The sequence below is a fragment of the Mixophyes fleayi genome, unplaced genomic scaffold, assembly GCF_038048845.1.
Source record: "Mixophyes fleayi isolate aMixFle1 unplaced genomic scaffold, aMixFle1.hap1 Scaffold_28, whole genome shotgun sequence".
Lineage (NCBI taxonomy): Eukaryota > Metazoa > Chordata > Amphibia > Anura > Limnodynastidae > Mixophyes > Mixophyes fleayi.
The window spans coordinates 251,200-323,288 of NW_027446866.1; the positions used below are offsets into that span (position 1 = coordinate 251,200).

At 40.4% G+C, this 72,089-nt stretch overlaps 3 non-coding genes across 3 annotated transcripts; all 3 read left to right on the forward strand.

The window, feature by feature from the left end:
• Positions 1 to 37,407: 37,407 nt before the first annotated feature.
• TRNAR-UCU (transfer RNA arginine (anticodon UCU)) lies at positions 37,408 to 37,493 on the forward strand. The gene is given in 2 exon segments: positions 37,408 to 37,444; positions 37,458 to 37,493. It is a non-coding gene; the product is annotated as a tRNA-Arg (tRNA).
• Positions 37,494 to 38,399: 906 nt separating this feature from the next.
• On the forward strand, positions 38,400 to 38,485 carry TRNAR-UCU (transfer RNA arginine (anticodon UCU)). Its single transcript is given in 2 exon segments — positions 38,400 to 38,436; positions 38,450 to 38,485. It is a non-coding gene; the product is annotated as a tRNA-Arg (tRNA).
• Positions 38,486 to 39,391: 906 nt separating this feature from the next.
• Positions 39,392 to 39,477, forward strand: TRNAR-UCU (transfer RNA arginine (anticodon UCU)). Its single transcript is given in 2 exon segments — positions 39,392 to 39,428; positions 39,442 to 39,477. It is a non-coding gene; the product is annotated as a tRNA-Arg (tRNA).
• The last annotated feature ends 32,612 nt before the right edge of the window (positions 39,478 to 72,089 follow it).

Here is a 72,089-nt window from a genome sequence, read left to right on the forward strand (position 1 = left end):
TTAGAAATGTCATGAGAAACAAGAATTATGTAAAAGAATTGATGTAAGTCATTGTTTCCAAGAGAAAGGGAGACAGGAGTGTAAAAAAGCGTTGTTTTTGGACGGCAATGAAGAAATGACTATGTTTTGCGATTTCTCTTGGTCAGAAAGACTTAGAAAGTGTATAATTGTGGGCAATGTTAGAAATGTCATGAGAAACAAGAATTATGTAAAAGAATTGATGTAAGTCATTGTTTCCAAGAGAAAGGGAGACAGGAGTGTAAAAAAGCGTTGTTTTTGGACGGCAATGAAGAAATGACTATGTTTTGCGATTTCTCCTGCTCAGAAAGACTTAGAAAGTTGATAATTGTGGGCAATGTTATAAATGTCATGAGAAACAAGAATTATGTAAAAGAATTGATGTAAGTCATTGTTTCCAAGAGAAAGGGAGACAGGAGTGTAAAATAGCGTTGTTTTTGGACGGCAATGAAGAAATGACTATGTTTTGCGATTTATCTTGTTCAGAAAGACTTAGAAAGTTGATAATTGTGGGCAATGTTATAAATGTCATGAGAAACAAGAATTATGTAAAAGGATTGATGTAAGTCATTGTTTCCAAGAGAAAGAGAGACAGGAGTGTAAAAAAGCGTTGTTTTTGGACGGCAATGAAGAAATGACTATGTTTTGCGATTTCTCCTGCTCAGAAAGACTTAGAAAGTTGATAATTGTGGGCAATGTTAGAAATGTCATGAGAAACAAGAATTATGTAAAAGGATTGATGTAAGTCATTGTTTCCAAGAGAAAGGGAGACAGGAGTGTAAAAAAGCGTTGTTTTTGGACGGCAATGAAGAAATGACTATGTTTTGCGATTTCTCCTGCTCAGAAAGACTTAGAAAGTTGATAATTGTGGGCAATGTTAGAAATGTCATGAAAAACAAGAATTATGTAAAAGAATTGATGTAAGTCATTGTTTCCAAGAGAAAGGGAGACAGTAGTGTAAAAAAGCGTTGTTTTTGGACGGCAATGAAGAAATGACTATGTTTTGCGATTTCTCCTGCTCAGAAAGACTTAGAAAGTTGATAATTGTGGGCAATGTTAGAAATGTCATGAGAAACAAGAATTATGTAAAAGAATTGATATAAGTCATTGTTTCCAAGAGAAAGGAAGACAGGAGTGTAAAAAAGCGTTGTTTTTGGACGCCAATGAAGAAATGACTATTTTTTGCGATTTCTCTTGCTCAGAAAGACTTAGAAAGTTGATAATTGGGGGCAATGTTAGAAATGTCATGAGAAACAAGAATTATGTAAAAGGATTGATGTAAGTCATTGTTTCCAAGAGAAAGGGAGACAGGAGTGTAAAAAAGCGTTGTTTTCGGACGGCAATGAAGAAATGACTATGTTTTGAGATTTCTCTAGCTCAGAAAGACTTAGAAAGTTGATAATTGTGGGCAATGTTAGAAATGTCATGAGAAACAAGAATTATGTAAAAGAATTGATGTAAGTCATTGTTTCCAAGAGAAAGGGAGACAGGAGTGTAAAAAAGCGTTGTTTTTGGACGGCAATGAAGAAATGACTATGTTTTGCGATTTCTCCTGCTCAGAATGACTTAGAAAGTTGATAATTGTGGGCAATGTTAGAAATGTCATGAGAAACAAGAATTATGTAAAAGAATTGATGTAAGTCATTGTTTCCAAGAGAAAGGGAGACAGGAGTGTAAAAAAGCGTTGTTTTTGGACGGCAATGAAGAAATGACTATTTTTTGCGATTTCTCTTGCTCAGAAAGACTTAGAAAGTTGATAATTGGGGGCAATGTTAGAAATGTCATGAGAAACAAGAATTATGTAAAAGGATTGATGTAAGTCATTGTTTCCAAGAGAAAGGGAGACAGGAGTGTAAAAAAGCGTTGTTTTTGGACGGCAATGAAGAAATGACTATGTTTTGCGATTTCTCCTGCTCAGAAAGACTTAGAAAGTTGATAATTGTGGGCAATGTTAGAAATGTCATGAGAAACAAGAATTATGTAAAAGAATTGATGTAAGTCATTGTTTCCAAGAGAAAGGGAGACAGGAGTGTAAAAACGCGTTGTTTTTGGACGGCAATGAAGAAATGACTATGTTTTGCGATTTCTCCTGCTCAGAAAGACTTAGAAAGTTGATAATTGTGGGCAATGTTAGAAATGTCATGAGAAACAAGAATTATGTAAAAGGATTGATGTAAGTCATTGTTTCCAAGAGAAAGGGAGACAGGAGTGTAAAAAAGCGTTGTTTTTGGACGGCAATGAAGAAATGACTATGTTTTGCGATTTCTCTTGGTCAGAAAAACTTAGAAAGTGTATAATTGTGGGCAATGTTAGAAATGTCATGAGAAACAAGAATTATGTAAAAGAATTGATGTAAGTCATTGTTTCCAAGAGAAAGGGAGACAGGAGTGTAAAAAAGCGTTGTTTTTGGACGGCAATGAAGAAATGACTATTTTTTGCGATTTCTCTAGCTCTGAAAGACTTAGAAAGTTGATAATTGTGGGCAATGTTAGAAATGTCATGAGAAACAAGAATTATGTAAAAGGATTGATGTAAGTCATTGTTTCCAAGAGAAAGGGAGACAGGAGTGTAAAAAAGCGTTGTTTTTGGACGGCAATGAAGAAATGACTATTTTTTGCGATTTCTCCTGCTCAGAAATACTTAGAAAGTTGATAATTGTGGGCAATGTTAGAAATGTCATGAGAAACAAGAATTATGTAAAAGAATTGATGTAAGTCATTGTTTCCAAGAGAAAGGGAGACAGGAGTGTAAAAAAGCGTTGTTTTTGGACGCCAATGAAGAAATGACTATTTTTTGCGATTTCTCTTGCTCAGAAAGACTTAGAAAGTTGATAATTGGGGGCAATGTTAGAAATGTCATGAGAAACAAGAATTATGTAAAAGAATTAATGTAAGTCATTGTTTCCAAGAGAAAGGGAGACAGGAGTGTAAAAAAGCGTTGTTTTTGGACGGCAATGAAGAAATGACTATGTTTTGCGATTTCTCCTGCTCAGAAAGACTTAGAAAGTTGATAATTGTGGGCAATCTTAGAAATGTCATGAGAAACAAGAATTATGTAAAAGGATTGATGTAAGTCATTGTTTCCAAGAGAAAGGGAGACAGGAGTGTAAAAAAGCGTTGTTTTTGGACGGCAATGAAGAAATGACTATGTTTTGCGATTTCTCCTGCTCAGAAAGACTTAGAAAGTTGATAATTGTGGGCAATGTTAGAAATGTCATGAGAAACAAGAATTATGTAAAAGAATTGATGTAAGTCATTGTTTCCAAGAGAAAGGGAGACAGGAGTGTAAAAAAGCGTTGTTTTTGGACGGCAATGAAGAAATGACTATGTTTTGCGATTTCTCCTGCTCAGAAAGACTTAGAAAGTTGATAATTGTGGGCAATGTTAGAAATGTCATGAGAAACAAGAATTATGTAAAAGAATTGATGTAAGTCATTGTTTCCAAGAGAAAGGGAGACAGGAGTGTAAAAAAGCGTTGTTTTTGGACGGCAATGAAGAAATGACTATTTTTTGCGATTTCTCTTGCTCAGAAAGACTTAGAAAGTTGATAATTGGGGGCAATGTTAGAAATGTCATGAGAAACAAGAATTATGTAAAAGAATTAATGTAAGTCATTGTTTCCAAGAGAAAGGGAGACAGGAGTGTAAAAAAGCGTTGTTTTTGGACGGCAATGAAGAAATGACTATGTTTTGCGATTTCTCCTGCTCAGAAAGACTTAGAAAGTTGATAATTGTGGGCAATGTTAGAAATGTCATGAGAAACAAGAATTATGTAAAAGGATTGATGTAAGTCATTGTTTCCAAGAGAAAGGGAGACAGGAGTGTAAAAAAGCGTTGTTTTTGGACGGCAATGAAGAAATGACTATGTTTTGCGATTTCTCCTGCTCAGAAAGACTTAGAAAGTTGATAATTGTGGGCAATGTTAGAAATGTCATGAGAAACAAGAATTATGTAAAAGAATTGATGTAAGTCATTGTTTCCAAGAGAAAGGGAGACAGGAGTGTAAAAAAGCGTTTTTTTTGGACGGCAATGAAGAAATGACTATGTTTTGCGATTTCTCCTGCTCAGAAAGACTTAGAAAGTTGATAATTGTGGGCAATGTTAGAAATGTCATGAGAAACAAGAATTATGTAAAAGAATTGATGTAAGTCATTGTTTCCAAGAGAAAGGGAGACAGGAGTGTAAAAAAGCGTTGTTTTTGGACGGCAATGAAGAAATGACTATGTTTTGCGATTTCTCCTGCTCAGAAAGACTTAGAAAGTTGATAATTGTGGGCAATGTTAGAAATGTCATGAGAAACAAGAATTATGTAAAAGAATTGATGTAAGTCATTGTTTCCAAGAGAAAGGGAGACAGTAGTGTAAAAAAGCGTTGTTTTTGGACGGCAATGAAGAAATGACTATGTTTTGCGATTTCTCCTGCTCAGAAAGACTTAGAAAGTTGATAATTGTGGGCAATGTTAGAAATGTCATGAGAAACAAGAATTATGTAAAAGGATTGATGTAAGTCATTGTTTCCAAGAGAAAGGGAGACAGGAGTGTAAAAAAGCGTTGTTTTTGGACGGCAATGAAGAAATGACTATGTTTTGCGATTTCTCCTGCTCAGAAAGACTTAAAAAGTTGATAATTGTGGGCAATGTTAGAAATGTCATGAGAAACAAGAATTATGTAAAAGAATTGATGTAAGTCATTGTTTCCAAGAGAAAGGGAGACAGGAGTGTAAAAAAAGCGTTGTTTTTGGACGGCAATGAAGAAATGACTATGTTTTGCGATTTCTCTTGGTCAGAAAGACTTAGAAAGTGTATAATTGTAGGCAATGTTAGAAATGTCATGAGAAACAAGAATTATGTAAAAGAATTGATGTAAGTCATTGTTTCCAAGAGAAAGGGAGACAGGAGTGTAAAAAAGCGTTGTTTTTGGACGGCAATGAAGAAATGACTATGTTTTGCGATTTCTCCTGCTCAGAAAGACTTAGAAAGTTGATAATTGTGGGCAATGTTATAAATGTCATGAGAAACAAGAATTATGTAAAAGAATTGATGTAAGTCATTGTTTCCAAGAGAAAGGGAGACAGGAGTGTAAAATAGCGTTGTTTTTGGACGGCAATGAAGAAATGACTATGTTTTGCGATTTATCTTGTTCAGAAAGACTTAGAAAGTTGATAATTGTGGGCAATGTTATAAATGTCATGAGAAACAAGAATTATGTAAAAGGATTGATGTAAGTCATTGTTTCCAAGAGAAAGGGAGACAGGAGTGTAAAAAAGCGTTGTTTTTGGACGCCAATGAAGAAATGACTATTTTTTGCGATTTCTCTTGCTCAGAAAGACTTAGAAAGTTGATAATTGGGGGCAATGTTAGAAATGTCATGAGAAACAAGAATTATGTAAAAGGATTGATGTAAGTCATTGTTTCCAAGAGAAAGGGAGACAGGAGTGTAAAAAAGCGTTGTTTTCGGACGGCAATGAAGAAATGACTATGTTTTGAGATTTCTCTAGCTCAGAAAGACTTAGAAAGTTGATAATTGTGGGCAATGTTAGAAATGTCATGAGAAACAAGAATTATGTAAAAGAATTGATGTAAGTCATTGTTTCCAAGAGAAAGGGAGACAGGAGTATAAAAAAGCGTTGTTTTTGGACGGCAATGAAGAAATGACTATGTTTTGCGATTTCTCCTGCTCAGCATGACTTAGAAAGTTGATAATTGTGGGCAATGTTAGAAATGTCATGAGAAACAAGAATTATGTAAAAGGATTGATGTAAGTCATTGTTTCCAAGAGAAAGGGAGACAGGAGTGTAAAAAAGCGTTGTTTTTGGACGGCAATGAAGAAATGACTATTTTTTGCGATTTCTCCTGCTCAGAAATACTTAGAAAGTTGATAATTGTGGGCAATGTTAGAAATGTCATGAGAAACAAGAATTATGTAAAAGAATTGATGTAAGTCATTGTTTCCAAGAGAAAGGGAGACAGGAGTGTAAAAAAGCGTTGTTTTTGGACGCCAATGAAGAAATGACTATTTTTTGCGATTTCTCTTGCTCAGAAAGACTTAGAAAGTTGATAATTGGGGGCAATGTTAGAAATGTCATGAGAAACAAGAATTATGTAAAAGAATTAATGTAAGTCATTGTTTCCAAGAGAAAGGGAGACAGGAGTGTAAAAAAGCGTTGTTTTTGGACGGCAATGAAGAAATGACTATGTTTTGCGATTTCTCCTGCTTAGAAAGACTTAGAAAGTTGATAATTGTGGGCAATGTTAGAAATGTCATGAGAAACAAGAATTATGTAAAAGGATTGATGTAAGTCATTGTTTCCAAGAGAAAGGGAGACAGGAGTGTAAAAAAGCGTTGTTTTTGGACGGCAATGAAGAAATGACTATGTTTTGCGATTTCTCCTGCTCAGAAAGACTTAGAAAGTTGATAATTGTGGGCAATGTTAGAAATGTCATGAGAAACAAGAATTATGTAAAAGAATTGATGTAAGTCATTGTTTCCAAGAGAAAGGGAGACAGGAGTGTAAAAAAGCGTTGTTTTTGGACGGCAATGAAGAAATGACTATGTTTTGCGATTTCTCCTGCTCAGAAAGACTTAGAAAGTTGATAATTGTGGGCAATGTTAGAAATGTCATGAGAAACAAGAATTATGTAAAAGAATTGATGTAAGTCATTGTTTCCAAGAGAAAGGGAGACAGGAGTGTAAAAAAGCGTTGTTTTTGGACGGCAATGAAGAAATGACTATGTTTTGCGATTTCTCCTGCTCAGAAAGACTTAGAAAGTTGATAATTGTGGGCAATGTTAGAAATGTCATGAGAAACAAGAATTATGTAAAAGAATTGATGTAAGTCATTGTTTCCAAGAGAAAGGGAGACAGTAGTGTAAAAAAGCGTTGTTTTTGGACGGCAATGAAGAAATGACTATGTTTTGCGATTTCTCCTGCTCAGAAAGACTTAGAAAGTTGATAATTGTGGGCAATGTTAGAAATGTCATGAGAAACAAGAATTATGTAAAAGAATTGATATAAGTCATTGTTTCCAAGAGAAAGGGAGACAGGAGTGTAAAAAAGCGTTGTTTTTGGACGCCAATGAAGAAATGACTATTTTTTGCGATTTCTCTTGCTCAGAAAGACTTAGAAAGTTGATAATTGGGGGCAATGTTAGAAATGTCATGAGAAACAAGAATTATGTAAAAGGATTGATGTAAGTCATTGTTTCCAAGAGAAAGGGAGACAGGAGTGTAAAAAAGCGTTGTTTTCGGACGGCAATGAAGAAATGACTATGTTTTGAGATTTCTCTAGCTCAGAAAGACTTAGAAAGTTGATAATTGTGGGCAATGTTAGAAATGTCATGAGAAACAAGAATTATGTAAAAGAATTGATGTAAGTCATTGTTTCCAAGAGAAAGGGAGACAGGAGTGTAAAAAAGCGTTGTTTTTGGATGGCAATGAAGAAATGACTATGTTTTGCGATTTCTCCTGCTCAGAATGACTTAGAAAGTTGATAATTGTGGGCAATGTTAGAAATGTCATGAGAAACAAGAATTATGTAAAAGAATTGATGTAAGTCATTGTTTCCAAGAGAAAGGGAGACAGGAGTGTAAAAAAGCGTTGTTTTTGGACGCCAATGAAGAAATGACTATTTTTTGCGATTTCTCTTGCTCAGAAAGACTTAGAAAGTTGATAATTGGGGGCAATGTTAGAAATGTCATGAGAAACAAGAATTATGTAAAAGAATTGATGTAAGTCATTGTTTCCAAGAGAAAGGGAGACAGGAGTGTAAAAAAAGCGTTGTTTTTGGACGGCAATGAAGAAATGACTATGTTTTGCGATTTCTCTTGGTCAGAAAGACTTAGAAAGTGTATAATTGTAGGCAATGTTAGAAATGTCATGAGAAACAAGAATTATGTAAAAGAATTGATGTAAGTCATTGTTTCCAAGAGAAAGGGAGACAGGAGTGTAAAAAAGCGTTGTTTTTGGACGGCAATGAAGAAATGACTATGTTTTGCGATTTCTCCTGCTCAGAAAGACTTAGAAAGTTGATAATTGTGGGCAATGTTATAAATGTCATGAGAAACAAGAATTATGTAAAAGAATTGATGTAAGTCATTGTTTCCAAGAGAAAGGGAGACAGGAGTGTAAAATAGCGTTGTTTTTGGACGGCAATGAAGAAATGACTATGTTTTGCGATTTATCTTGTTCAGAAAGACTTAGAAAGTTGATAATTGTGGGCAATGTTATAAATGTCATGAGAAACAAGAATTATGTAAAAGGATTGATGTAAGTCATTGTTTCCAAGAGAAAGGGAGACAGGAGTGTAAAAAAGCGTTGTTTTTGGACGCCAATGAAGAAATGACTATTTTTTGCGATTTCTCCTGCTCAGAAAGACTTAGAAAGTTGATAATTGGGGGCAATGTTAGAAATGTCATGAGAAACAAGAATTATGTAAAAGGATTGATGTAAGTCATTGTTTCCAAGAGAAAGGGAGACAGGAGTGTAAAAAAGCGTTGTTTTCGGACGGCAATGAAGAAATGACTATGTTTTGAGATTTCTCTAGCTCAGAAAGACTTAGAAAGTTGATAATTGTGGGCAATGTTAGAAATGTCATGAGAAACAAGAATTATGTAAAAGAATTGATGTAAGTCATTGTTTCCAAGAGAAAGGGAGACAGGAGTGTAAAAAAGCGTTGTTTTTGGACGGCAATGAAGAAATGACTATGTTTTGCGATTTCTCCTGCTCAGAAAGACTTAGAAAGTTGATAATTGTGGGCAATGTTAGAAATGTCATGAGAAACAAGAATTATGTAAAAGAATTGATGTAAGTCATTGTTTCCAAGAGAAAGGGAGACAGGAGTGTAAAAAAAGCGTTGTTTTTGGACGGCAATGAAGAAATGACTATGTTTTGCGATTTCTCTTGGTCAGAAAGACTTAGAAAGTGTATAATTGTAGGCAATGTTAGAAATGTCATGAGAAACAAGAATTATGTAAAAGAATTGATGTAAGTCATTGTTTCCAAGAGAAAGGGAGACAGGAGTGTAAAAAAGCGTTGTTTTTGGACGGCAATGAAGAAATGACTATGTTTTGCGATTTCTCCTGCTCAGAAAGACTTAGAAAGTTGATAATTGTGGGCAATGTTATAAATGTCATGAGAAACAAGAATTATGTAAAAGAATTGATGTAAGTCATTGTTTCCAAGAGAAAGGGAGACAGGAGTGTAAAAAAGCGTTGTTTTTGGACGCCAATGAAGAAATGACTATTTTTTGCGATTTCTCTTGCTCAGAAAGACTTAGAAAGTTGATAATTGGGGGCAATGTTGGAAATGTCATGAGAAACAAGAATTATGTAAAAGGATTGATGTAAGTCATTGTTTCCAAGAGAAAGGGAGACAGGAGTGTAAAAAAGCGTTGTTTTCGGACGGCAATGAAGAAATGACTATGTTTTGAGATTTCTCTAGCTCAGAAAGACTTAGAAAGTTGATAATTGTGGGCAATGTTAGAAATGTCATGAGAAACAAGAATTATGTAAAAGAATTGATGTAAGTCATTGTTTCCAAGAGAAAGGGAGACAGGAGTATAAAAAAGCGTTGTTTTTGGACGGCAATGAAGAAATGACTATGTTTTGCGATTTCTCCTGCTCAGAATGACTTAGAAAGTTGATAATTGTGGGCAATGTTAGAAATGTCATGAGAAACAAGAATTATGTAAAAGGATTGATGTAAGTCATTGTTTCCAAGAGAAAGGGAGACAGGAGTGTAAAAAAGCGTTGTTTTTGGACGGCAATGAAGAAATGACTATTTTTTGCGATTTCTCCTGCTCAGAAATACTTAGAAAGTTGATAATTGTGGGCAATGTTAGAAATGTCATGAGAAACAAGAATTATGTAAAAGAATTGATGTAAGTCATTGTTTCCAAGAGAAAGGGAGACAGGAGTGTAAAAAAGCGTTGTTTTTGGACGCCAATGAAGAAATGACTATTTTTTGCGATTTCTCTTGCTCAGAAAGACTTAGAAAGTTGATAATTGGGGGCAATGTTAGAAATGTCATGAGAAACAAGAATTATGTAAAAGAATTAATGTAAGTCATTGTTTCCAAGAGAAAGGGAGACAGGAGTGTAAAAAAGCGTTGTTTTTGGACGGCAATGAAGAAATGACTATGTTTTGCGATTTCTCCTGCTTAGAAAGACTTAGAAAGTTGATAATTGTGGGCAATGTTAGAAATGTCATGAGAAACAAGAATTATGTAAAAGGATTGATGTAAGTCATTGTTTCCAAGAGAAAGGGAGACAGGAGTGTAAAAAAGCGTTGTTTTTGGACGGCAATGAAGAAATGACTATGTTTTGCGATTTCTCCTGCTCAGAAAGACTTAGAAAGTTGATAATTGTGGGCAATGTTAGAAATGTCATGAGAAACAAGAATTATGTAAAAGAATTGATGTAAGTCATTGTTTCCAAGAGAAAGGGAGACAGGAGTGTAAAAAAGCGTTGTTTTTGGACGGCAATGAAGAAATGACTATGTTTTGCGATTTCTCCTGCTCAGAAAGACTTAGAAAGTTGATAATTGTGGGCAATGTTAGAAATGTCATGAGAAACAAGAATTATGTAAAAGAATTGATGTAAGTCATTGTTTCCAAGAGAAAGGGAGACAGGAGTGTAAAAAAGCGTTGTTTTTGGACGGCAATGAAGAAATGACTATGTTTTGCGATTTCTCCTGCTCAGAAAGACTTAGAAAGTTGATAATTGTGGGCAATGTTAGAAATGTCATGAGAAACAAGAATTATGTAAAAGAATTGATGTAAGTCATTGTTTCCAAGAGAAAGGGAGACAGTAGTGTAAAAAAGCGTTGTTTTTGGACGGCAATGAAGAAATGACTATGTTTTGCGATTTCTCCTGCTCAGAAAGACTTAGAAAGTTGATAATTGTGGGCAATGTTAGAAATGTCATGAGAAACAAGAATTATGTAAAAGAATTGATATAAGTCATTGTTTCCAAGAGAAAGGGAGACAGGAGTGTAAAAAAGCGTTGTTTTTGGACGCCAATGAAGAAATGACTATTTTTTGCGATTTCTCTTGCTCAGAAAGACTTAGAAAGTTGATAATTGGGGGCAATGTTAGAAATGTCATGAGAAACAAGAATTATGTAAAAGGATTGATGTAAGTCATTGTTTCCAAGAGAAAGGGAGACAGGAGTGTAAAAAAGCGTTGTTTTCGGACGGCAATGAAGAAATGACTATGTTTTGAGATTTCTCTAGCTCAGAAAGACTTAGAAAGTTGATAATTGTGGGCAATGTTAGAAATGTCATGAGAAACAAGAATTATGTAAAAGAATTGATGTAAGTCATTGTTTCCAAGAGAAAGGGAGACAGGAGTGTAAAAAAGCGTTGTTTTTGGATGGCAATGAAGAAATGACTATGTTTTGCGATTTCTCCTGCTCAGAATGACTTAGAAAGTTGATAATTGTGGGCAATGTTAGAAATGTCATGAGAAACAAGAATTATGTAAAAGAATTGATGTAAGTCATTGTTTCCAAGAGAAAGGGAGACAGGAGTGTAAAAAAGCGTTGTTTTTGGACGCCAATGAAGAAATGACTATTTTTTGCGATTTCTCTTGCTCAGAAAGACTTAGAAAGTTGATAATTGGGGGCAATGTTAGAAATGTCATGAGAAACAAGAATTATGTAAAAGGATTGATGTAAGTCATTGTTTCCAAGAGAAAGGGAGACAGGAGTGTAAAAAAGCGTTGTTTTTGGACGGCAATGAAGAAATGACTATGTTTTGCGATTTCTCCTGCTCAGAAAGACTTAGAAAGTTGATAATTGTGGGCAATGTTAGAAATGTCATGAGAAACAAGAATTATGTAAAAGAATTGATGTAAGTCATTGTTTCCAAGAGAAAGGGAGACAGGAGTGTAAAAACGCGTTGTTTTTGGACGGCAATGAAGAAATGACTATGTTTTGCGATTTCTCCTGCTCAGAAAGACTTAGAAAGTTGATAATTGTGGGCAATGTTAGAAATGTCATTGTCACTCACCGGACTGTGAGTGCTTCTTCCCGGACATTTAGGAACCGTGGCCGTCCTCCATCCTGAGGGACTGCGCATGCGCAGCCCTTTCTATACCTCCAGTGTATGTTCCTTTAACTTAATTGGCAGATCAGGCAACCTCCCTATATTAAGCACCTGTGGTCATCACCACATGGCCTGATCTTGGAGTCTCATTCCCCATGAGTCTCTGAAGGTGTTCCTGTGTTTCCTTGTTTATTCAGCCCTGCTGATTCCTGTGGTTTCCAAACCACTTCTACCTCTGTGGTTTCCAAACCACTTCTGCTACTGTGGTTCCCATACCACTTCTACCATCTACTGAATCATCGTGACTGTGAGCTGATTCCTATCCGCTGCCTCCGTGCACTACAGTCTTCTAATCACTTCAACTCTACCATGTATCATTGGGACTGTTAGCTGATGCCTATCCGCTGCCTCCGTGCATTACAGGCTTCAACCACATCCACTCACCTGTTCATGATTGTGACTGCCAGCTGATTCCTATCCGCTGCCTCCGTGCACTACAGTCTTCAACCTGCAACCCGTCTGTGTTTCATCGTGACTGTTTGGCTGATTCCTATCCGCTGCCTCTGTGCGCTTCAGTCTTCAGTCCTTGTCAACGCTCCCGTGTTTCCTTGAGTCTGCCTCCACTATTGCTACCCGCTATTCTCCGTGATCAACAGTGCCTGTTCAACTCTGCTCTCCCGTGTCCCATCGTTACTGCACCTGCTGGTTGCTATTGGCTACCTCCGTGTTCCCGCAGAGACCCGCTGCTGCTACTCCTCAGCACTACTCATCCATCTACTGCTGATCCGCTCTCCACGCTTTCCTGTGTTCCCTGCTGGTCTACCTTCCCGTGCGCTGCACCTACTAGACCACCGCTTCACCCATCCAGGGACTTCGCATCCTGCCGGCCTCCTGCCGTTCAGGTATCTCTGCACTCCTGTCTGACTGCCTCCTGAACCACGGTATGCATACTTCTCATTGACTGTGCTGTGTATTGCATACCTTGCTGGACTGTGTTGGTTCTCCTCTGGAGTGTGCTATCCGCTGAGTCTATTGCCATCATTGACTGTGTTATCTTATGCTGGACTACTTCAAGAGACTTTCTATATTGGCAGTATTGTTCAGTCATTTATACATTTATATTGTGCATATTACTGTGGATCAAAGTCAAGGTGCCCGTGTATATATTGTGTTGCAGTCTCTCCCCGTGCACCTCCTCACATATATATTCAGTAGTACAACTTGCTAGTGGCAGACCACTGACTCCTGTTTACAGTTTCACCTGTTCCAGTATCCTCTCACATAGCAGTGGTACAACTTGCTAACGCAGACCACTGACTCCCCGGATATCTCCACTTGGATTCCATTCCTTCACTCAGACAGCGGTACAACTTGCTATCCGCAGACCGCTGACTCTCATCACCTCCTCGTTTCTGTTGGACATTCCTCCTCACTATAGCAGTGGTACAACTTGCTACCGCAGACCACTGACTACCTTCACGTGTCCGTTGTCCATACAGTTCCTCGTGTATTACTACCTCCATATTGCCAGTGCTGCTAGTCATAGACTTTCCTGAGCATCTCATCATCTGCTATTTCCTGTTCCGTGATCACCCTGCTACCAGAGTACCATATTACCACCTATACTGCTCTGGTAAGCCTATCACCTGGTGATCCCTGGGTAAAGACTCCTAGTGCCCGTGACAGTAAGATCAGGCCATGACAGACCCAGATACGGAACCTACTGCTAAAGAGATGCTGCAGCATCTGGTCAGTCGTGTGGAGCAACAGGATGCTCGCCAACAGCTGTTACTTCAATGTTACCAATCGTTAACCTCCCAAGGAACATCTGGACAGACCGTTACAGCTAGTATTGAAGCTCCTGTGCTTTCCTCCGTTTCCCCAGTGCCATCCCAGGTGTCTACAGCTCCTACGCTTCACCTGCCTACTCCGTCAAAATATGACGGGGACCCCAAAACTTGTAGAGGTTTCCTTAACCAATGTTCAGTCCATTTTGAACTCCAACCTCAAAATTTTTCTACCCATCGTTCCAGAGTGGCCTATCTTATCTCATTGTTTTCTGGACAAGCCCTGGCTTGGGCCTCCCCTCTGTGGGAAAGAAACGATCCAATTCTACAAGATAGTGCCAAATTCATTTCCACGTTCCGAAGTGTGTTCGATGAACCAGGTCGTGTGACCTCCGCTGCTTCCAGCATTCTTCGTTTGCGACAAGGCTCCCATACAGTAGGACAGTATGTCATTCAATTTAGGATCTTAGCCTCTGAACTTCAGTGGAACACTGAAGCATTAGTTGCCGCCTTCTGGCAGGGGCTCTCCGATAAAATTAAAGATGCACTGACTACCCAAGAGCTTCCTTCGTCACTAGAAGATTTGATCTCTCTTTGCCATCGTGTAGACATGAGATTTCGTGAAAGAGAATCTGAGAAAACAACTTCTGCTAAAGCACCTCTTCGTTTAAACCCTCAATTTCGTCCAGTTTCACCTTCTGTGATTCCCATGGAGATAGGACGTTCCAAATTATCTTTAGAAGAGAGGAAACGAAGAGTAAAGAATAGACTCTGTATCTATTGTGCTGATTCCACACATATGCTCAGTTCTTGCCCTAAGAAATCGGGAAATGCCAGGCCCTAACTAGTTCTGGAGAGGTGAAGTTAGGGTCCCTGGAGTCCTCTCCATTGTCTATGAAATCTAAAGTCTGCGCTTTCGATGTTACGATTTCCTTTGCTACTAAATCCTTTGAGTCACAGGCATTGATTGATTCCGGAGCAGCAGGAAATTTCATTTCTAAATCACTAGTGAATCAATGGTCCCTACCAGTGATCACTTTAAAAACACCCATTACTGTGACGGCTATAGATGGATCACGTCTCATCAATGGTCTCATCACCCAGAGTACGTCTCCAGTAACCCTTCAGATTGGTGTACTACACCATGAAGAAATTTCGTTTTTAATTCTTCCTGTTACGACAAGTCCGATTGTCTTAGGCCTTCCATGGCTTCAATGTCACTCTCCCCAGATTGACTGGCGCACCCCTCAAGTTACGTCTTGGGGGCCTGAATGTCACCATCGTTGTCTCTCTCAAGTTATTCCTCTTAAAGTACAGCAATCTTCCATCTCATCTTCCTCCCCGGGACTCCCTCCTCAGTATGCTTCATTTGCCGATGTGTTTGATAAAGCTCAGTCTGAACGTCTTCCTCCTCATCGTTCTTGGGATTGTCCGATCGACCTTCTACCTGGCAAGACTCCTCCCAGGGGTCGGGTCTATCCTCTCTCGTTACCTGAAACTCAAGCCACATCTGAGTACATACAGGAGAATCTCCAGCGTGGGTTCATTCGACCTTCCACCTCTCCCGCTGGAGCTGGGTTCTTCTTCGTCAAAAAGAAGGATGGATCATTACGCCCTTGTATAGATTTTCGTGGACTCAACGCCATTACTATCAAGAATCGGTATCCCATTCCGCTGATCACTGAGCTATTGTCACGGGCACTAGGAGTCTTTACCCAGGGATCACCAGGTGATAGGCTTACCAGAGCAGTATAGGTGGTAATATGGTACTCTGGTAGCAGGGTGATCACGGAACAGGAAATAGCAGATGATGAGATGCTCAGGAAAGTCTATGACTAGCAGCACTGGCAATATGGAGGTAGTAATACACGAGGAACTGTATGGACAAAGGACACGTGAAGGTAGTCAGTGGTCTGCGGTAGCAAGTTGTACCACTGCTATAGTGAGGAGGAATGTCCAACAGAAACGAGGAGGTGATGAGAGTCAGCGGTCTGCGGATAGCAAGTTGTACCGCTGTCTGAGTGAAGGAATGGAATCCAAGTGGAGATATCCGGGGAGTCAGTGGTCTGCGTTAGCAAGTTGTACCACTGCTATGTGAGAGGATACTGGAACAGGTGAAACTGTAAACAGGAGTCAGTGGTCTGCCACTAGCAAGTTGTACTACTGAATATATATGTGAGGAGGTGCACGGGGAGAGACTGCAACACAATATATACACGGGCACCTTGACTTTGATCCACAGTAATATGCACAATATAAATGTATATATGACTGAACAACACTGCCAATATAGAAAGTCTCTTGAAGTAATCCAGCACGAGATAACACAGTCAATGATGGCAATAGACTCAGCGGATAGCACACTCCAGAGGAGAACCAACACAGTCCAGCAAGGTATGCAATACACAGCACAGTCAATGAGAAGTATGCATACCGTGGTTCAGGAGAAGGCAGTCAGACAGGAGTGCAGAGATACCTGAACGGCAGGAGGCCGGCAGGATGCAAAGTCCCTGGATGGGTGAAGCGGTGGTCTAGTAGGTGCAGCGCACAGGTAGGTAGACCAGCAGGGAACACAGGAAAGCGTGGAGAGCGGATCAGCAGTAGATGGATGAGTAGCGCTGAGGAGTAGCAGCAGCGGGTCTCTGCGGGAACACGGAGGTAGCCAATAGCAACCAGCAGGTGCGGTAACGATGGGACACGGGAGAGCAGAGTTGAACTGGAACTGTTGATCACGGAGAGTAGCGGGCAGCAATAGTGGCAGCAGACTCAAGGAAACACGGGAGAGTTGACAAGGACTGAAGACTGAAGCGCACAGAGGCAGCGGATAGGAATCAGCCAAACAGTCACGATGAAACACAGACGGGTTGCAGGTTGAAGACTGTAGTGCACGGAGGCAGCGGATAGGAATCAGCTAACAGTCACGATGATGAAACACAGACGAGTTGCAGGTTGAAGACTGTAGTGCACGGAGGCAGCGGATAGGAATCAGCTAACAGTCCCAATAATAAATGGTAGAGTAGAAGTGGTTAGAAGACTGTAGTGCACGGAGGCAGCGGATAGGAATCAGCTCACAGTCACGATGATACAGTAGATGGTAGAAGTGGTATGGGAACCACAGTAGGAGAAGTGGTTTGAAGACTGTAGTGCACGGAGGCAGCGGATAGGAATCAGCTCACAGTCACGATGATACAGTAGATGGTAGAAGTGGTATGGGAACCACAGTAGTAGAAGTGGTTTGGAAACCACAGAGGTAGAAGTGGTTTGGAAACCACAGGAATCAGCTGGGCTGAATAAACGAGGAAACACAGGAACACCTTCAGAGACTCATGGGGAATGAGACTCCAAGATCAGGCAACGTGGTGTTGACCACAGGTGCTTAATATAGGGAGGTTGCCTGATCTGCCAATTAAGTTAAAGGAACATACACTGAAGGTTTGGAAAGGGCTGCGCATGCGCAGTCCCTCAGGATAGAGGACGTCCACGGTTCCTAATAGTCCGGGAAGAAGCACTCACAGTCCGGTGAGTGACAGTACCCCCCCTTTTAAAGGTGGGCACAGAACGCCTGGAACCGGGCTTGTCCGGATTTTTGGAATAAAACTTCTTCAGAAGGGCAGGAGCATTAAGATCTTCAGCTTTGATCCATGAACGCTCTTCAGGACCAAAGCCCTTCCAATGAACGAGGAAACGGAGGACTCCTCGCGAAATTTTTGCATCCAATACCTCAGTAATCTCGAAATCCTCCTCCTGATGAACTTGAACTGGCTGCGGTGCTGAGGAAGGAGTCGAGAAACGGTTGATGATGAGAGGTTTGAGCAAGGACACATGGAAGGCATTGGAGATCCGAAGATTCTTAGGAAGAAGAAGTTTAACACATACTGGATTGATAACTTGAATGATCCTATATGGACCAATAAAACGAGGGGCGAATTTCATAGATGGAACCTTCAAACGAATATTTTTGGTAGATAACCAGACACGATCTCCAATTTTTAGTGGTGGAATAGCCCGCCTCTTCTTATCTGCGAAAGACTTATATTTGTTAGATGTCTTCTTTAAACAGGTTTTGACCTGAGACCAGATATTTTTGAAGGTCTGACAAGCAGTCTCCACAGCAGGAACTTGGGTGGGCGGGAGGGCAGGAAATTCCGGAAAAGACGGATGGTGACCGTAGACCACAAAGAATGGAGTTTTGGATGATGACTCATGGTACATGTTGTTATGGGCGAATTCAGCCCAAGGGAGCAATTCTACCCAGTTGTCTTGGTTGGCTGAAGAGAACATCCTAATAAAAGTCTCAAGATCTTGATTGACTCGTTCCGTTTGTCCGTTAGATTGCGGATGGTAAGACGATGAGAGTGCTAATCGTATGCCCAAGGTTTTACAAAGGGCCCGCCAGAATCTGGAAACGAATTGTACTCCTCTATCTGACACAATCTCAGACGGACATCCATGGATGCGGAAGATTTCTTTAATGAAATGTTCAGCCAGAGTAGACGAGGAAGGTAAACCGGACAGAGGGACGAAATGAGCCATCTTCGAAAATCTGTCTACCACTACCCAAATAGTATTGTGATTCTTACTTGGTGGCAAATCAGTAACGAAATCCATACTAATATGGGTCCAAGGCTTGGACGGAATGGGTAGTGGTCGCAGCAACCCTGCTGGAGTTCTGCGGGAGGATTTGAACTGAGAACATAAATCACAGGAAGCAATAAACTCTTTGACGTCTCTCCTCATTGAAGGCCACCAGTAACTACGAGAGAGAATCTCAAAGGTCTTATGTTCACCGGCGTGTCCAGAAAAACGAGAGGCATGGAACCACGAAAGGATTTTCCTCCTCAGAGTAGGAGGCACGAGGGTCTTCCCAAATGGTAGCATTTTGGTGGATGAAGCAGCCAGAGAAATACATTTGGGGTCTAGAATAGCATGGTTGGGAACCTCTTCTACATCAGAGGACGTCACAAAAGCTCGAGATAGAGCGTCAGCTTTCTTGTTCTTAGCAGCTGGTTTGAAGGTTATAATTAATTCAAAACGGGAAAAGAAAAGAGACCATCTTGCTTGACGAGGGTTCAAGCATTGAGCAGATTGCAAATATGACAAGTTCTTATGATCCGTGAAGATCGTCACCGGATGGCGAGCTCCTTCCAACAAGTATCTCCATTCCTCTAATGCAGCTTTGATGGCCAGCAACTCCTTGTCCCCGATAGTATAGTTTTTCTCTGCGGGCAGAAGACCCCGAGAGTAGAAGGCACAAGGATGTAATTTTTGTTGCTCCGAGCGTTGGGAGAGAATAGCTCCTAAGCCCACATTAGAGGCATCTACTTCTAGGAAGAAGGGGAGTGTCACATCAGGTTGTCGCAGAATGGGAGCAGACGAGAAGGACTCTTTGAGGATTTGAAAGGCTTGGAGAGCCTCAGATGACCATTGCTTAGTATTAGCCCCTTTCCGAGTTAAGGCCACAATGGGAGATGCAATGGATGAGAAGTCTTGAATGAAGCGTCTATAGTAATTGGCAAAACCTAAAAAACGCTGGATGGCACGAAGAGTAGTTGGCTGAGGCCAATGTAGTACAGCATTTACTTTGTCTGGATCCATCTTCAGGCCAACTCCGGAAACTATATACCCCAAGAATGGAATCTGGGGTAACTCGAATGAACATTTTTCCAATTTACAGAACAATGAGTTTTTCCGTAGTCTGGAGAGGACCTCTGCCACATGTTGGTGATGAGAAGGCAGGTCCTGTGAGAAGATCAATATGTCGTCCAGGTAGACAACGACACATACATATAATAAGTCCCGAAAGATCTCATTGATGAAACCCTGGAAAACCGCGGGGGCATTACACAGCCCGAAGGGCATTACTAAATATTCGTAATGCCCATCTCTGGTGTTAAACGCGGTCTTCCATTCGTCACCGGAACGGATTCTAATTAAATTGTAGGCACCACGAAGATCCAACTTAGTAAATATCCGAGCTCCCTTGATGCGATCAAATAGCTCAGTGATCAGCGGAATGGGATACCGATTCTTGATAGTAATGGCGTTGAGTCCACGAAAATCTATACAAGGGCGTAATGATCCATCCTTCTTTTTGACGAAGAAGAACCCAGCTCCAGCGGGAGAGGTGGAAGGTCGAATGAACCCACGCTGGAGATTCTCCTGTATGTACTCAGATGTGGCTTGAGTTTCAGGTAACGAGAGAGGATAGACCCGACCCCTGGGAGGAGTCTTGCCAGGTAGAAGGTCGATCGGACAATCCCAAGAACGATGAGGAGGAAGACGTTCAGACTGAGCTTTATCAAACACATCGGCAAATGAAGCATACTGAGGAGGGAGTCCCGGGGAGGAAGATGAGATGGAAGATTGCTGTACTTTAAGAGGAATAACTTGAGAGAGACAACGATGGTGACATTCAGGCCCCCAAGACGTAACTTGAGGGGTGCGCCAGTCAATCTGGGGAGAGTGACATTGAAGCCATGGAAGGCCTAAGACAATCGGACTTGTCGTAACAGGAAGAATTAAAAACGAAATTTCTTCATGGTGTAGTACACCAATCTGAAGGGTTACTGGAGACGTACTCTGGGTGATGAGACCATTGATGAGACGTGATCCATCTATAGCCGTCACAGTAATGGGTGTTTTTAAAGTGATCACTGGTAGGGACCATTGATTCACTAGTGATTTAGAAATGAAATTTCCTGCTGCTCCGGAATCAATCAATGCCTGTGACTCAAAGGATTTAGTAGCAAAGGAAATCGTAACATCGAAAGCGCAGACTTTAGATTTCATAGACAATGGAGAGGACTCCAGGGACCCTAACTTCACCTCTCCAGAACTAGTTAGGGCCTGGCATTTCCCGATTTCTTAGGGCAAGAACTGAGCATATGTGTGGAATCAGCACAATAGATACAGAGTCTATTCTTTACTCTTCGTTTCCTCTCTTCTAAAGATAATTTGGAACGTCCTATCTCCATGGGAATCACAGAAGGTGAAACTGGACGAAATTGAGGGTTTAAACGAAGAGGTGCTTTAGCAGAAGTTGTTTTCTCAGATTCTCTTTCACGAAATCTCATGTCTACACGATGGCAAAGAGAGATCAAATCTTCTAGTGACGAAGGAAGCTCTTGGGTAGTCAGTGCATCTTTAATTTTATCGGAGAGCCCCTGCCAGAAGGCGGCAACTAATGCTTCAGTGTTCCACTGAAGTTCAGAGGCTAAGATCCTAAATTGAATGACATACTGTCCTACTGTATGGGAGCCTTGTCGCAAACGAAGAATGCTGGAAGCAGCGGAGGTCACACGACCTGGTTCATCGAACACACTTCGGAACGTGGAAATGAATTTGGCACTATCTTGTAGAATTGGATCGTTTCTTTCCCACAGAGGGGAGGCCCAAGCCAGGGCTTGTCCAGAAAACAATGAGATAAGATAGGCCACTCTGGAACGATGGGTAGAAAAATTTTGAGGTTGGAGTTCAAAATGGACTGAACATTGGTTAAGGAAACCTCTACAAGTTTTGGGGTCCCCGTCATATTTTGACGGAGTAGGCAGGTGAAGCGTAGGAGCTGTAGACACCTGGGATGGCACTGGGGAAACGGAGGAAAGCACAGGAGCTTCAATACTAGCTGTAACGGTCTGTCCAGATGTTCCTTGGGAGGTTAACGATTGGTAACATTGAAGTAACAGCTGTTGGCGAGCATCCTGTTGCTCCACACGACTGACCAGATGCTGCAGCATCTCTTTAGCAGTAGGTTCCGTATCTGGGTCTGTCATGGCCTGATCTTACTGTCACGGGCACTAGGAGTCTTTACCCAGGGATCACCAGGTGATAGGCTTACCAGAGCAGTATAGGTGGTAATATGGTACTCTGGTAGCAGGGTGATCACGGAACAGGAAATAGCAGATGATGAGATGCTCAGGAAAGTCTATGACTAGCAGCACTGGCAATATGGAGGTAGTAATACACGAGGAACTGTATGGACAAAGGACACGTGAAGGTAGTCAGTGGTCTGCGGTAGCAAGTTGTACCACTGCTATAGTGAGGAGGAATGTCCAACAGAAACGAGGAGGTGATGAGAGTCAGCGGTCTGCGGATAGCAAGTTGTACCGCTGTCTGAGTGAAGGAATGGAATCCAAGTGGAGATATCCGGGGAGTCAGTGGTCTGCGTTAGCAAGTTGTACCACTGCTATGTGAGAGGATACTGGAACAGGTGAAACTGTAAACAGGAGTCAGTGGTCTGCCACTAGCAAGTTGTACTACTGAATATATATGTGAGGAGGTGCACGGGGAGAGACTGCAACACAATATATACACGGGCACCTTGACTTTGATCCACAGTAATATGCACAATATAAATGTATATATGACTGAACAACACTGCCAATATAGAAAGTCTCTTGAAGTAATCCAGCACGAGATAACACAGTCAATGATGGCAATAGACTCAGCGGATAGCACACTCCAGAGGAGAACCAACACAGTCCAGCAAGGTATGCAATACACAGCACAGTCAATGAGAAGTATGCATACCGTGGTTCAGGAGAAGGCAGTCAGACAGGAGTGCAGAGATACCTGAACGGCAGGAGGCCGGCAGGATGCAAAGTCCCTGGATGGGTGAAGCGGTGGTCTAGTAGGTGCAGCGCACAGGTAGGTAGACCAGCAGGGAACACAGGAAAGCGTGGAGAGCGGATCAGCAGTAGATGGATGAGTAGCGCTGAGGAGTAGCAGCAGCGGGTCTCTGCGGGAACACGGAGGTAGCCAATAGCAACCAGCAGGTGCGGTAACGATGGGACACGGGAGAGCAGAGTTGAACTGGAACTGTTGATCACGGAGAGTAGCGGGCAGCAATAGTGGCAGCAGACTCAAGGAAACACGGGAGAGTTGACAAGGACTGAAGACTGAAGCGCACAGAGGCAGCGGATAGGAATCAGCCAAACAGTCACGATGAAACACAGACGGGTTGCAGGTTGAAGACTGTAGTGCACGGAGGCAGCGGATAGGAATCAGCTAACAGTCACGATGATGAAACACAGACGAGTTGCAGGTTGAAGACTGTAGTGCACGGAGGCAGCGGATAGGAATCAGCTAACAGTCCCAATAATAAATGGTAGAGTAGAAGTGGTTAGAAGACTGTAGTGCACGGAGGCAGCGGATAGGAATCAGCTCACAGTCACGATGATACAGTAGATGGTAGAAGTGGTATGGGAACCACAGTAGGAGAAGTGGTTTGAAGACTGTAGTGCACGGAGGCAGCGGATAGGAATCAGCTCACAGTCACGATGATACAGTAGATGGTAGAAGTGGTATGGGAACCACAGTAGTAGAAGTGGTTTGGAAACCACAGAGGTAGAAGTGGTTTGGAAACCACAGGAATCAGCTGGGCTGAATAAACGAGGAAACACAGGAACACCTTCAGAGACTCATGGGGAATGAGACTCCAAGATCAGGCAACGTGGTGTTGACCACAGGTGCTTAATATAGGGAGGTTGCCTGATCTGCCAATTAAGTTAAAGGAACATACACTGAAGGTTTGGAAAGGGCTGCGCATGCGCAGTCCCTCAGGATAGAGGACGTCCACGGTTCCTAATAGTCCGGGAAGAAGCACTCACAGTCCGGTGAGTGACAGCTATTTGATCGCATCAAGGGAGCTCGGATATTTACTAAGTTGGATCTTCGTGGTGCCTACAATTTAATTAGAATCCGTTCCGGTGACGAATGGAAGACCGCGTTTAACACCAGAGATGGGCATTACGAATATTTAGTAATGCCCTTCGGGCTGTGTAATGCCCCCGCGGTTTTCCAGGGTTTCATCAATGAGATCTTTCGGGACTTATTATATGTATGTGTCGTTGTCTACCTGGACGACATATTGATCTTCTCACAGGACCTGCCTTCTCATCACCAACATGTGGCAGAGGTCCTCTCCAGACTACGGAAAAACTCATTGTTCTGTAAATTGGAAAAATGTTCATTCGAGTTACCCCAGATTCCATTCTTGGGGTATATAGTTTCCGGAGTTGGCCTGAAGATGGATCCAGACAAAGTAAATGCTGTACTACATTGGCCTCAGCCAACTACTCTTCGTGCCATCCAGCGTTTTTTAGGTTTTGCCAATTACTATAGACGCTTCATTCAAGACTTCTCATCCATTGCATCTCCCATTGTGGCCTTAACTCGGAAAGGGGCTAATACTAAGCAATGGTCATCTGAGGCTCTCCAAGCCTTTCAAATCCTCAAAGAGTCCTTCTCGTCTGCTCCCATTCTGCGACAACCTGATGTGACACTCCCCTTCTTCCTAGAAGTAGATGCCTCTAATGTGGGCTTAGGAGCTATTCTCTCCCAACGCTCGGAGCAACAAAAATTACATCCTTGTGCCTTCTACTCTCGGGGTCTTCTGCCCGCAGAGAAAAACTATACTATCGGGGACAAGGAGTTGCTGGCCATCAAAGCTGCATTAGAGGAATGGAGATACTTGTTGGAAGGAGCTCGCCATCCGGTGACGATCTTCACGGATCATAAGAACTTGTCATATTTGCAATCTGCTCAATGCTTGAACCCTCGTCAAGCAAGATGGTCTCTTTTCTTTTCCCGTTTTGAATTAATTATAACCTTCAAACCAGCTGCTAAGAACAAGAAAGCTGACGCTCTATCTCGAGCTTTTGTGACGTCCTCTGATGTAGAAGAGGTTCCCAACCATGCTATTCTAGACCCCAAATGTATTTCTCTGGCTGCTTCATCCACCAAAATGCTACCATTTGGGAAGACCCTCGTGCCTCCTACTCTGAGGAGGAAAATCCTTTCGTGGTTCCATGCCTCTCGTTTTTCTGGACACGCCGGTGAACATAAGACCTTTGAGATTCTCTCTCGTAGTTACTGGTGGCCTTCAATGAGGAGAGACGTCAAAGAGTTTATTGCTTCCTGTGATTTATGTTCTCAGTTCAAATCCTCCCGCAGAACTCCAGCAGGGTTGCTGCGACCACTACCCATTCCGTCCAAGCCTTGGACCCATATTAGTATGGATTTCGTTACTGATTTGCCACCAAGTAAGAATCACAATACTATTTGGGTAGTGGTAGACAGATTTTCGAAGATGGCTCATTTCGTCCCTCTGTCCGGTTTACCTTCCTCGTCTACTCTGGCTGAACATTTCATTAAAGAAATCTTCCGCATCCATGGATGTCCGTCTGAGATTGTGTCAGATAGAGGAGTACAATTCGTTTCCAGATTCTGGCGGGCCCTTTGTAAAACCTTGGGCATACGATTAGCACTCTCATCGTCTTACCATCCGCAATCTAACGGACAAACGGAACGAGTCAATCAAGATCTTGAGACTTTTATTAGGATGTTCTCTTCAGCCAACCAAGACAACTGGGTAGAATTGCTCCCTTGGGCTGAATTCGCCCATAACAACATGTACCATGAGTCATCATCCAAAACTCCATTCTTTGTGGTCTACGGTCACCATCCGTCTTTTCCGGAATTTCCTGCCCTCCCGCCCACCCAAGTTCCTGCTGTGGAGACTGCTTGTCAGACCTTCAAAAATATCTGGTCTCAGGTCAAAACCTGTTTAAAGAAGACATCTAACAAATATAAGTCTTTCGCAGATAAGAAGAGGCGGGCTATTCCACCACTAAAAATTGGAGATCGTGTCTGGTTATCTACCAAAAATATTCGTTTGAAGGTTCCATCTATGAAATTCGCCCCTCGTTTTATTGGTCCATATAGGATCATTCAAGTTATCAATCCAGTATGTGTTAAACTTCTTCTTCCTAAGAATCTTCGGATCTCCAATGCCTTCCATGTGTCCTTGCTCAAACCTCTCATCATCAACCGTTTCTCGACTCCTTCCTCAGCACCGCAGCCAGTTCAAGTTCATCAGGAGGAGGATTTCGAGATTACTGAGGTATTGGATGCAAAAATTTCGCGAGGAGTCCTCCGTTTCCTCGTTCATTGGAAGGGCTTTGGTCCTGAAGAGCGTTCATGGATCAAAGCTGAAGATCTTAATGCTCCTGCCCTTCTGAAGAAGTTTTATTCCAAAAATCCGGACAAGCCCGGTTCCAGGCGTTCTGTGCCCACCTTTAAAAGGGGGGGTACTGTCACTCACCGGACTGTGAGTGCTTCTTCCCGGACATTTAGGAACCGTGGCCGTCCTCCATCCTGAGGGACTGCGCATGCGCAGCCCTTTCTATACCTCCAGTGTATGTTCCTTTAACTTAATTGGCAGATCAGGCAACCTCCCTATATTAAGCACCTGTGGTCATCACCACATGGCCTGATCTTGGAGTCTCATTCCCCATGAGTCTCTGAAGGTGTTCCTGTGTTTCCTTGTTTATTCAGCCCTGCTGATTCCTGTGGTTTCCAAACCACTTCTACCTCTGTGGTTTCCAAACCACTTCTGCTACTGTGGTTCCCATACCACTTCTACCATCTACTGAATCATCGTGACTGTGAGCTGATTCCTATCCGCTGCCTCCGTGCACTACAGTCTTCTAATCACTTCAACTCTACCATGTATCATTGGGACTGTTAGCTGATGCCTATCCGCTGCCTCCGTGCATTACAGGCTTCAACCACATCCACTCACCTGTTCATGATTGTGACTGCCAGCTGATTCCTATCCGCTGCCTCCGTGCACTACAGTCTTCAACCTGCAACCCGTCTGTGTTTCATCGTGACTGTTTGGCTGATTCCTATCCGCTGCCTCTGTGCGCTTCAGTCTTCAGTCCTTGTCAACGCTCCCGTGTTTCCTTGAGTCTGCCTCCACTATTGCTACCCGCTATTCTCCGTGATCAACAGTGCCTGTTCAACTCTGCTCTCCCGTGTCCCATCGTTACTGCACCTGCTGGTTGCTATTGGCTACCTCCGTGTTCCCGCAGAGACCCGCTGCTGCTACTCCTCAGCACTACTCATCCATCTACTGCTGATCCGCTCTCCACGCTTTCCTGTGTTCCCTGCTGGTCTACCTTCCCGTGCGCTGCACCTACTAGACCACCGCTTCACCCATCCAGGGACTTCGCATCCTGCCGGCCTCCTGCCGTTCAGGTATCTCTGCACTCCTGTCTGACTGCCTCCTGAACCACGGTATGCATACTTCTCATTGACTGTGCTGTGTATTGCATACCTTGCTGGACTGTGTTGGTTCTCCTCTGGAGTGTGCTATCCGCTGAGTCTATTGCCATCATTGACTGTGTTATCTTATGCTGGACTACTTCAAGAGACTTTCTATATTGGCAGTATTGTTCAGTCATTTATACATTTATATTGTGCATATTACTGTGGATCAAAGTCAAGGTGCCCGTGTATATATTGTGTTGCAGTCTCTCCCCGTGCACCTCCTCACATATATATTCAGTAGTACAACTTGCTAGTGGCAGACCACTGACTCCTGTTTACAGTTTCACCTGTTCCAGTATCCTCTCACATAGCAGTGGTACAACTTGCTAACGCAGACCACTGACTCCCCGGATATCTCCACTTGGATTCCATTCCTTCACTCAGACAGCGGTACAACTTGCTATCCGCAGACCGCTGACTCTCATCACCTCCTCGTTTCTGTTGGACATTCCTCCTCACTATAGCAGTGGTACAACTTGCTACCGCAGACCACTGACTACCTTCACGTGTCCGTTGTCCATACAGTTCCTCGTGTATTACTACCTCCATATTGCCAGTGCTGCTAGTCATAGACTTTCCTGAGCATCTCATCATCTGCTATTTCCTGTTCCGTGATCACCCTGCTACCAGAGTACCATATTACCACCTATACTGCTCTGGTAAGCCTATCACCTGGTGATCCCTGGGTAAAGACTCCTAGTGCCCGTGACAGTCATGAGAAACAAGAATTATGTAAAAGGATTGATGTAAGTCATTGTTTCCAAGAGAAAGGGAGACAGGAGTGTAAAAAAGCGTTGTTTTTGGACGGCAATGAAGAAATGACTATGTTTTGCGATTTCTCTTGGTCAGAAAAACTTAGAAAGTGTATAATTGTGGGCAATGTTAGAAATGTCATGAGAAACAAGAATTATGTAAAAGAATTGATGTAAGTCATTGTTTCCAAGAGAAAGGGAGACAGGAGTGTAAAAAAGCGTTGTTTTTGGACGGCAATGAAGAAATGACTATTTTTTGCGATTTCTCTAGCTCTGAAAGACTTAGAAAGTTGATAATTGTGGGCAATGTTAGAAATGTCATGAGAAACAAGAATTATGTAAAAGGATTGATGTAAGTCATTGTTTCCAAGAGAAAGGGAGACAGGAGTGTAAAAAAGCGTTGTTTTTGGACGCCAATGAAGAAATGACTATTTTTTGCGATTTCTCTTGCTCAGAAAGACTTAGAAAGTTGATAATTGGGGGCAATGTTAGAAATGTCATGAGAAACAAGAATTATGTAAAAGAATTAATGTAAGTCATTGTTTCCAAGAGAAAGGGAGACAGGAGTGTAAAAAAGCGTTGTTTTTGGACGGCAATGAAGAAATGACTATGTTTTGCGATTTCTCCTGCTCAGAAAGACTTAGAAAGTTGATAATTGTGGGCAATGTTAGAAATGTCATGAGAAACAAGAATTATGTAAAAGGATTGATGTAAGTCATTGTTTCCAAGAGAAAGGGAGACAGGAGTGTAAAAAAGCGTTGTTTTTGGACGGCAATGAAGAAATGACTATGTTTTGCGATTTCTCCTGCTCAGAAAGACTTAGAAAGTTGATAATTGTGGGCAATGTTAGAAATGTCATGAGAAACAAGAATTATGTAAAAGAATTGATGTAAGTCATTGTTTCCAAGAGAAAGGGAGACAGGAGTGTAAAAAAGCGTTGTTTTTGGACGGCAATGAAGAAATGACTATGTTTTGCGATTTCTCCTGCTCAGAAAGACTTAGAAAGTTGATAATTGTGGGCAATGTTAGAAATGTCATGAGAAACAAGAATTATGTAAAAGAATTGATGTAAGTCATTGTTTCCAAGAGAAAGGGAGACAGGAGTGTAAAAAAGCGTTGTTTTTGGACGGCAATGAAGAAATGACTATGTTTTGCGATTTCTCCTGCTCAGAAAGACTTAGAAAGTTGATAATTGTGGGCAATGTTAGAAATGTCATGAGAAACAAGAATTATGTAAAAGAATTGATGTAAGTCATTGTTTCCAAGAGAAAGGGAGACAGGAGTGTAAAAAAGCGTTGTTTTTGGACGCCAATGAAGAAATGACTATTTTTTGCGATTTCTCTTGCTCAGAAAGACTTAGAAAGTTGATAATTGGGGGCAATGTTAGAAATGTCATGAGAAACAAGAATTATGTAAAAGGATTGATGTAAGTCATTGTTTCCAAGAAAAAGGGAGACAGGAGTGTAAAAAAGCGTTGTTTTTGGACGGCAATGAAGAAATGACTATGTTTTGCGATTTCTCCTGCTCAGAAAGACTTAGAAAGTTGATAATTGTGGGCAATGTTAGAAATGTCATGAGAAACAAGAATTATGTAAAAGAATTGATGTAAGTCATTGTTTCCAAGAGAAAGGGAGACAGGAGTGTAAAAAAGCGTTGTTTTTGGACGGCAATGAAGAAATGACTATGTTTTGAGATTTCTCTAGCTCAGAAAGACTTAGAAAGTTGATAATTGTGGGCAATGTTAGAAATGTCATGAGAAACAAGAATTATGTAAAAGAATTGATGTAAGTCATTGTTTCCAAGAGAAAGGGAGACAGGAGTGTAAAAAAGCGTTGTTTTTGGACGGCAATGAAGAAATGACTATGTTTTGAGACTTCTCTAGCTCAGAAAGACTTAGAAAGTTGATAATTGTGGGCAATGTTAGAAATGTCATGAGAAACAAGAATTATGTAAAAGGATTGATGTAAGTTATTGTTTCCAAGAGAAAGGGAGACAGGAGTGTAAAAAAGCGTTGTTTTTGGACGGCAATGAAGAAATGACTATGTTTTGCGATTTCTCTTGGTCAGAAAGACTTAGAAAGTGTATAATTGTGGGCAATGTTAGAAATGTCATGAGAAACAAGAATTATGTAAAAGAATTGATGTAAGTCATTGTTTCCAAGAGAAAGGGAGACAGGAGTGTTAAAAAGCGTTGTTTTTGGACGGCAATGAAGAAATGACTATGTTTTGCGATTTCTCCTGCTCAGAAAGACTTAGAAAGTTGATAATTGTGGGCAATGTTAGAAATGTCATGAGAAACAAGAATTATGTAAAAGGATTGATGTAAGTCATTGTTTCCAAGAGAAAGGGAGACAGGAGTGTAAAAAAGCGTTGTTTTTGGACGGCAATGAAGAAATGACTATGTTTTTCGATTTCTCCTGCTCAGAAAGACTTAGAAAGTTGATAATTGTCGGCAATGTTAGAAATGTCATGAGAAACAAGAATTATGTAAAAGAATTGATGTAAGTCATTGTTTCCAAGAGAAAGGGAGACAGGAGTGTAAAAAAGCGCTGTTTTTGGCCCTCTGCACCTGATTTATCTCGGAACGCAGAGTTGACGCAATGTGCGTTGTTTTTAAATTGGACAGAAATTTCATGGCAGTACGCCCGTACCCAAGTACACACAGATCTAGTTGAATATGGGTATAAGTATGCTCTGCCTATACGGCACATGCCTTATGCAGACAGATACAACACACTACAGGATATGCACAAAGCATATGTGCAATATAAATTCCCCTAGTAGGCTACCTTGTGCTGGGTCACTGGGCCACCTGCAATTTTTCCTTTAAAATGTTCATAATAGGCTGCTGAGTCGAGTCTTGCCCCCCCAGGCTAAATTTTGGCAGCCCTCCCCTGTCCATCCGCAGGCCTGGTGTTATCTGTCCTACCTATAATTAGTGCCAGGAGTTCACATGGTTAAAATCTAGAGATATTCACTGACCCCCGTGTTTTGGTTTTGGTTTTGGATCTGCATTAACTTTGTGTTTTGGATTTGGTTTTGATTTTGGCAAAACCACCCTCGCGTGTTTTGGTTTTGGATCCCGATTTTTTTTCTAAATTCCCTATTTTTTGTACATTATTATTAACCTCAATACCATTAATTTCCAATCATTTCCAGTCAATTTTTGCCAAGTGACTGCTGCCCCTCCTGTTTCTGTATGAGCAATGGTACTGAGCAATGGCACTGGAGACCGAAGAGTGACAAGAACACTGCTAACCCTGTTTCTTTTTGAGTAATGGCACTGAGCAATGTCACTGGAGACTGGAGAGTGACAAGAACACTGCTACTCCTGTTTCTGTGTGAGCAATGGAGCTGGATCTCCTGGGGATGATGGTACGTATGGAATCCAAAACCAGCGAGATCCGACAACGTAACAATGACATTTTGCCTCTATTCATATCCGAGGACATACTAAAATAAAGAGCCGGCTCGCGAGCTTATTCGGCTCCCCTAAGTTTGGGTGGGCTCGGTTTTCAGAAAACTGAGCCTGAGCATCTCTATTAAAATCATGTACTAAAGGAAGAAATTATAAAAGGGCTGGTGTAGAGGATGAGAAGGGAGTGGGGAAAGTGTGCAGAGAGATCTCTGACCACCAGTATAAATTGAGCTGCACAACCTACTTTATTAGATACACACAATATATATTAAAACCAGGCTAAAAAAGGTCCTTATAAATCTGGGAAAGCTCGCTCCAAGGAACATATGTTTTTATTAATGTTTAATGGGCTATGGAGCAGATTTCCTGCATATGCCTTGTGAGATTAACTTAGCAATACATTCAGAGATACTGGAAACCAGAGTAGACTTTCAGGCTTTAGGAATGAGAGCTTTAGCTGCATTGAGAAGGAGAAGTATACTGTTTTCTTATATTTTGAGGTAGGAGTAGCCAATTTATGTAACAAGATGCTTCACTGGTCCCGCATGATTGAAATATAAAGGTTATTTCACATATTTAATAAATGTGTCCAAATGGCCTGATAATGGGAAAACATATCCAGCATAGCTTAGAGCAACGTAATTATGTGGGGGTGTCTCCGTTGAAGACCCCCGCCAGCGATGTGTCCCTGGAGGGACAGAAGATGCCGGAGCCGGTGCCCGTGAAGAGGGCGAAGATATCCGGCAGCGCTGTGCCCCTGGAGGGGCTGAAGAGGTCCCTGATGGTGCCCAGCAGGAAGAAAGAAGAGAAGAAGGACTTACCCGTCCATCGATCCAGCGGCGGTGAGTATAACTTCTTTCTTGCAGGTCCTGTGCGCGGGGGAAGGATGAGCCAATCAGGGCTCATCTTTCCCCGCTGGCCAATCAGCGGCCGGATGCGCGAGCCAATCGCGGCTCGCGCCCGGCCATTCAAAAGATTGGCGCCGACGCGAGCCAATCAGCGCTCGCGCCGGCTGATGACGTCACGCCGGCGACTATATAAGTCGCCGGGTGGCGCCATTTTGGCAGAAGTCCGTCGGCGGAGAAGAGAGAGGACGTCTCTGCAAGACGTCCAGCAAGAAGACCAGCGGCAGCGGCGGCAGGGGGCCCTTGTAAGGGCCGTGAGCTACCCTGCCGCCAGAAGACTCCAAGCAAGTGGCCAACCTCTCATCACTTTGCCACCATCCTTCTCATTAAGTTACATGTTTGTTTTGTACATATATTGAGTAGGATCATTGATGACTTTAATTAACTCTTACAGTGAGTGAGCGTTGGTACTGTATTACTGGTGGCAGTTGTGTGTGTGTTAAACTGCTTATTACATTGCTTGGAGTGTACCTCATAAGGCGTTTCTCTGTCGAAGTTCAGCACAAAGGCGCAAAATAGTTCCCATTAAAAGTGTAAAACATCTTATAAGTGTGGGAACGGGAGTCTGCACCTTCGCACTGAAAGGAACACGTTCCCTCTCCACCGCTTTATCTCATTACAGTAATATCGCACAGCAAACAGTCTTATTTCTGCAATGCTCTGCAAAACTTGGCGCGTTGGTACTCCTGCAGAGCACTTTACTAATAATGTTCTGAATGTGCAACTCATCTGCTCCAGCTGTGTAATCTGTGCCACCATCATGCTCCATAAACTTACGCTCCTCAGTGGAAATATAGGTACACTTGCGCAAATCGAGGTGCACCAAGGATTCAAAACATGATTTGTGGTTCCTAAATTATTTCCAAAATGTCACTATAGTTTCCACCAATTCATAAACGATATGCCGGCCTTCCTATCCCTGTCATGTTCTGTTCTATTAATAACATTGGCACCCTCTTTTGGCTTAATGGCAACTCTAAGTGTCAACAAGGACCAAGAACTTAGTGCTAGGTTACACACAAAGCACACACGCATGAAACTGGCACTTCCAGGTACTATGTAATTCACCCAGTGTAAATCAAGCACAAGGCATACTTAAAACACACATAAATTTCAAACATGGGGAGTGAAGGGATTCACGGAGTGGGGTAGAGGAAGAGTAGTCTCGTTGCAGCATTCAGGATGGATTGTAGAGGGAACAGGCCAGTGAGAAGGAGTTTACAATAGTCAAAGCAGGAAATAATTAGCCAATAGACCAGGGTTTTAGTTACTTTCTGAGTGAAGAAGAGGCGCATTTTAGAGGAGGCAACAAGAATGTGTGAGGGACTGGATGTGATGGGTGACTCCAGGATGGCAGCATGCATGGGGAACAAGGATGAGAGTAAAGTTGTCAACTGTGAGGTAGATGTGAGGAGCAGTAAAGGCATTAGCAAGGGGGGACTGATAAGCTCAGATTCATGTATGTCTAATTGGAGATTATTATTATTATTATTAATTTTTATTTATAGTGCGCCACTAGGTGTCCGTAGCGCCGTACAGGGACAAACGAAATTACAATACGAGGTGAGACAGCACAGTACAGTAAACAATAAGCACAGTAACTCAGTGAGCTCAAAGCACAGCTAGGGGGGCGGGGGAGGGGAGAGGGGAAGATCCATCTAAGACAGAGTCCAAGAGGGAGGGCCCGGGTGACAGGGAGACCCCCAGGGGGGGAGGAGGGAGCAAGGGGGGACAAGGGGAAGAGGGTCCTCAAAGAGGAGGGCGAGGTAGCTGGAGAGCAGAGTTAAAAGTGGTGAAGACAGGAGGAGAGAAGACCCTGCTCAAAGGAGCGTACAATCTAAGGGGAGGGGTAGACAGAAAGAGAGACACGGGGGAGAGAGGGAGGAATGGAGGATAAGGGAAGGGGAAAGAGGCAGACGAAAAGGTAGGAAGTTAAGTGGGAGACTGGAAGGCTTTAAGAAAAAGGGAGATATTGGGTCATCCAGGTGGAGATGGAGATAAGGTATTTGGACACGAGATAATAAAAAGGAGGGGTTGAGGGAGGAAAGGTAGATTTGGGTGTCGTCTGTGTAGAGGTGGTATTGAAGGCTGAAAGATGTGTAAATAGAGATGAATAGAGGGCCAAGAACAGAGCCTTGGGGAACACCAATAGCGAAAGGAAGAGGATGGGAGCAAGAGTTGGAAGTAGACACACTGAAGGAGGATTGCACGAATTTTCCACACATCTGCACACTAAACTTGTTATGACAAATAACGGAACAGGAAGACCCTCACAGAAACTCTTGAGAAGACCTTTCTACAAATTGCAATCACAAGACGTCACAACCAATAGTGCTTTACAACTTTATTACGGAGGGAGGTAACGACGCAAAGATTTAGCGTCTCGCAACGATATGCTACAAACCTCCTAATGCGTGGAATGCGAAAATTTTGACATCACTCTGCATTCCACAATGGAACACACCAAGGGGTAAATGTATGAAGCTCCGGGTTCTTCAACACCCGCGAGTTCGGCGTCTTCGGCGTTTAAAGGCGCTGCATTGTAAAGGGAAGTTTCCCTTTTTCCTAAAATTATAATATATACATTTAGTCATATAATGCAAAACTAACAATAGGCCTTTTGAAATTATTAACTTATATCCTTTGTTCCTAGTCGAGAGATCATTTGATTTTCAATTAGTTTTAATGGTTTAAATTTTTCAATATACTTAGGTTTCAATCTTTATCTAGTAAAAAAGAGGCGTACAACAGCGCACATTAGTTTTTGTTGTAAGCACTATTTGTATCTGTAATGGGTGTATCTCAGTCTCTCTCCTTACTGTTGTCTGAGAGTTTGTAGGTAACAATGTTTTGGTGGAATTATACCGACAAGACTTTGATGTATTTTTATAAAAACTTTTTTGTGGTTTTAATTAGTAAATCAGTTAATATTACCACTTACTCGTTCCTGGTAAGTCCAAAATTACTGGAATGAAGCTGTTGGTCGCTGTCCTTCTAATCCAGGTAGATTGTTTCTGAAGAGTTGTAGTTGGGAAATCTTGACCTTCTTCTTGAACACTTGATTGGCTGTAGCCAAAGTCCTTCATGTAGTCCTGGTGGATTGTGTCTGCTCCTTGATCTCCTCTCTCCCCTGCACTTCACTCACTGTTGCTCACTGATCCTCTCTCTGGTACTTTCCCTCTCCATGCTATTCAGCGCTTTCCCTGACGGAAAATCATTTATGACTGAAATCTCCTTTTTGCTTAACTTTATTATCATCTCTGCGCATCTCTAGCCCAAAATGTCAACAAGTCAGCGGCCACTTCAGCTCTCATTAGCATCTGCATATAGAATGATGGCAGACATTTGGAAGTCGTATCGTTTATTAACATGATGTTTTTAAACACAATTACATCAAATTGAACTTTAATTTAATATCACATATAATTCCTGGTTGTGAAGATTTGTTCCTGGTAAAGTCCCTATTTGCTAATATTGCACAGTGCGATACCTCTTATTCTGTATATTGGAAATATCACAATGTATTCTTAAAAACTAACGTTCATTGAAGAATAGTATTAAAAAAACAACACCATTGTATTATAACCAAGATCAATAAACATGTTATGGTGGGCGCTGTAACGCACCAAGGTCTATAGAGACAGTAGCACACATGGTGTGCTTACATGCACATGTCCAGCATCAACGTGCCCTGGAAATGACTAAAGTGTCAGCAATTCAGCACATAGGATTGATGTAATCCATTGGATTTTAGCCAGTTTAAAACCACTTGAGGATCTGAGTACCCTGCGGAAGAAAATTGACTGAACATACATCTCCTCTCTTGTCTCAAAATATCTCCCAACTCGGCAACTCCATTCTGCACAAGATATGCATCTCTCATCCACCCTCATTACATCCTCCCATTCCCGGTTACAGGAATTTTCTCGGGCTGCACCCACTCTATGGAATTCTCTCCCTCGCACAATAAGACTTTCCTCTGGTCTACAAGCTTTCAAGCGTTCTCTGAAAACCCACCTCTTCAGACAAGCTTATAATATTCCTCCACCACCCTCTTAACCTCACTACCTTACCCTATTACCACCCGTTACACAATTTCACACAAGACAACTACCCCCTGACCAACATTGTTGTGTGACAGGATCATTTAGCTTATGAGTCTCTTTTACCTTTGCAGCCTGGCTGGCCCGAAATGCAAAATGTTGACTTAGCCTCATGTATCAAACTCCCATTGTCCCATAGATTGTAAACTTGCGAGCAGGGCCTTCTCACCTCTTTGTCTGTTTTACCCAGTTTGTTTATTAGTTTACTATGTTTTTCCCCAATTGTAAAGTGCTACGGAATATGTTGGCGCTATATAAATAGATGATGATGAAAGAAGAACAGAACAATTCCACCCAAATTACAGTTTTATTAGCCAACAAACACCTTCATCTCCTACTGAACAAAAAAAATGCTGACTTCCCAATCAGTGATAATCTATGGATAACACTGATTGGATGACTGTCATGTCATCCAATCACTAAAGGTGATATATTTGTCCTAAGCGCTGCATTCCTTCAATTTGGAGCATTCCATTCTGTCAGTTGACGGGGGGGGGGGGCTGAGCATCAAAAAAGTGACGTGAGTGCAGAGTTCTCCAAAGAAATGGTTGTTGTTATGTCTGATCATCTTAAATGCAGCGATTGGAAGAAATGGCATCCAGGATAAGCAGTTTGCCTAAGATATATATGTTCTAAGAACTTGGTAAATGATATCTCACAAACATCAGAGGAAAACAGAATTATTTAGTACACTCTAATCTCTAAAGTTGTCCAAGTATAAAGGGGTTATGCCATAAAATAAACAGGACTTCTAGCCAAACTTGGCATTTGGAATACTCAGACATGTCTATTTTTGCCACTTTGACAATCCATAGCAACATTTCTTTCCATGGAATCAATTATTTCACTCCACCATGTGATTTCATTGTTACAGATGATAAAAGTGGAATAATACTGGAAAAAATTTTGATAAAATGCTGGAGTGACTCCTTTTATTTCAAACAGGACTTCTAGCCAAAATTGGCATTTGGAAGACACAGACATGGTTATTTTTGCCATTTGGCAGACAGGTTATGAATATCTGACACTCTTTTTGAAATTTATAACAATGGAAACATTTTTTCAATCCACCACTTGAACCCATTGTTACCGATAATAATTGAAGAAATATGTCTGTGACATTCTTCTGTGTCTCACTCAACCAATAATCCAACTGTCAATCAGTAATAACAAGCTTTAAACTCCTAATCGGTACCAACCGCTATCTTGTCTGCTACTTTTCTGCCATCAACCTGTACCTGTATGTGTTAAAAAAGAAAATTTGCTACCAACAGGGGCTCTGTGGCGCAATGGATAGTGCATTGGACTTCTAGTATGTTGTAGTTATACAAAGGTTGTGGGTTCGAGTCCCACCAGAGTCATTGCATCACTTGCAAACTTTTAACATTCACATATGCTTGGATGTAACTTACAGATTGTAGGTTTGAATCCTAACAAAAATGTAGAAATGAGCTTTCCTACCGAAAATCCTCAAATTGGGTAAGACAAAATACTGAATTAATTCCTGATACTTGAAATAGAATTTGTAGGCTTAATAGCCAGTTGGAAGACTTAGTCATGTCTTTTAGTGCCATTATTGCAGAGTTGTAAAACTTTCACAATCCATAACAACATTTCTTACTTTGGAATCAATTATTTCACTCCACCATGTGATTTCATTGTTACAGATGATAAAAGTGGAATAATACTGGAAAAAAAATTTATAAAATGCCGGAGCGACTCCTCTTATTTCAGACAGGACTTCTAGCCAAACTTGGCATTTGGAATACTCAGACATGTCTATTTTTGCCACTTTGACAATCCATAGCAACATTTCTTTCCATGGAATCAATTATTTCACTCCACCATGTGATTTCATTGTTACAGATGATAAAAGTGGAATAATACTGGAAAAAATTTTGATAAAATGCTGGAGTGACTCCTTTTATTTCAAACAGGACTTCTAGCCAAAATTGGCATTTGGAAGACACAGACATGGTTATTTTTGCCATTTGGCAGACAGGTTATGAATATCTGACACTCTTTTTGAAATTTATAACAATGGAAACATTTTTTCAATCCACCACTTGAACCCATTGTTACCGATAATAATTGAAGAAATATGTCTGTGACATTCTTCTGTGTCTCACTCAACCAATAATCCAACTGTCAATCAGTAATAACAAGCTTTAAACTCCTAATCGGTACCAACCGCTATCTTGTCTGCTACTTTTCTGCCATCAACCTGTACCTGTATGTGTTAAAAAAGAAAATTTGCTACCAACAGGGGCTCTGTGGCGCAATGGATAGTGCATTGGACTTCTAGTATGTTGTAGTTATACAAAGGTTGTGGGTTCGAGTCCCACCAGAGTCATTGCATCACTTGCAAACTTTTAACATTCACATATGCTTGGATGTAACTTACAGATTGTAGGTTTGAATCCTAACAAAAATGTAGAAATGAGCTTTCCTACCGAAAATCCTCAAATTGGGTAAGACAAAATACTGAATTAATTCCTGATACTTGAAATAGAATTTGTAGGCTTAATAGCCAGTTGGAAGACTTAGTCATGTCTTTTAGTGCCATTATTGCAGAGTTGTAAAACTTTCACAATCCATAACAACATTTCTTACTTTGGAATCAATTATTTCACTCCACCATGTGATTTCATTGTTACAGATGATAAAAGTGGAATAATACTGGAAAAAAAATTTATAAAATGCCGGAGCGACTCCTCTTATTTCAGACAGGACTTCTAGCCAAACTTGGCATTTGGAATACTCAGACATGTCTATTTTTGCCACTTTGACAATCCATAGCAACATTTCTTTCCATGGAATCAATTATTTCACTCCACCATGTGATTTCATTGTTACAGATGATAAAAGTGGAATAATACTGGAAAAAATTTTGATAAAATGCTGGAGTGACTCCTCTTATTTCAAACAGGACTTCTAGCCAAAATTGGCATTTGGAAGACACAGACATGGTTATTTTTGCCATTTGGCAGACAGGTTGTGAATATCTGACACTCTTTTTGAAATTTGTAACAATGGAAACATTTTTTCAATCCACCACTTGAACCCATTGTTACCGATAATAATTGAAGAAATATGTCTGTGACATTCTTCTGTGTCTCACTCAACCAAGAATCCAACTGTCAATCAGTAATAACAAGCTTTGAGCTCCTACTCGGTACTAACCGCTATCTTGTCTGCTACTTTTCTGCCATCAACCTGTACCTGTATGTGTTAAAAAAGATAATTTACTACCAACAGCGGCTCTGTGGCGCAATGGATAGCGCATTGGACTTCTAGTATGCTGTAGTTATTCAAAGGTTGTGGGTTCGAGTCCCACTAGAGTCATTGCATCACTTGCAAACTTTTAACATTCACATATGTCTGGATGTAACTTACAGATTGTAGGTTTGAATCCTAACAAAAATGTGGAAATGAGCTTTCCTACCTAAAATCCTCAAATTGGGTAGGACAAAATACTGGAATAATTCCTGATACTTAGTCCCTTTCCTTACTGGGAAGAAAAGCAGGCCATTTGGAAACCCATGTACAAACTTGCTTTGCAATACCTAAGCTGCCCACCCTCCAGTGTGTACTCTGAACGAGTGTTCAGCACAGCAGGGAACTTAGTCAGTGATCGCCGTAGAAGGTTACTTCCCAAAAATGTGGAGAAAATGATGTTTATAAAAATGAACTACATCTTCCACGAGGAAGGCCTTCACCATCCAAGCACTGACTGTTCTTTAATGGCGGATTCAAGCGGCGATGAATTGATAGTCTGTGATGATGACGTACACACTGATGAGGGTGAGGATTAAGCTGAAGATGATGCCGATAACATCTTTTTAAAACTTTCTATGTAAGTGTAGGGTGCAATCTACCCCCAAAGAGGAAAGGGACTTGTGGCATTTCCATATCACATACCATCTTGAAAGGCTGCTGTTAGGGCAATTTATCCTTAAGGGTAGGGTGTCATAGACAGAGTGACCCTAAACTGGCTTTGTCCATTTTTCATAATATTGTACAGTCTATAATGGCTGAATTTTTGGGTATTTTATACAAGTGGAGGGGGGCCTAGAGAGACAGAAACCAAACTGGCTTTTTCCATGTCAATTAATATTGTACAGTCTATAATGGCTGAATTTTTTGGTATTTTATACAAGTGGAGGGGGGCCTAGAGAGACAGAAACCAAACTGCCTTTGTCCATTTTTATTTATATTGTACAGTCTATAACGGCTGAATTTTTTAGTATTTTCTACAAGTGGAGGGGGGCCTAGAGAGACAGAAACCAAACTGCCTTTGTCCATTTATTTAGATATTTAACTATAAGTGTAGGGTGTAATATAAACCCAAAGACGATGGCTGCATTGCCAATAGGCTGAGATGAAGAGGAAGACAATCTGGTTTGTGTGTAGAATTAATGACGGCCTACCGGGATTAAACAGTTTTTTTCATCATTTATTAGCTTTACAATTACATTATTTATCCAAGAAACAGGTAGAGCACTAATTTCGGTTATTTTATGCCCAAAAACATGACATTTTTAAACAAAATTGCAAAACAAAACCAAACAAAACCAAAACCAAAACACACAAGGGCGTTTTGGCAAAACGAAAACACGACGGTAATCCAGATACAAAACCAAAACCAAGACACGGGGTCAGTGAGCATCTCTAGTTATAACATCACTATTTTGTTGGGATAGCAGAGGGCCGGTAACTGGCCCGATGGCCTGTAAGTGCCCCCAGATTGTTGTGATATAAAGAAATTAAGTTGGAAGCCCGACAAGGGCTAATAATGCAAGGTGTGGTTGTTTACAAATATTAGCCAATCAAAAGAGATTTTGGTAGGGCCCCGGACTGGAGAGGTTTTATAAACTTGGGGTGGTTATGGGGCACCACTTTTTGAAGGACGGGTTCCAGCTATTGAGCCAAAATAGGGTGAGTGGTGCTCCGTTGCCTAGAAGTGTCCACGTATGTTGTTTGTTTGGTTGTCATAACTTGGCGCAGTAATGGCTGGTAGCCGATTGGTCTTGCTTTTTATTTGCCACCATTTTAATTGATTCATTTATTGAAAATAAATCATTGTGAGCTTTTCTTCACAAAACAAGTCTTATGTGCCTTTATTTAATTAAGTTAGAGAACTCTTGCAAAGGGCATTTTGTGGGGTAACAGTTATATGGAATCAACCGCTAGGTGAATTATTATATTTATTCCATCTCCCTGTTGACATAAATCCAAGGATTACCTATACATATTTTGATGCTACTTATTGCTTGAAAAAATATTCTAAAGCTTTAGATTGTTTATACATATGGTAAACTCTGATTAGCAAAGACACCCTGCAAATCCATCCACATTTGAAAGATATGTGACTGAGGAACATCTGTCTCAGTGTACAGAAGAAATCACACCACATTGTTCTGGGTAAATCACCAGGGGTTTGTTGTACTGTTAGAAAATAAGATAATTATTCAGTCTCTCTGTAGTATTAGCACATGTGCTATAGTGCACAAGATCATAAGATTCTTACTAATGTTTTATACAGAAATTACTACCAGACCTAGCAATGCTGACAGCTAAATATTGAAATCTATGCAAGTTCTATTGAAATCTATCATGTTGTAAATGTGAAATCTTGTCCTTTGTTGACAGCAGACTTAGGGGTATATTTGAAAAAGTGGGGATGTTGCCTATAGCAACCAATCAGATTCCAGCTATCATTTTGTAAAAGGTACTAAAGAAATGAAAGCTAGAATCTGATTGGTTGTTATAGGCAACATCCCCACTTTTTCAAACCCGCAGCTTAGTAAATCTAGCCCCTAGGCTGGGTACACACTATAGGTTTTTTAGCTGATTATCGTGCCTATCACACGATAAACAACTGTTAGTTCTGATATTGCATTAGTGTGTACGCTCCAATGATCATGTTTTATCGTTTCAAAGCACATCGTATCATTTCATTTGATTTTATAAACGGACTGAAAAGCTCTATAAACGAGGGAATGATGTTGGGCAAATTCTGCAGTGTGTATGCACTCACAACCAGCAGTGTCCATAGATCTCTATGGAGTGCGCAGAGTCACAATCTTTTCAGCCGATGTTTATGACAGATGAAGAGCACAGATCTGAAGGTAAATCTTGTAAACTGTGTATAGTGCGTTGTGAGGAAACGGGGTACTACTGGACTGAGAACTATGTAATCATCACCCGTTTCTCACGGTTTATTGTACTTTTTAATCCTTGGCCCAGTCTAAGTATATACACCAGAGCATTGGTGTATTATGTGTATTATTATTTCATGTTATTAGACACATTTTGCCCATACTATTACCTGTGATATTGTATGTAGTATAAATAGAAACAATATTGCCATACTGTGTGAAAATATCAGAACAACAGCAGTCATTTTGCTTGTGGTAGCTAATGTAATTACCATTTGTCTCAAATGTGTATTGTATGGGGTGCAGCTGAGATGAGGTGTGTTATCAGAACAATGTCTGAGTTAACTAGCTGGCAGCCCATGTTAATTAGCTAGGTCAACAGATAACCTGAGAGGTAATGAGGTTAGAACTTCTACTCATATGCAATGTGCCTCCACAGTAATATATTGGTTGAAATAGCATGGGGAAATGTATCAATATGTGTCAATATAAATGTAATTGTATCAAAAGGTATCACAGACTTATATTGTGTAACCCTGCTGATATCATGTGTCAAAAGTCTTATTGTTCCATGTAAGCGTGCAGTGTCATTCCTTGATGTACTATTGTAACCCCATGTGTAGTGTATCCAGCCAAAACAGCTAATTGAGTCAAGCCATTCTATTGTCTAATCAAGGTAACAGGGACAGTATGTCTAGCAGCTAAATTGTTGACTGGGAGGCCCCTTCTGTAAAGGGGAGGTTGGAGACATTTGACCCTATTTCCTGGGTACAGAGAAAATAATATAGGGCGAGGAGAATGCCAGGGGGGAGGCGAGTTTGGAGGATCCTGGTGTAGAAGACATCAGTGAAAAGGACTCTGGGCCAGGAACTGTGGTGCCGCTGGAGGGAACCCTACCAGGACAGGGTTGGTGTGAGCTAGTAACCCAGGCTAGGAGACACCATAACTGTTTTGCTAAACGGTAGTGGTAATATTGCGGGAGGATAAGACCCTGAAAGGGACAGAGATTATGACTTTGGAGTGCTGACTGCAGGAGGCTGCTGGAGGATACGTGCTACCATTTACCCTGTAACTTGTGAACGTCTTGTGGTGTTGTGCTGTCGTAATAAAGTCTTATTTTGGATATATCTTGGTCTACCCGAGTGAGTTGAATCCCACAGAGGGTAACTTCCATCCCAGCTAAGGGTGGTATCCTCACATGCGTACACATGAATCGACATGCCGATCGGGACTTTCAGTCGTTGGCAAAATCGTCAACAATATGGCATCAGGAGAAATTTTCTGTAGTGTGTACTCAGCCTTACATAGTGCTATCTGCCATAGTGGACATTAGTGGTACCTTCCAACATTTTATATGGCAAATTAGGACAAAATAAGTCATGTTCATGATCTGTTGAAATTCTTACTTATGTCTACCCAACTAAATGCAATTCATGTAAGTCCAAATCTGAATGTAACCCCTTTTTATTTTAAACTGCTTTTGCTTGTTATGTCAATCTATTAATTGTTTATTCATTATTTTTCTTTATAACTGTATGCCCTGTATTTTTGTATATTAAATCTATAATTTAATAAGTTGCGTCCTTGATGCTCTAACAAATTCATTGGCCTGTTTAGAAGAGGCAGATTGCTCGACCAAGTTAACCCTTCGAATGCCAGTGTGTGATTTGTTGATACATTTGATTAACAAGCTGTTTGTGCTTGCATTTACATTTGTGTATCAGTCTGGAGGTGTGAAGAGTTAACCCTGTGCGTGCTGCTGTGGGTCTTGCTAGTTTGTGGATAACTAGAAGCCTGTGTGCCAGTGTAGGACAGTAGATTGGGGTCCTATTGCCCGTACTCAATAGGTGGTGGCAAACCTGAAGTGTCTGGGGGTGTGAGAGCGCTGTGTTTGGGGGTGATTCCGTAGGTCTATAACCTGTGTGATAGGTAGTGAGAGACTGCGGGCTGAAATCGTGTGTGACCTCATACAGCGAACACCCCAAAGTCACGGCAGCTGGGAGCGTGTTCGTGACAAATTGGGCTTAATTCATCTTCAGACGTAAGTCCTGTTGCTTGCTCTGTGTATGCTTAGAAATGGACCATACAACAACAAATGCAATTCATATGTGAATGCAAACAACACTTGCGACTGCCTATGACTAGAAGATCGGAATGGGTGAGGGTAGGGGCGGAAGCATGTTCAATAAATGCGTACCCAACCAGATGCAGGCGATTAAGCTCAATTGTACTTCGAACTATGCTTGTTTTCAGACGTAAGGTTTGCAGGTGTGACTGACGGATGATAATGAGGACCAAACACGACATTGACCTCACACTGTAATGGGATTATTGACATTGCCCCTGCATACCTGACACAACTCATCTCATTCTACAACATCATAAAATCATTGCAGGTGGACACGATTGTGCAGTTCCATTAACCAGAAAAAGTAAAAACACACAACTGCTGACTGCTTACTTGAAAGAGGTAGGTGGAGCGTTCACATGTACGTCTCAAAAGCAACAACAGTATTTTATTTCGAAAATATTTCCACATTAGCATACGAGGATGTTTTAAATTGTCTTCCTGACCCATTTCACACATTTTGTTCATTGTGAGAATTAAAAAAATACACCTAATGAATTCACAATTTGCACTGCAGTATATTGTTTAAAATGTTTAGACATAGTTGGAATGCATTTTTATATTTTCACATGTTAGGAGTATTGCCTATGTGATGCACTTTATACATAGTTGCATACATTATATATTTATTTTATGTTTCAAAACTGACATTTCATGCTTTTTAATACCACTACTAATAAAATTTGGCTTTGGCACAGAACAAAAAAATTAAAGCTTACAATACATGGACAAGTAACAGTCCTTTTAGTAGAACACACAGGCAAAATAGTGACACGCACAAACACAAGTGAAATACACCAAAAATCATTTTGATTTGCTCACTCGCTTGCCCCCTGCCCAATATTCACTGTGTTGCTTGATCGGAGCAGCCTCCGGGTCACCTGAGCAGCAGGTGCCACGGGAGTGGGGCGGCCACAGGTGCCACAGGGGCAGGAGGGCAATAGGAGCCACAGGGGCATTAAGAACAACAGGTGGATTCCATATATTACGAACAATGGCATCAATCAATCTCTCCAAAGCAGTATGGATCAATGTAAGAGTTCTTGCTATATGATCCATTTTTTGGTGTATCGCTGCGTTGGTTTGATACCGTTTCTGAAACAGTTGAGAGATTGACCGATGGCCGCTCTCCACAGATGTTTCTCCATGTGCCTGCTGTTCCTCCGACCCGTCACGGTTCTCCTCGCCTGTGGGGCCTGTTCATCCTCACTTGGCTCCTCGGCACCTACATCTAACATATGGAACAAACAAATAACGTAACATAATCATGTATCTTTTTGTCAATAACATCCAACTTTTTGCATCATACAAGTATATTTCATAACACACATAATTTCACATGAGAAATGCCTACATGTTCGTATTATCCAATAGGCTGACTAGGTTGCAGTCTAGGGCGCTAGGCTTTGGTGGGTTTTTTGCAGAAAAATTGATAATCTCATGTGCAAAAATGCAAGTAGAGATTAATTTAGAAAACATGGGCATACTTACATTGTTGGTGGAAGTGTTAAGATTTCTTTAGTCACAACATTGCAGTCATTTGAATAGTTAACACATGTATTCTGATAAATAGTTAACCTTGAGGGGATTGTTGTGTGGTTGGGGGACGGTTCTCACCAGTATTTATCTGCCCTATGCCTTTGCACCATTTGGTTGTCAATGCAGACCAACGCTGTCTGCTCCAGGGGACTGAGGTCTAAAGACTCCATGGGAATGCCATCTGTCCCCCTGGCACGTCTGCAGTGGTCTCTGAGTTTGTCCTTAAGTCTTCTCATAAAGTCCTAACACCTGTGTGTGTGTATACTGGCGAAAACAAGTTCAAAACACTGATGCAGATATACATCTAAAGATCACACAATATTCAGAGACTGCTACTTACCCATAAACATTTTTTTTAAACTTAAAACATGTTGTGATGTAATCTTGCAAACATTTATGCCATATTTAGGAAAGGTTTTGATTTTATTCCTTGCACAACATTTCTGTGTTTGCCAATATTGTTGCTTACCATTTCTTGCATATCATTGCCATTCCTCAGTCACAGACCACTAAACAGGAGCCAGAGCATTGACCTGTTCAGTGATGTCCTCCCACATGTGGTGCTTCACCATGGTGGATAGCTGCCGTCTTGTATGGTGCAACCTCTCCACCATAAGCTCCACCAGAATCTCCACCTCTCTGTAGGCAAAGTTGGGCTGCCTATGCTTGGTGGAGCATTGGCTTTGAACAGCCGTCTCTTCCTCTGAATGAGACATTCCAAAGGCTCAGTAGATATAGATCCAAGAAAATTGCTGTTTCAAATCCAATATCGAGACTCTATGACAAAATTGCAAGGCACAATGATTGCGCCTCCAGCTTTATATAGTGTCTGCCGAGGTGTATTCTCCCGTCATTAGTTGTGTGTGAACGCCCATGTGTTGGAACGGCCCTAATTGCTTTGGTACAGCCCAGTACTGTGATTGAATGGCAGATACTACACTAGGGACAAGTGAAAGGAAATCCACCATTTTTGATATGGTATAGAAGGGATCCATGACTTACATACCTATGTCCACAGATGGCCTGAGAGCCAATCAGTGTGGACAATGTTGAAACATCTCATTCACAAACATGTGAGTAGCAAACTTCTCACGAATTGAGCTGCAGGCTCTTACAAGAGTGATGGACCATTGCTTGTTACCGCAGCTCAGTACATCAGCAATACTGATAAAAATGCCCCTTATAGGTTTACAAAAACCTGTCTGAGGCATAGAGTGGGCACCAGGCGCTTAACTGTTCTACCCCGGCTCAGCTGGAGTGGCCTATGAGGGCGGCAACCACAGATCCTTGCAGACCTAAGGAGGGAGATTTCAAAACGTAAGTTCACAATTGCTAATGAATACATATAATTACAGTTTTATATGGTCCATGTAGTTCTATCCCAGTGCAATAGAGAAAGTAATGTGGCTTGTAATAACCCTCATTGGATGGCCTGCTATATTATAGTGATGTTTCAGTATCAGTATGTGATTGCATTTACTTTACGATCTGAAGTTTTAATAAACTTCCTAGGTCAAGTCCATATGCAATCGGTGTATAGGTGTTTGTACTTGGTTTCGCAAATGGTGGTGTAATATTCCATGTGTAATACTTACTTTATTTTCTTTATCATAACTACACTCCGACCCATGTTTTGAGAAAATCAAAAACCTCAATAAACAGTGGGCTATGGCACCCCACCAATAAACTGGGGTTATGGCACAAGGTAACATAAATGTTTTCAAAGATACTCTATCAATACATGCATTGTATACGTGTGTGTATATTTAGAGATATGATCCAGAAGGTGAGGTTTCAGGAATATGTCATTAAAATGTAGCCCCCACCTCCTTTTGCAGACTGCAAATGGAAATGTGGAAGCGAAGGTCGTCTGTCTGTTCCGTCGCAGAGACATCTCCAGCAGCCTGAACAGTTTAGCAGATAGCAATGCACGTAAGTACATCTGGCAAAGCTAATATCTGGTTTTACTTGCATTGTGTTTCCTGGGGCATATTCAATTCTCAATGGTTTCCGCCGTAGAAAAACTATTACCGGTATTATGGTAATAGTAAGCCGGATTTCAGCTTGCGGTTCCCTGTGCCGTCTTGCTGAAATCCAGCGAGAAAAGTACCGTAGTACCAGTATTTACGTGCACTATTACCGTAATGATGGTAATAGTGCGCGCGGCTCATTAATTTTGACTATAACGCCAACAATTGAATATGCCACCTAGGGGCATATTCAATTAGCTTTCCAGTTCGCGGTAATGCGCATTAACGCGAATCCTGTGCACTATTGCTGTTAATACGGTACCGCATTAACACAGATTTTCGTACGCAACCCTATGGGCTGTGAACGAAAATCCACGTTATTGCGGTAACGTGGATTAAGTTTCGCGGCTGTTCCGGTGCGATCCCGCGGACCGGAAAGCTAATTGAATATGCCCCCTAGAATGCTAAAGGAAAATGCTGCAGTTATTTTAAATATTGATATTGACATGTTTGGTGATGGATAGTTTTTGTTGCTTTATGTCATTTAACAAACTAATCATGTACACTTGTTATCTGATTATTTTTGATGTCGCCAAGGTGAATATTCCATCCTTCCTTTCCTCTACACATAGACTATATTTTTATTTCTTAGTGTTCGTTTGTAATTTGTATGTTCCAGAACATCTTTATTTTTCTGTTCTGCTTTGCTAATGGGTGAAGCGAATGTATAAAAGTGAAATATAATAGCTTGACAAAAAGTTTTTTCTTGATGGTCTATTTTTGAGACAGCGTAAAACCATTTGGGCTGGTGGTCACTAGGTTTCTGTGTTGTGAGATGCTATGTATTTAGAATGTGTAAAGTATCAATAATTACTGAAATCTGTTTATTGCTGACACTAATTCATGCCTGCCTTGGTACAGGGGAGTTTGAGGATGAGTCAAAGCAGCCATCGGTGGGTGAACCACAGAGACACCAACTGAAACACCGGGAACTTTTCCTGTCCCGGCAATTTGAATCCCTTCCTGCTACACACATAAGGTATAGTCACAATAATTGTACATCTATTTGCTGTTTCTTATGACTGCATGCATGAAATGATTTTATAGAATGATTTTAAAAGATAAATGGGTTAGATGAGACCATGTGCTGACCTGTTGAAATAATTATTTTTTTTCTATATTAAAACTGTGTTTATGGAGAAACTGCAGATTCCTTTATGAGATGCATGTAGCTGATATACATTGCTTGTGTATTGTGCAGGGGGAAATGCAGCGTAACTCTACTAAATGAGACTGACATTCTAAGCCAGTACTTGGAGAAAGAGGTATCCCCTATTCTCTACCCACTCAGTGTGTCTGTTTATGCATACTGTCCCTTTCTCTCGTTTCCCTTTTGGTCAATTATTCTTTACCTCCTGGAACCCGTCTAGCAGAGTTCTATAATCCTTTAGGTGCCATCAGAAACCTCTCCACTGCCGCTTTCCACCACCACTTTGCGCAGTGTCCCCTCCACTGCATCAACAGGAATATATGGAGGCCACTTCAGAACACAAGCTCTCTGTGAAGGGAACCAGAGCAGTGGCTTAAAGAAGCCAGATGTATATTGATGCATTAAATTATATGATGGATTATATTATATTATTTTAGTTATATGATGTCTGTTCAGATATCTATAATGTGCAGGTGTGAAGGGAGCAGCTACTCTTTAATCTACACTTACAAGCTGTAAAATAGTATTATTTAAAAGAGAAAACAAGCAGGAATCAATGCTATTATGAGACAAAGTTATATTACTGTCTTATAGTTAATGGTCACTTTTTATTTAACATAGTTACTTTCATTGGAGTAAGCAGGCCACCATCATACAGGTAGTGGACAAAGAACTAAGGATGAGTGGACTCGGATTCCTGGAATCCGAGCCCCCCCGAACAATGCGGATCCGAGTCAGATCCGAGCACTGTCCGGGTATCCCCGCCAATTCCGAAACTTAAAACGAGGCTCTGAGTCATAATCCCGCTGTCGGATCTCGCGATACTCGGAACCTTTAAATTCCCCGATTGCCGCCGCCATCTTCACTCGGGCATTGATCAAGGAAGAGGGAGGGTGTGTTAGGTGGTCCTCTGTCCTGCTATTTCTCATGCTGTGCTGTGCTGTGCTGTGCTCTGTCCTGCTGAGTCCAGTGGTGCTTTTGCCAGTGCTCTGTCCTGCTGAGTCCAGTGGTGCATCAGTCCAGTGCTCTGTCCTGTTGAGTCCAGTGGTGCTTTGGCCAGTGCTCTGTCCTGCTGAGTCCAGTGGTGCATCAGTCCAGTGCTCTGTCCTTGCTGAGTCCAGCGGTGCTTTTGTCCTGTGCTTTGTTCTGCTAAGTGCATATTTATTTTAAAAGTATTAAAAATTCTTCCATAAAAAGAAAAAAAAAAGAAAAATTCTACAAAAATCTAAAAAAAAAACAACAAAAAAGTCATTGCTGAGTCCAGTGGTGCATCAGTCCAGTGCTCTGTCCTTGCTGAGTCCAGTGGTGCATCAGTCCAGTGCTCTGTCCTGCTGAGTCCAGTGGTGCATCAGTCCAGTGCTCTGTCCTTGCTGAGTCCAGTGGTGCATCAGTCCAGTGCTCTGTCCTTGCTGAGTCCAGTGGTGCATCAGTCCAGTGCTCTGTCCTTGCTGAGTCCAGTGGTGCATCAGTGCAGTGCTCTGTCCTTGCTGAGTTCAGTGGTGCATCAGTCCAGTGCTTTGTCCTTGCTGAGTCCAGTGGTGCATCAGTCCAGTGTGCTCTGTCCTGCTGAGTCCAGTGGTGCATCAGTCCAGTGCTCTGTCCTTGCTGAGTCCAGTGGTGCATCAGTCCAGTGCTCTGTCCTTGCTGAGTCCAGCGGTGCGTTTTGTCCTGTGCTTTGTTCTGCTAAGTGCATATTTATTTCAAAAGTATTAAAAATTCTTCCATAAAAAGAAAAAAAAAAGAAAAATTCTACAATAATCCTTTTAAAATAATATAAAAAAAAAATCAAAAAAGTCCTTGCTGAGTCCAGTGGTGCATCAGTCCAGTGCTCTGTCCTTGCTGAGTCCAGTGGTGCATCAGTCCAGTGCTCTGTCCTTGCTGAGTTCATTGGTGCATCAGTCCAGTGCTTTGTCCTTGCTGAGTCCAGTGGTGCATCAGTCCAGTGCTCTGTCCTTGGTGAGTCCAGTGGTGCATCAGTCCAGTGCTCTGTCCTTGCTGAGTCCAGTGCTCTGTCCTTGCTGAGTCCAGTGGTGCATCAGTCCAGTGCTCTGTCCGTGCTGAGTTCAGTGGTGCATCAGTCCAGTGATTTGTCCTTGCTGAGTCCAGTGGTGCATCAGTCCAGTGCTCTGTCCTTGCTGAGTCCAGTGGTGCATCAGTCCAGTGCTCTGTCCTTGCTGAGTCCAGTGGTGCATCAGTCCAGTGCTCTGTCTTTGCTGAGTCCAGTGGTGCATCAGTCCAGAAACTGAGGGAAATAATCTCTCAGTGGCTTAACCCACTTAGACTCTCCTGGGGATTTGTGGTGTCAGGCAACGCCAGTAACATTGTGCGGGCATTACATATGTGCAATTGCCTTTGTGGCTCTATTATCCCAATTAAAAGGATTTTTACCTGTTGGTGTAATGATGTTATAAACACTACACTTGAAAGCTTGAGCCTTTAAATGAAAAAGTCACTCTTCATTGCACGAAGATTTGCAACAGGGACAGTTTTTTTGTTCACAAAGTCAACAAATAACACTTCAACGCTGTCTGTCTTTGACATACTTGATGGGATCTCAATGATGAATGCTCTGTACCATGGTCGTCAAAAACAAGAGGTAGTGACGCGCTCGAACTACACCCTCTATATGCTGCAGAGGATGTAGGAGCAGCCATATGTGCAGTGGAATTCAGACCAGTTGAGGGTGATATATTGTGGGCCCGGTACCAAATTGGGTACCGGGGCCACTCCACTACGCAGTCCACATAGATGCGTATCAGATATTAAACTACATTCACTGTTGCTGCTGTACCCAAAAATAGGTACTGCAATTCCAAACTACGTTCACTGTTGCTGCTGTACCAAAAAATAGGTACTGCAATTCCAAACTACGTTCACTGTTGCTGCTGTACCAAAAAATAGGTACTGCTATTTCAAAATACGTTCACTGTTGCTGCTGTACCAAAAAATCAAATATTGAACCTAAAATCAATAATGTGAGGTGTGAGGTGTTCCGAATAGACTGGAAATTAGTGGAAATGATTGTTATTGAATGTTATTGAGGTTAATGATGACCATATACAGTCACATAGACACATTATTGATTTTAGGTTCAATATTTGATTTTTCCATTGCATATGCACAGGAATGCAACCTGTCATGTATCCACATATGCCGCCACAGATGGCATGGTACAACATTAGTGCGTACACACTGCAGAATTGGAACGACATTGTTCCATCGTTGACTGAGATTTTTAGTTCAGTTTAAAAATCAAATGAAGCGATACAATGTGCATTGGTACAATGATCGTTGCAGCGTACACACTAATGTGATATCGGGCTGAATGGTCGTTTATCATGTGATCGTCTGAAAACACGGTAGTGTGTACCACGCCTAATAAGGGAAAGTTATCTGCCTCACATTGCCATATCAGCACTTTTACACCTCTCCTCGTATCGGCACAGTGACAAAGGTTCCTATACATCTCTTCTGTAGTCATGATAACAGTTTCCATATCTGATGCATGTATTGGACAAACCTTGCACTACCTTTGTCACACACATACTGAACTAAACCTTTTTACCAATACAATTTGCTTAAATATGTGTACAGTTCAATGCAAATAGAAATCCGTGTTTAAAATGAACTGATTTCTAGTGTGTTAAATTTTCAGTGGACCGAAGATGGACCTTTATGTCAATAGAATATATCTACACGTTTCATATATGAAGATGATTAAATACATTGCAATGAACAGATCTAAATAAGGACATATTTATGTCCTTTATATTGTCCATAACTGTATAGTCTGAGCAGATGGGAGGTTACATAACACGCTATGCTCAGTCTCGGCCCTTATTCTATCTGTGGTAAAATCTCACTAAACCTTGACTTATAAATCACTATATTTGAGTACATCCATGGTGATGGTGTGTGGTCATAAGAATGTGCTTATTACGTGTAGGTATAACTTAAAAGGGTCAAAAACGTGCAGGGTCTAAAATCAGACTTCTGCCTTCTGTAGTGTGACAGCTGTTGTGGAACTACAAGTCCCAGCAGGCCTGGCGGGACGTACAATCTGAATAGATTGTTGTGACAGCGCCATCTATAGAAATGTGAAGGAACTGCACATTACCTGATAGTTTCTCTGCGGTCTATCCATTGAAGGAGAAAACCAAGCACCCCCCTTTCCTTTCCTTTTCTTTCTGATTAGACAAGTGAGAGGGGTATCGGACCCACCAAACTGGGGAATCTGTTTTCACTAAAAGTGTTATTTTAAACATGTCGATTTCTGTCAGCATTTGTAAGCTTACATACATGTGTTTTGTTTACTTTATCTAGTTGTTGTTTATAATGCAATAGTTTTATATAATGCACATATCTAGCAAGATTACCATGTACACTCAGTTTCTGTATTTTTGGCTCTGTGCTTAGAAAATGCTGTTTCCTGCTGCGTTCTTCCCTGTTTTGTGGATCCACTGCAGATGTGTCTGGTAATTAGTTGTTTTTAGAGGTTCTAGAATCCCCCTGCAACATACGTTTGGCAGAGGACGGAGTCTCACAGCTGAACTTACTGCGTCCCTGGCTTACGGAGGCTCCCTTAATGCTGTAACACTGTGATAGGCAGCCAGATACAGTTCAGGGGCCCTCTAGTCCTTCAAAAGGGCCACACGTTTCCTTTAAGCTCAATAATAAGTTAAAACCATATGTTTAATCGAAGAAAGACACCTATCTGTAATAACATACCAGCAACAAGTGTTACAAGCTGATACATGTCTGACAAAGCAGGAAAGAGCCGGGGGGGGGGGGCGAAAAGTGAAAGCTCACGGGGCCACATGTGGCCCTAGGGCCACCTGGTGCCTTCCACTGCTGTGACACATTATTTACTCCCAGTGCAAGGTGGATGGGGGGATTCTCCAAAGCTTAAAGAACAAGAAACCTTAAACACTGTAAGGGGCGTATTCAATTAGGTTTCCGATCCGCGGGAACGGGCCGCGAAGTCAATCCACAATACCTCAATAACGTGAATTTTCGTGTGCACCCCATAGGGTTGTGTAGAAAAATCTGTGTTATTGTGGTACCGTATTACCGTCGATACTACCGCGGACTGGAAACCTAATTGAATATGCCCCTAAAAGTTAAATGCCGTACTCTATCTTTTAGCATATTCACTTTACATTGTGGGGGAAGTCAATTGTCGGCGATGTGGCACGGATATCGCACAATGCTGGTAATTACGAGGAAAAATAAGCAGAGATTTCTTTCAAATCTCTGCCGCGAACTCATTCCGTTGACACTTTGGGGCTAATTGAACCCTCCCTTGTATCTCCACTACAAACCTTTCTGGTCCTGGCATTTATAGTACATAATAGTGTATAGGAGCTGGGTACACCTTGAGGGTCTGTTCACACAAATGTGCTGGGAATATGAGAACACGTGAAGGCAATCGCGTGACATTTTACTGATGCTGTTTTCATGGCTTTTCTATGTGCCTGACCTGTCTGTGTTTTAACCAGTACAATCCTTTGTACAGGATGTGCACAACAACGCGTAATAAGTGGTTTATACCACACTCTAAAATGATAAACGCAGCATTACTGATTTTGAACGCTGTGGTGGGAACTTTCCCATAAAAAAACCTTCATTTTATTTTTAATGCGCCCGTCAGGTGTAGGCAGCGGCAAAGCACTTTAACAACTGCGAACGAGCCCTAAAGGGGACGTAAAGTAAAATGCAGAGGAACGTGAATCTGTTGATGTAAGGACTTTCCATGCAGAATGGGCCATTGATTGATGCCCTGTAAGCGCAGCTACTGTATATTGCTATAAATTCTTTACCACCTACTCTATTGTTTTCTTTACATAAAGGGGAAATTCTCCTGTAGGCCTGCAAATGTCATTTTATACAGAAAGGTCTGATCTGCATTAATCCTCCGCCATCTGTATGTGAGAGACACATCGGATGCAGACTCAGAACTTGCAGCATCATTAGACAGAGCATTGACATCCCTGGCAGTGCCAGCTTCTGTTATACTTCTGTTAGATGGTCGGGGGGGGGTAACGCCAGCCTCTCTGCACTAATCTTAGGTCAGCATCCCTGATGATACATTGTTACACTGGCTTTCTTTTTCTTTATACAACCTAGGTGTTAGCACTGTCAACTCTCTCTCCCCCCGGAATTGATAATGTCATTCTCTTAAGCAGTATATATATAATCTGTGTAATCTAGTGCTAACATTTTTGTGTCCTAATCTGTATATAATGAATCATACTTGCCACATGCATTATGTCTTAAAGAGGAGACCGATAAGACTGTTTTTGTAGCATTAGAGGTGAGCTGTGAGGATCCTCCAAAACAGTGATTCATATAGTACTTGTAAGAATCTCACTTAGAAGAATCTTCACTAGCTAACAGCCTCATAGGCTTAAACAGCATAACACTGCTGTTTAAATAGATTCAAATAGCCATGTGACCACTTTCATGAGTTAACCCCCACTAATCACACACTACAAACAAAGTAATAAAATTCTTAAACAAACAAATAGATGGTAACCATACCATAAAACTACAATATCTGCACAATTGATCTTTTACAGATAGCTTGAGCAGTGGTAGAATGAGATATTTACCATATAACTACAATATCTGCACAATTGATCTTTTACAGATAGCTTGAGCAGTGGTAGAATGAGATATTTACCATATAACTACAATATCTGCACAATTGATCTTTTACATTAAATTGTTGATTTACTTCTGTGTTTTAGGTCTTTGTCCTGTTGTATCATCCAATTTCTGTTGAGTTTCAATTGGTGAACAGCTAGCTTTACGTTCTCCTGCAAAACATTGGAACTCATTTTTTCATCAATTGCAGCAAGCGATCCAGGCCTTGAGGCAACAAAGCAGCCTCAAGCCATGATTCTTCCTTCACCATGCTTTACAGTTGAGATGAGGTTTTGATGCTGGTGTGCTGTGCTTTTTTTTTCTCCCCACATAGTGTTGTTCCTTCAACTCAACTTTCATTATATCTGTCCAGAAAACAGTAGCACTGTGAAATATCCAAATGCCCTTTAGCGAAATTCAGACATGCAGCAATATTTCTTTTGGACAGCAGTGGCTTCTTCTGTGGTGTCCTCCCATGAGCACCTTTCTTGTTCAGTGTTTTACGTATTGTAGACTTGTGAACAGATATGTTTGCAAGTTGCAGAGATTTCAGTAAGTCTTTAGCTGAACTCTAAGATTATTCTTAAACTCTTTGAGCATTCTTCACTGTGCTATTGCAGTTATCTTTGCAGGGCAGCCACTCCTAGGGAGACTGGCAACAGTGCTGAGCTTTCGCCATTTATAGACAATTTGTCTTGCCATGGACTGATGAACATTAAGGATTTTACAGATATTTTGTAACCTTTTTCAACTTTACTCCAGTCAATTCTTAATCCTATCTCTTCTGAAATCTAATTTGTTCAAAACATGATTCATATCAGGCATTGCTTACTGTGAGTAGCAAACTTCAAATTTGTCAGGTGGTTTTATAGGGTAGGGCAGCTCCAATCTTGTCTCATTGACTGGACTACAGGTTAGCTAACGCCTGAAACAAATTAGCTATTTACAAGTCGTTAGCCTTCACAAACTTTTTCCAAATATTGCTGAATGTTAAAAAGATGTATTCAATATGGACAAGAAAAGTACTGTAATTTGTGTGCTCTTGTGACTTATGAGATCCCATTTTATGAAAAATTCATGCAGAAATCCATGTAATTCCAAAGAGTTCACATACTGTGTTTTGCCACAGTGTGAACATATGTATGTGCATATATATATATATATATATATATATATATATATATATTTGTCCTCTGGAGTTGAGTGACATCGCAATAAGGCTTCAGCCTTTGAAGTTAAGAGCATTAAACTCAACTTAGTGTGCAAGCTTGAGAGCAGGGCCTTCTTACCTCTACGTATGTATGTATTACCCAGTATTGTTTTATTACTATTTGCTCCCAATTGTATAGCACTACGGAATCTGCTGGTGCTATATAAATAAATGTTGATGATGATGATGATGATGATGATGAAGACTCATCACTAAAGTTTATTTACAAGAAGTCATATAAACTTACTTCAATAGATTATGCCGCTCATTTCCAAGTTCCTCAGACTGCAAAGGATCAGTCTATAGACAAAGGTGACACACAGAAGTAGAGTGCAAATAGTGCAGCATTTTGGAAAGCCAATAACTGGTTAGATGAATAAAAATAGTGTACTTTGAAATAAATCTGAATATGAGGTTTTCAAACTCGCTTGGAAGCAGGGATCTCCTGCTATTCATGAGAACTCCTCAAAGCAGAATAAAGGTGCCCTATGGGGTAGTACGTAGATATAATTTTTATTTAACAAAAGTTAAAATAGAAAGATTCCTGTATTTTAGTGCTGGTCTGTGGATATAGTGCTGTTCATGTGCTGTCACTTTAGTTTTGCCAAGTCTATCTCTGGATGGTTAGATTCGGCATGCCAGTAAAAGCACCAGATCCAATGCACAGGCGCCAGCCTATTTCTATTTTTTACACTATGCTGATACTCTTCATAAGCAATAGAAATAAACTTCACTAATCCTACAATCACTAGCATCTAGATTAGTGTTCCGATTCAGCCTTCTTTGGCTAGTGGATCTAAATCACTCAACTTACGGGCAGCCCTAAAAGCCCTACTCTAAGTTAGGTAAATATCAGAAATAATTATAGCTAGTATCACAAATGAGAAAATCCCTTTCAGACATAGCCGGAAGCTTTATATTTCCCAACCAATCCAAACAATGCTCTGATCTAATCGTTTCCACGTTGGTTTATGTGTTGTATTAGGTGTGTGACACTAGAATATGCTAAACAAGGATTTTACCTTTTTCACCACCTAATATCAAACCTGACTGTTGCACATGTTTACTCCAATCTGGTTCAGATGGTTGCCGATGCCTCTATTGGTGGTTCCATCTTTTTTGGGATGCAGGTGAAGTAGTTGTGCTGGACCCATGTAAGGGGGGAGGGGGCTTTTATATGTTGCTATGGAGCTGAGTAAAGTGTATGTATGGCTCTGTATAAAAGGTCATATGAATGGATTGCACAACATGTATACCCCATGTCAGCACATTGTGTAGCTGTTATCAAGGCCAATATTTTTTTTTTACTATTTGTACAATGGTTTTTGTATTTATATGAGATGATTTAAAATGTTAATTTTTGCAGCAAAGTTAAACATATTAAAACAATCATTAACAGATGCATCACCTATGTCTTATCTCATTTTATTAAAAATTGTTAGTTTGGCCACACACATTTTTCTATTCACAAATTCTCCTAATATCCACATGGGGGTGTACCCAAGGTGATCGAAATACCCAACAATGATTTGATTTTTTTTTGACTGATGCTTTTTATCTGTTGATGTTTATCTTTTTGCAAGCTGTTCAGACTCAAATAATTTGTTGCATTGTAAAAGAGAATTGGCATTCTAGAATTTTTGGATCCAAGTACAGCACTAAGGTTCATTTAGAAATAAGGAAGGGGGGTGCAAAGCTTATTGTTATACAAGTATGACAAAATAGTGTTAAATGAGGCAATGTTGTTTTTATTGGCCGTGTTGAATTGACAGAGAGGGCATTATCAGCTCATGCAGAGGGTGAACCGTGCTTAAATACTCTGCCCTTCAATCACATCCATCATACCGCACCTATGTTTGGTAAGGCTGGGTACACACTACAGGTTTTTCATCCGATTCAGACCAGTCACACGATAAACGGCCCGATGTTGCATTAGTGTGTGGTCTCCTGGAGTAAGCCATCGGGGCACTCGATGGCTTATTTTTACATCAATTATTATAAAAATGCATAATAGCTTTATTGTTACACATTAAAAATGGAGAATGAACAACCATTTAAATCCCCATATAATATCTGGACTAGCGAAATATTAAAAATAGGAAATGGAAAGGCCTTGTAGCAATAAAATCTTACCTATATTAAATCACCTCTTTATTTATAGAAAATGAATGTTTCATAGAGTATAAATAGTTAATAGAAATTGTTGTTACTATAGCTTATTTAAGATTTGAATGCAGCCAAGTGTATACATAGATTGATCATCAATGCAAAACTATTGAGGGTATTCTTGATATACGGCTCCAGAAGTAAACAAAGAAGCTTTAACCAATGAGCGAGATCAAATGGATGCAACTTGCAATATTATTGGCTGACTGAATTGCCATTCAGTCTATAACCCAAAGACATACAGGAACGCCAGCCTTAACGTTGCTAAGCAGGTTGAATACGAGATGAAGTGGGCGTTCCTATGACTATAACAGGCTTGTTAGACCTGGCCATCGGTTGGTCTTGATAAAGCATCTAGCGAAACGCATGTTGGCGGGCGCCACGTTCGCTTATCCACAGATTTATAAAATAATTTGATGCAAAGTTATTCCCCGTTGCCAGCTATCATACCGGACTTTTAGGGAAACACATTCAAATATGAAATATACTGAATGAATGGGTTACCATACACTGTGTGTGTGAATTCTTAGCCAATGCAATTAGCTTAGCACATGATGCCGAATAGTAATTATAGTGAATATTCAGGCAGTCATCAATTGTAGCTCTTTCAATAAGGAGTATTGGACACTAACCTCTACCTGAAGTAATTAACAAGTACTTGAGTCTTGTAGAGGCATAATTAAATGGATAGTTAAATGGAATTCCGATATCCTAATACCCAGCTAATTATAAGTTTATTATCATTGACCACAGAGACTATATATTACAATGTTGTCTGTGGAAACTATAAGAAATAATATGTGCACCGTGTCATGCCATGTCAGCGATGTGGAACAGTTTATAGGGAATTAACCCATGATTGGATGTAACTACCAATTTAAATGTTGGATTCTAATGCCTCTATAATTGGAATTTCGAGTTAGTTACTGGATTATAACTCTTACGTGGGGGTTATCATATGTGAGTCCATGTCTACTGAAGCATTGTGACTTTAACGTCCAGCAAATTACGGTTCACAGAAAAATTGTGATCAATAGTATTATACAAATAAGCCCCTATGAATGTTTAATGATCCTAGAAATTGAATACCACATTCACTATAGCAATTAAGACCTTGAATATCTTTAATATCGAGTGAAGGTGAATGGAGTTTGAATAATATGTATTCTCTATAGTAAATTATTGGCTACAAAGTAGTAATCAAGCACACACACGACTGTAAGGAACTTTATTGTATCTTAATAACTATAATAATATAAATGGGGTTATAATCAGATCATAATGACCTCATTTATAAATAAGTTTGAATAACTATATACCGCACTTTCCCCTAAATTACTAACAATAAGACTATCTTTATACAGTAAATTTGGATGTAAAATAATTAAAGGGAAGGTGCACCCCCCACATATGCAACATATTTTCATACAGATGAAGTAGAAAGAAAATGTGTAACAGAGACACTCTGGATTTTTTATAATATATAACTTTTATTGATATACATTAAAACATATTGATAGACGAAGAATAATATATCCTCTAAAAGTTAAAAACAAGTTTATTACGAAATACTAAAATAGGATGAATTAATGAACCTATATGAGAACAGGATGTTAAAAATAGCAGTTACACCTGCTATGCCACGCCACTGCAGAGTTAAATATGTGATATATTTGAGTTTTATAATATATATCTCTGTACTCCTATAGTTGAAATTGTGATAAATACATCAAAATAAGATGTGAACAGGGCTATAAAGGGTAATATATACTGATTGTTTCTTTCAAATAAATTAGCTGCAAGTGCTTTAAAAAGCTTGTTAAACCTTAAGGACTTAAGAAAACCTTAAGTTTTAAGGACTTGTTTTTAAGTGCTTTAACTTTTTTGTGTTAAGCTCAACAACAAATACTGTATCAGTTTATAAGCCTACTGATAAGCTGATAAGCTCATGTATTCCTATGGAATACATTTTTGCCCAGTGTTAGGAGCCACTGTGCTACTCATGGCGGTTCCCTCTGTACCTCTGGTGTCCCAGCTTGTTGTTAGGAAGCTGGAAAGCTCTTTCTTTATTACCTGCCGTACTGAACCTTCGCCCTGGCAGGTTGCTAGACAGATGGGGCGCTTCTTCTGGCCATCTGACTGTTTCCCCAAATAGCAGCAGGGTGCCTTGCTCCTTGCGATTGGCCACTAGTATTATAAAACGCAGGGAGCGCTTAGCCTCCATGCCGCTGATAGCATTAGATGTGCTGATTGTGTAGGCTGCTGTTAGTCTTGTTCTATTCATTACCTGTTTTTTGACCCTTTGCTTGTTATCAGATTATATTGTCTGCTGCCTGTCCCGAATGTTTGCTTTTTTTCTGGATCTCCTTGTTTGCTGTCTGTGCTGACCTTTTGGCTTGTCTTATAGTTTTTCCCTGCCTGCTGCCCACCTTGATCTTTGGCCTGTCTTATCAAACTTTATCACTCTCTGCTAGCCAACTTCTTTAGTCCTAGTTAGTGGCACTATTCTGAGTCTCCATACCCCCTTGCAAGCCGGCATTCATAAAAGTCTCTATTACCCTAAGTTTAAGGAAGGAGGCATCAAGGTACCTGTGAGTATATTTCAGTCTATGGGCATGGTAGCTTGCTATAGATGAAGACAGCATATAAATTCCGGTTCTAGGGATACATCTAGTGTTGTAACAGCCAGCTCTTTCTGTCAGGAATTTTGGTCTTTGCATGGCAGGCAGATACTGATTCATAGAGTAGTCTTACTTGGAAAAGTTATACTGTACCTTTAAGTATAGAGGGTCGGTCTGGGGACACAAGTAATAGCAAGTCCAGAGAATTAGCCAGGGGTCCAGAGTCAGAGCGGGTATTTGTCTGAAAGACAAGGTTCAGGAGCCAGACAGCTAGGGGTCAAGAATCAGAAAAGTATACTGTACACCCAAAAGCCAGGGTTCAATGACATGAATAAAACCAGGAAGGTTCAGAATGCAGACTATTGGTTCACAGAGATAAGCTCAATAAACTGCCAATGTGCTGCTCAGAGAAAGCTGCTTAAATAGGCTTGAAATTGTGGTAACAAGCCCAAGGTGATGGCTACACATTTCTAGAAGCTAGTCATTAGGCCATTCCCTGATGCAGGTCTGCACAGATAAAATCAATTGTTAATTGAGCCTGTGATTCACTGTGCAGAGGCTGCGCTGCTCTAACCCTGAGCATGCTGTTGAATTTCAATAGCATCAGATTCCTTCTGGGCATTGGTGGTGTCATATCACCTGAAAAACATTGTGTCTGTGGCAAAAGAACAGCAACACAATGCTAGAAAAGAGGCATAATTTAAAACAGTGACCATGAACGCTAACTATGAGGTTTTCAGGGCATATGAGACTCACATGGCAGAGTAAGACAGGGATTGAACACGCATGTGAAAAAAGAGAATTAGAAGAAGCCATTCCATATTGTTGGATCAATAAGTTCACCTGTAAGTGTCAGTTTATCAGTTGAGCTCAATAAACCAGCTGGAGAGAAATAAAACACATTGCAAGTTCTGAGTCTTCAAAATTTTCTCTGCTTTATTGTTTACAAATTTACATAGCGTCTGATATTATCCTGGCTGGCTGTTTGATACATAATCTAGCATTACATCAACTTACCCCACCGATTATTGCAGTAGACAGTGAAGAAGAAGGGGTCCGTGTCACATCTGGTGATGTGCAGAGCACAGAGGGCGGAAGGCAGATTAGAGTCCGTCTCATTACAAACTACTTCACATGTAAGTGCAGAATAGGAAAAACATTTATTGCTCTAAAATGTGTTTGATGTGAGTGCAATGTTTTTTTTATTTAAATTGTTTTGTACATTGGAACCTTTAAAAAGAGGATAGTGTGTACTCCTCATGTGGTAAATATGAACATCCCTGGAAAGTGACAGTCAGAGGTCAATGTGTAAGTGATTTGAGTGCATAGTTTTTTTAAACATCAGTATACTCTTGTTTAATTAGCAGAAAAGAAACACTGACACCATAGAAATTTAACTGCATTTATTGCAGTACAACACAATAAATAATAAAGTATAATGCTTACACAAACTGAACAAAACATTAGGTAATAAGAATGTTTTAGCGCTAGCGATGCCTTTTTGCTGGCATATCGCTATGTCTTGCCCCAATCTCTCCTCTCCCTCGCCCACCCCTGGTGCGAGCACCTCTCCTTGGAGGAGTACTCTGTGCCACTCGGAACTGGAGACAGCGGCTGAAGACTCGGAACTGGAGACAGCGGCTGAAGACTCGGAACTGGAGACAGCGGCTGAAGACTCGGAACTGGGTAGCACGGTGGAAGGAGACTCAGGACCAGGCAGCACGGTGGCAGGAGACTCCGGCCCGGTCACCATGGCAGCACACTCAGAGCTGGAGGCATATGATGACTCCTCGGAGCAAGAGGCAGAGGCTGGCACCTCGCAACAGGAGACAGAGGCTGGCACTTCGCAACAGGAGACAGAGGCTGGCACCTCGCAACAAGAGACAGAGGCTGGCACCTCGCAACAGGAGACAGAGGCTGGCACCTCGCAACAGGAGACAGAGGCTGGCACCTCGCAACAGGAGACAGAGGCTGGCACCTCGCAACAGGAGACAGAGGCTGGCACCTCGCAACAGGAGACAGAGGGAGCTGGCGCCTCAGGACAGGCGGCTGGAGCTGGCTCCTCAGGACAGGCGGCTGGAGCTGGCGCCTCAGGACAGGTGGCTGGAGCTGGCACCTCAGGACAGGCGGCTGGAGCTGGCGCCTCAGGACAGGCGGCTGGAGCTGGCGCCTCAGGACAGGCGGCTGGAGCTGGCAGATTGGGTCTCTTCCCAGAGAACAGAAATGGTGGAGCATAAACAATTTTGGAATGCAGAGAGGAAGCAACAAGGGAAGGATCAGTAGGCTGACGTGGTCTACGGATAGGACAGTCCAGTAAGAAGTGCTCACTGCTGGCACAGTACAGACACAACTTGTTTGTTATTCTGCACCGTCGCTCCTCTTCATTCAGATGGGGGCGTGGACCACCTGTGAACTGGGAATTAGTTACCCCATAGTTCTTACTAAACAGCAAATTTGTAGAAGCACAATTAAGAGGTGCTGTTTGCACAGGTTCAGCAGCAGTAAAGGTGGATTGAGACAGACCAGCAGCTTCTGTATTAGGAGAAACATAATCAGACAGTCTCCTGAGAGGGTCCACAAGTAAAGCGGAAAATCTAGCAAGCTGAGAACGTAGCAAGATAATGTCCATCTGTAAAGTTTGTAGCAGTGGCAATTCCAAGATTGGTGAAACAGACATATTGCAAAAAACAAATGAAAAATTGATTGCAGAAAAAAGGTCCCAGAAATAAAACAAAACTTTCACCTGACTCCTAAGCTGTTTTGTGGGCTGGTTATACTGTCACGGATCAATGTAGAAATACAGCTATGGAGCCATGAATAATGGTGAAAAACATACAAGTTTATTGCTGAAGAGACTGAACAGATGATGTAGTATGGTCTTGTAGAAATTACCAGGTATACACAGTTGCAGGTAAACAGGAGGTGTGGAAAGATTCCAGGCAGCAGTACAGGGAGATGCACAGGGAAGTATCAGGTTCACAGATGAAAACAGGTCAGCAGAATGAATGAATGTTGAGATTTCAATGCAGCATAATAACAGGAGGAAAGCAGGAGGAAGAATCCACAGGGTGTAACAACAGGATATGACAACAATAACCAGCAATGTGTGCTGGGAGTGACAGGTATATATGGAACACACCCAGGTGCAAGGAATAATTAGTGCAGCAGTGTTAACTCCTAAGGAACTAGGAACAGGCACAATAGCAACACCTCTGGTGATCAGAGGTACTGCTGCTAACATATATAATGAAACACAAATAATAAAGTCCAAAAGTCCAGTAGGCAGGAGCTGCCAATACAAATCAGCAAGCTGTAAGCAGGTCGTTACAGTCATGATGTAAAATAAAAGATCATAAATTAAATGACATAAAATATTTAGAGTTGATAATGGAGAACTTTTTAGTGTCTTCCTGGCAAAAATGAAATAAAACAAAATGTAAAAAGCAGAAAAAGTAATAAGCTATCTTTAAAAAATGGTGAATGAAAAAAAAAATATATCGCACTAGGATCATTTTGAATGTTTACACATCTGTGGCACCAAAGCAGTAATAGTGATATGCGTAAAGACATGTTTTTTTTAATAAATAATTCTTGAATTTTTCACAGTGCTGCTAATTGTAAAGTACTTTTTGTATCATCGACTTTATTATATTATATAATAAAACTGTACACATGATTCCCATAATAAATTTTAATTGATGTATCTGGATGTCCACAAATTTATAACGATGAGATAATCAAGATAAAAAATCAAAGTACAAATTTATCTAATATGAAAACTTGCAGACAAATACACACTAAAATCAAAACTAATCTGTATTTCGTCTTAGGTGTATCTATAATGTTTTGTTTTTTTCAATTACTTTAACTTTGCAGGAATACTTAATTAGTATTCCTGAGACTGGATATAAATTTTATTGGTCATGATTGAATTCCATCCAAATTTTATGCACGACGCTTTAATGCCCCAATCATAAAATCATTCCTAACAGTTTGATTTGTGTCTCTTCAATAACAGGTTTATGGTTGTATAATATATCTAGAAAGAAAAATGTGTGTCTTTAAAATCACTGAAATATGTTTATGCATTGATCTATCTGCCATCACTTTACCTGTGCATTGAGAATACTGATTAACCACTCCATTTGTGCTTCTTTTGTATCGCAACAGAGATACCTTAAAAAAAAATACATACATTTACAAGTAAAAATATGAAAATAAAAAAAATAGTAGTAATAGCCATGTAATACAGCAATTGTTTATTATGATCACTGTGTATACTATACAATAAAATATCTAAGCATTTCTGCAAATACCCTTTATAATCAATGAGTTCTGATGTCAGATTTCATTGATTATAAAGAATTTCTACATGCTCCTTAAGGAAGCAACTGACATGAAAACGCAACAAGAGCAAAAGTGAGTTGTTTTAAAGTACACTTTTTAACGTTGTTGTTCTAGATTTTGTTAAACATTTGTCTGCTCTGAAATAATTAATTTAGACTTTTTTATTAAAGACCACTGTTAGGCTTAGTGTTATTTCTAGGGGCAATATTTACTAAACTGCATGTTTGAAAAAGTGGAGATGTTGCCTATAGCAACCAATCAGAATCTAGCTGTCATTTTGTAGAATGTACTTAGTAAATGACAGATATAATCTGATTAGTTGTTGTAGACAACATCTCCACTGTTTTATACCTGCAGTTTAGTAACTATAGCCCCAGGACTGAAGTGAGTAGTTTAAAAAAACATCAGTAGTTTGGAAGCAGAAGTATTTATAGGTCTATAGTATTTTTGTTATTGTAGACCTGTTTGGGTTATTGCAGAGCAATGGCTGTTTGGAATTTTTGTATTGTGAGATATAAAAACTGTCCAACTTGTATGTATTTCTCTTATTAATCTCTCCGTATGTAGTTCTCCCATTAATCACACAATATTTCAGGAAACTGCTTGCAAAGTGTTATGAAGTCGTGATAAAGAAGATACAAGTCATACAATTAGATGCAGCTCCCAGAAGGTGTAGAATAATCATAAAAAATTCCTGCTCCACATCACATCTCCGAAAAACAACTTTCCCCAATCTGCTTTCCCCAAACAGATTATATAATATAACTGTGAAGTAAAGTGTAATTTATCATCAAAATCACAATACCAGACAGTGCCATGACAGCTATTTTTCCTTAAGATCTTTAAACAAAACCATTAGGCATATATGTCTTTATACAATCTGTACATTACACTCATTTCCAGTCCTAATAATGGTGTATTACACCCATCCCAACTCTTCAACAGGACATTGGCTTTATTTATAAACATCTCAGCCTGGATGGAAAATTGTAATTGCCCCTGATATTGCACATGTAATACATTTTCCTCTACTCCAGTCATACCTCATACTTGCTTTGTTTTGCAGAAGCTGTTACAGACCCTGAATATACATGAATCATGGTGATACACACATTCCACTAACTGTACTTTCTCTTACTACTCAAAGTTCCTTATCACAGATCGATCTAATGATAGTTGCTGCAACTATTATTCAAATGGTTTGTCAAAGCATTTACTTACCCAGATCACTGTGTGATCACTCCCCAATTACAACCATTAATCAAAATAAAGGATGGTAGTGGATCCAGGGAGAAATAGGAATGCAATATTGGGTCAAGAGGGATTTTTTTATTTTCCCAATTTAAACAGATTGGTGTTGCTTCATTTGGATCAATTTCAAATATAAGGGAGGGATCACAGGAGATCCAAAATAGGTTGAACTGGTGTCTTTTTTCAACCTCATCCACTATGTAACTATGTAGGTATGTAAGTACGTTAGGCTGTAGGCCACAAAATAAATTTTAAAAACTTGGCCGCCTCTCCCCCCAAAATCCAATCCAGTCAGTGCTACCAACCTAGGCTGGTACTGGGGAAATCGGGTGGGACAAAAATCACAGTGTCCCCCTAAAGTTGCCAATACCAGCACTAGGCTATGCCAGGCAGTGGCATTATAGCAGGGAGAACTGCAGCGCGGGAGTCTCCCTGCCATGAAAAATAGAAGTATTAAGAATTTTGTCCAAGATGTGCTACGGGTCACAACATGCCCAGATCACCATTAAGTGGTTGGGCATTGTAGTACTACAAGTGCAGACATGCCCATGCCAGGATATGCTGGCACTTGGTAAACCACAAATCACAGCATGAACTAGGAACTGCTGGGAACTGTAGTGTGCCAGAGAAAATGTTAATAATACACCCACACTTGACAAAATAATTTAATTGAAATAAAAACTCCCTTACACATCCCTCATTCACCCTCTCTTCATTAGCTCAGCTATATCCAGGCTAGCACCGATGGCATCTTCAAGTACAGATTCATGTCTTGGTAAAATGCAAAACCATAATGCCTCCACTATTATGGCCTCTAGCCACAAATGAGCTCAAATAGTTCAGTCCATTATATTTGTAACTGGGGGATTTCCTAATTTTTAGGGTGGCACAGTGGCCCAATGGTTATTCCACTGCATTATCTGTGTGTAGGTTTTGTGTTCTCCCCATATGTCTGTGGGTTTCCTCGGAGTGTTCTGGTTTCCTCCCACACTCTAAAAACATATAAGTAGGTTAATGCGCTTCTAAAATGGAACTCTGTATGTGTGTGTGTGTGTGTGTGTGTGCGTATGTGTATGTATGTGTGCGTATGTGTGTATGGTAGAGAATTTAGACTGTAAGCCCCAATGGGGTAGAGAATGATATGAATTATTCAAAATTCTCTGTAAAGCGATGTGTGATATGTAGGTGCTATATAAATAAAGGCTAATAGAGTTAATAAATTCTCTTTGATGCATATTCAGCACTGCATAATGGCATGGTGCTGTACAAACAAAAGATAATAAAAAATAGTGACAGCTGTCAAATGCATTTGCAATGCAGATATTAAATGTGTGATGTTTGGTTGATATGCTGCTTTACAGTAAGCAGTAGTGTGTTGTCTAATTGTAAAACTGCTGCATTGTTCTTAAGTAAAACACAGTTTAATTTTGCCTGAGTAATTAAATGAGATTGAAATCTCTGGCCACATTACAATTTAATAATGATTGACTGGGAGTCTCTGCAGCAGGCTCATATACTACCTGGGGTGCTTTCTTCAGATAGGTAAGCCCCGCTGTTGCAGCTCCAATCACAATAAATATTACAACACAATCACTGGTTTCTACTCCACATAACAGGACAAGTTGTGATGCAATGTATGGTTAGTTATTCATGTTTATTCTGTATTTTTCTTACAGGTTTGTTTTTCTAATTCTAATCTCTCTTCATTTATGCTTTGTTTGTAGTAAATTCACATTTTTAAAAAAAAATAAAAAAATCATGCTGTAAAGACTACTCTCTATGCCTGATTAAGGTGCTATTTGTGGTTTCAGCTCTCTTGTCAATGGTTTTGTACACCAATTCTCACCTCATTTTGACTCCCTTAGTATTTGTGTACAGCAGTTTTACTTCTAGTTTAATTGATGAGGTTTTGTTTTCAGATAAACAACTAAAATGCATAAGATATAATGCCCAGTCTCCCATTACTATTTTGCCACACAGTTTTCTGTGTTAAGGGCACAGGTAAAAATGTTATAACTTTGATGTATTTGAAATGCTTTCTACGTGATTTACAAATCATTTACAGCTTGAGGGCATTACACCCTTCTAGATCAATTTTGTGTTCTACTTGAAAAAGGTTTATACAAGGATAGATTATATTTTGACTAAACATCATCATATATATATATAATATATTCTACCTGTAGTCCCTTTAATCTTTCCCAATTCTTCCTTTCCCTCCTGACAACCCCCCGCCCCCCCCCCCCCCCCCCGATTCTCCCCTGATCCTTGCTCAACCAGGAGACACATAATAATGCAGACTACCTGGTGTTTTGAAAATGCTGGTGTAAAACGTCGGTCTTTTCTATTTCTTACTCTTGTTGTATGTACTAATCTTGCCCACCAGAAATAAAAACTTATTTAAAAAAGTTGAGTTTATTTTGAAAATTTACATTTAAGATAAATCCTAACAAAACAGAACCGGCTGTCTGACAAATGTTTTAGCATCACAGAATTATTGGTTAGGATCAAACAAACTAAACTTGTTTTAAGATGTTGTAAGTGTAATGTATGTCAATTTATTGATATAAAGCATAAATCTATTTGGAAGGCAGATAATATACATGAATTTATGATTAATGGTTTTACGAACTGCATGACTACCTTTTTGATCTACCTTCTAGAATGTTTCAGCAAATCCAAGCATATAGGGGAAACAAAAAGGCTTTTCAGAATACATTTACAGGAACATATTAGACACATAAATCATTTTGTTGACATCTATAGAGTATCTAAAAATGTTAAACAACACCATACATCTAATCCTAAACATCTAATATGTAAAGCAATAGAACTGGCTAGAAGAGGGGAAAGAGGCGGTGTGGTGGAGAACTCCCAATAAAACTTACCAAAAGGGAAATATACTGGATACATAAATTACAAACTTTATGGTCAAGCAATTTAATGATTTTTTTTTTTACATTGTTTTTTTTAAAATAATTATTATGGACATATAAATAATAAAAATCTTCTTCCCAAAGATTAATAGTATTTTTTACATTTGTCTTATTGCATATATGTGTATACTAAAAATATTTTTTTATTCGTGTATGTTTTGGGGCAAAATTTGGGATGTTTTCCCATTTCATTGTTTAAGAATGTGTGTTAAACTTGGTTGACTACAAATATGTATTACCATCACTTCACATAGATACACTATATTAATATCTTTGTACTCTTACATTTATTTCTAATAGTTATGTATAATTATCTTCATAAGTATTACTCATGAAATTATGTATAAATTAAATTATAACCCAGTTTATTGTTGTCAGTGCCAATTCATTTTAATACTCATCATTTTCAGGCTCATTTGCTGTATGCAAATATGCAACAAGAGTCTATTCTATTTTCTGAGCTGTCACTTGTTTTGCACAGGTGCTACAACTCATATGCTTTTTAGGTTAAGTTTTTAGTTTTTCCCCTCTCATTACCTAATGCGCAAGCACACTGACCAACAATGGTTTTTTTGTTCTAATATTTATTATGCATATAAGTGCTGGTATTTAAAGATTTGTTTCTTTAGCAGACAGCACATCCTCCTGATGAAGTGTTTACTAATGAACACATAGCAGAAGGAGTGCTCTCTTCTGGATATTTACCTTACTATTGATGTCATCCTGGCTGCTTCCTCCTTGGCCGTTCGGTCACACTTTTACTAAGAGCCAAAAGTCTTATCGGTGGATCACTAGTAATGGACTACTTCTACTATTACCACAAACAAGCTGCTTTTAATTCTTCATAGAATGCATTATATGTTTTAAATATTACACTATTATTACTTTGCATTATGCAGTTTTCTGCTTCTGAGGTTTAGTGTTCCCTATTTTCGATCTTGGGTGCTCTATAGATGATTTACCATTGACATATTTTGAATGTTCCACTGGGATACCCAGAGATGCAACAGGTTCCATATACCTGACAAGACAGTTGTCTGTATTTTAGGTCTTTTACCTATATTTGTCGCCAATGTATGTGTTTGTACCTAGCATTTTTCACCATTAGGGCATTTCCACTTTATTTCCGCACATTCTTTTTTCTCATTTTAATATTCTTGCTCTGGAGAATGAAGTGCTGTGTTTGCACTATATTACAAGAATAGTTGGACTGGTGAGTTTACTTTGCAGTTTACAAGGAATGCCATCCCATTAACCAGTGAGAACTCCTGCTCATCTATGCTGCTATCTTGCTCCTCAAACTATTGTTGGAAATATATCTGTTCTGAGCATTGGATGTTTCACACTTCATAAACATGGTCCACTATCTAGTTTATTGCACATTGGTTTTCTTATATTTATTTAATTTACATTAGTCAAGGAACAGTTTAAGTATTATAAAACCTCATGTTGTCCCTTAATCTATATCAAAACTGCAGACACTTCTTAAGAGATTTCTTTCATAAATAAGGTGCGTTGGTGCCAAGCTACCATAAAATAAATGTTCTGCCTTTCCATAAATTATTTAAATAAAATTATAAAATAAGTTTAGTCAATTTTAAAACTTGCTCCAGCTTACTTACAAACATTCCATGTAGTTTAAAAGAGGCATATACTGCATGATAGAAACATCTCATTTGATACTAGTCATCATGTCATTTTTCAAATACAATTCCTAGTATTAGATGATCAAAGATTAAAGAGAAACACAACTGACATTAAAGAACTTGTGTA